This window comes from Oncorhynchus masou, chromosome 13 (assembly GCF_036934945.1).
Source record: "Oncorhynchus masou masou isolate Uvic2021 chromosome 13, UVic_Omas_1.1, whole genome shotgun sequence".
Lineage (NCBI taxonomy): Eukaryota > Metazoa > Chordata > Actinopteri > Salmoniformes > Salmonidae > Oncorhynchus > Oncorhynchus masou.
This window is the reverse complement of record NC_088224.1, coordinates 27355692-27427019: the sequence shown is the minus strand read 5'-3', so window position 1 is coordinate 27427019 and position 71328 is coordinate 27355692. Positions and strand designations below refer to the sequence as shown.

General features: G+C 42.7%; 4 protein-coding genes across 9 annotated transcripts in view; 2 read left to right on the top strand and 2 right to left on the bottom strand.

Moving 5' to 3' along the window:
* Positions 1-10845, top strand: part of LOC135552036 (retinoic acid receptor alpha-A-like) — a 122544-nt gene extending 111699 nt beyond the window's left edge. The window contains exons 6-8 of the mRNA XM_064983403.1: positions 8049-8253; positions 9187-9345; positions 9501-10845. Coding sequence (XP_064839475.1) covers positions 8049-8253; positions 9187-9345; positions 9501-9742 — 606 coding nt within the window. The 3' untranslated portion in view covers positions 9743-10845. The remainder of the gene's footprint in view (positions 1-8048; positions 8254-9186; positions 9346-9500) is intronic.
* A 4021-nt stretch (positions 10846-14866) lies between these two features.
* On the bottom strand, positions 14867-45916 carry LOC135552034 (DNA topoisomerase 2-beta-like). 5 transcript variants are annotated; one of them, XM_064983395.1, is made up of 36 exons: positions 45428-45916; positions 40558-40791; positions 40194-40284; positions 35691-35754; positions 32879-33024; positions 32525-32622; positions 31865-32077; positions 31445-31618; positions 31091-31192; positions 30805-30942; positions 30414-30552; positions 30010-30167; positions 29568-29693; positions 29167-29277; positions 28830-28935; positions 28497-28606; positions 28171-28263; positions 27129-27243; positions 26659-26780; positions 25459-25607; positions 24985-25216; positions 24505-24639; positions 23989-24189; positions 23380-23575; positions 23185-23276; positions 22910-23065; positions 22542-22625; positions 22048-22245; positions 21645-21810; positions 21138-21299; positions 19914-20213; positions 19639-19731; positions 16769-16807; positions 16302-16442; positions 15861-15961; positions 14867-15740 (listed from the first exon to the last, which is right to left on the bottom strand). In XM_064983395.1, exons 1-36 carry the CDS (start codon positions 45467-45469, stop codon positions 15555-15557), a joined length of 5013 nt encoding a protein of 1670 aa, XP_064839467.1. In that variant the 5' UTR covers positions 45470-45916; the 3' UTR covers positions 14867-15554. The 5 variants fall into 5 exon arrangements, with proteins under 5 accessions (XP_064839467.1, XP_064839468.1, XP_064839469.1 ...); XM_064983396.1 differs by having other exon boundaries at positions 16302-16439; XM_064983397.1 differs by having other exon boundaries at positions 40558-40773.
* A 198-nt stretch (positions 45917-46114) lies between these two features.
* On the bottom strand, positions 46115-50284 carry LOC135552035 (peptide-N(4)-(N-acetyl-beta-glucosaminyl)asparagine amidase-like). 2 transcript variants are annotated; one of them, XM_064983401.1, is made up of 5 exons: positions 49924-50284; positions 49573-49615; positions 48647-48685; positions 48207-48384; positions 46115-47946 (listed from the first exon to the last, which is right to left on the bottom strand). In XM_064983401.1, exons 1-4 carry the CDS (start codon positions 49983-49985, stop codon positions 48247-48249), a joined length of 282 nt encoding a protein of 93 aa, XP_064839473.1. In that variant the 5' UTR covers positions 49986-50284; the 3' UTR covers positions 46115-47946; positions 48207-48246. The 2 variants fall into 2 exon arrangements, with proteins under 2 accessions (XP_064839473.1, XP_064839474.1); XM_064983402.1 differs by having other exon boundaries at positions 48210-48384.
* Positions 50285-50549: 265 nt separating this feature from the next.
* On the top strand, positions 50550-60133 carry oxsm (3-oxoacyl-ACP synthase, mitochondrial). Its single transcript, XM_064983394.1, has 5 exons — positions 50550-50669; positions 57721-58290; positions 58461-58693; positions 58860-59087; positions 59336-60133. Exons 2-5 carry the CDS (start codon positions 57760-57762, stop codon positions 59736-59738), a joined length of 1395 nt encoding a protein of 464 aa, XP_064839466.1. The 5' UTR covers positions 50550-50669; positions 57721-57759; the 3' UTR covers positions 59739-60133.
* Positions 60134-71328: the final 11195 nt, after the last annotated feature.

Here is a 71328-nt window from a genome sequence, read left to right as displayed (position 1 = left end):
TCCCTCTACTCTCCCTCACTGTCCCTCTCCTCTTCTCCCCTCACTGTCCCTCTACTCTCCCTCACTGTCCCTCTATCCTCTTCTCCCCTCACTGTCCCTTTTCTCTCCTCTTCTCCTCCTCACTGTCCCTCTACTCTCCCTCACTGTCCCTCTCCTCTTCTCCCCTCACTGTCCCTCTCCTCTTCTCTCCCTCACTGTCCCTCTATCCTCTTCTCCCCTCACTGTCCCTTTTCTCTCCCTCAGGGTCCCTCTCTCCTCTTCTCCTCCTCACTGTCCCTCTCCTCTTATCCCCTCACTGTCCCTCTCCTCTTCTCTCCCTCACTGTCCCTCTCCTCTTCTCCCCTCACTGTCCCTCTACTCTCCCTCACTGTCCCTCTATCCTCTTCTCCCCTCACTGTCCCTCTACTCTCCCTCACTGTCCCTCTATCCTCTTCTCCCCTCACTGTCCCTTTTCTCTCCCTCAGGGTCCCTCTCTCCTCTCCCCTCCCATACTGTGTGTATACATAATGTATAATTCTCTCCTCTCCTCTCCCATACTGCGTGTATACATAATGTATAATTCTCTCCTCTCCTCTCCCATACTGTGTGTATACATAATGTATAATCCTCTCCTCTCCCATACTGCGTGTATACATAATGTATAATTCTCTCCTCTCCTCTCCCATACTGCGTGTATACATAATGTATAATTCTCTCCTCTCCCCTCCCATACTGTGTGTATACATAATGTATAATTCTCTCCTCTCCTCTCCCATACTGCGTGTATACATAATGTATAATTCTCTCCTCTCCTCTCCCATACTGTGTGTATACATAATGTATAATTCTCTCCTCTCCCATACTGTGTGTATACATAATGTATAATTCTCTCCTCTCCTCTCCCATACTGCGTGTATACATAATGTATAATTCTCTCCTCTCCTCTCCCATACTGTGTGTATACATAATGTATAATTCTCTCCTCTCCCATACTGCGTGTATACATAATGTATAATTCTCTCATCTCCTCTCCCATACTGCGTGTATACATAATGTATAATTCTCTCCTCTCCCCTCCTCTCCCATACTGCGTGTATACATAATGTATAATTCTCTCCTCTCCTCTCCCATACTGCATGTATACATAATGTATAATTCTCTCCTCTCCCCTCCCATACTGCGTGTATACATAATGTATAATTCTCTCCTCTCCCATACTGCATGTATACATAATGTATAATTCTCTCCTCTCCTCTCCCATACTGCATGTATACATAATGTATAATTCTCTCCTCTCCCCTCCTCTCCCATACTGCGTGTATACATAATGTATAATTCTCTCCTCTCCCATACTGTGTGTATACATAATGTATAATTCTCTCCTCTCACATACTGCGTGTACACATCATGTATAATTCTCTCCTCTCCCCTCCCATACTGCGTGTATACATAATGTATAATTCTCTCCTCTCCCATACTGTGTGTATACATAATGTATAATTCTCTCCTCTCCCCTCCTCTCCCATACTGCGTGTATACATAATGTATAATTCTCTCCTCTCCCCTCCTCTCCCATACTGCGTGTATACATAATGTATAATTCTCTCCTCTCCCCTCCTCTCCCATACTGCGTGTATACATAATGTATAATTCTCTCCTCTCCCCTCCTCTCCCATACTGCGTGTATACATAATGTATAATTCTCTCCTCTCCCTCCTCTCCCATACTGCGTGTATACATAATGTATAATTCTCTCCTCTCCCCTCCTCTCCCATACTGCGTGTATACATAATGTATAATTCTCTCCTCTCCCCTCCCATACTGCGTGTATACATAATGTATAATTCTCTCCTCTCCCATACTGTGTGTATACATAATGTATAATTCTCTCTTCTCCCCTCCCATACTGCGTGTATACATAATGTATAATTCTCTCCTCTCCCCTCCCATACTGTGTGTATACATAATGTATAATTCTCTCCTCTCCTCTCCCATACTGCGTGTATACATAATGTATAATTCTCTCCTCTCCTCTCCCATACTGCGTGTATACATAATGTATAATTCTCTCCTCTCCCCTTCCATACTGCGTGTATACATAATGTATAATTCTCTCCTCTCCTCTCCCATACTGCGTGTATTCATAATGTATAATTCTCTCCTCTCCCCTCCCATACTGCGTGTATACATAATGTATAATTCTCTCCTCTCCCCTCCCATACTGTGTGTATACATAATGTATAATTCTCTCCCCTCCCATACTGCATGTATACATAATGTATAATTCTCTCCTCTCCCATACTGCATGTATACATAATGTATAATTCTCTCCTCTCCCATACAGCATGTATACATAATGTTTAATTCTCTCCTCTCCCCTCCCATACTGCGTGTATACATAATGTATAATTCTCTCCTCTCCTCTCCCATACTGCATGTATACATAATGTATAATTCTCTCCTCTCCTCTCCCATACTGCGTGTATACATAATGTATAATTCTCTCCTCTCCTCTCCCATACTGCGTGTATACATAATGTATAATTCTCTCCTCTCCTCTCCCATACTGCATGTATACATAATGTATAATTCTCTCCTCTCCTCTCCCATACTGCATGTATACATAATGTATTATTCTCTCCTCTCCCATACTGCGTGTATACATAATGTATAATTCTCTCCTCTCCCATACTGCGTGTATACATAATGTATAATTCTCTCCCCTCCCATACTGCGTGTATACATAATGTATAATTCTCTCCTCTCCCATACTGCATGTATACATAATGTATAATTCTCTCCTCTCCCATACTGCATGTATACATAATGTTTAATTCTCTCCTCTCCCCTCCCATACTGCGTGTATACATAATGTATAATTCTCTCCTCTCCTCTCCTCTCCCATACTGCATGTATACATAATGTATAATTCTCTCCTCTCCTCTCCCATACTGAGTGTATACATAATGTATAATTCTCTCCTCTCCTCTCCCATACTGCGTGTATACATAATGTATAATTCTCTCCTCTCCCCTCCCATACTGCATGTATACATAATGTATAATTCTCTCCTCTCCTCTCCCATACTGCATGTATACATAATGTATAATTCTCTCCTCTCCCATACTGTGTGTATACATAATGTATAATTCTCTCCTCTCCCCTCCCATACTGCGTGTATACATAATGTATAATTCTCTCCTCTCCTCTCCCATACTGCGTGTATACATAATGTATAATTCTCTCCTCTCCTCTCCCATACTGCGTGTATACATAATGTATAATTCTCTCCTCTCCTCTCCCATACTGCGTGTATACATAATGTATAATTCTCTCCTCTCCTCTCCCATACTGCATGTATACATAATGTATTATTCTCTCCTCTCCCATACTGCGTGTATACATAATGTATTATTCTCTCCTCTCCCGTACTGTGTGTATACATAATGTATAATTCTCTCCTCTCCTCTCCCATACTGCGTGTATACATAATGTATAATTCTCTCCTCTCAGCTCCCATACTGCATGTATACATAATGTATTTTTCTCTCCTCTCCCATACTGCGTGTATACATAATGTATAATTCTCTCCTCTCTCCCCATACTGCGTGTATACATAATATACATATACTGCATGTATACATAATGTATAATTCTCTCCTCTCCTCTCCCATACTGCATGTATACATAATGTATAATTCTCTCCTCTCCCATACTGTGTGTATACATAATGTATAATTCTCTCCTCTCCCCTCCCATACTGCGTGTATACATAATGTATAATTCTCTCCCCTCCCATACTGTGTGTATACATAATGTATAATTCTCTCCTCTCCCCTCCCATACTGTGTGTATACATAATGTATAATTCTCTCCTCTCCCCTCCCATACTGTGTGTATACATAATGTATAATTCTCTCCTCTCCTCTCCCATACTGTGTGTATACATAATGTATAATTCTCTCCTCTCCCCTCCCATACTGCGTGTATACATAATGTATAATTCTCTCCCCTCCCATACTGTGTGTATACATAATGTATAATTCTCTCCTCTCCCCTCCCATACTGTGTGTATACATAATGTATAATTCTCTCCTCTCCCCTCCCATACTGTGTGTATACATAATGTATAATTCTCTCCTCTCCTCTCCTCTCCCATACTGCGTGTATACATAATGTATAATTCTCTCCTCTCCCCTCCCATACTGTGTGTATACATAATGTATAATTCTCTCATCTCCTCTCCCATACTGTGTGTATACATAATGTATAATTCTCTCCTCTCCCCTCCCAAACTGCGTGTATACATAATGTATAATTCTCTCCTCTCCTCTCCCATACTGCGTGTATACATAATGTATAATTCTCTCATCTCCTCTCCCATACTGCGTGTATACATAATGTATAATTCTCTCATCTCCTCTCCCATACTGCGTGTATACATAATGTATAATTCTCTCCTCTCCTCTCCCTTACTGTGTGTATACATAATGTATAATTCTCTCCTCTCCCCTCCCATTCTGCATGTATACATAATGTATAATTCTCTCCTCTCCTCTCCCATACTGCATGTATACATAATGTATAATTCTCTCCTCTCCCATACTGCATGTATACATAATGTATAATTCTCTCCTCTCCCATACTGCATGTATACATAATGTATAATTCTCTCATCTCCTCTCCCATACTGCGTGTATACATAATGTATAATTCTCTCCTCTCCCCTCCCATACTGCGTGTATACATAATGTATAATTCTCTCCTCTCCTCTCCCATACTGCATGTATACTTAATGTATAATTCTCTCCTCTCCCCTTCCATACTGCGTGTATACATAATGTATAATTCTCTCCTCTCCTCTCCCATACTGCATGTATACATAATGTATAATTCTCTCCTCTCCCCTCCCATATTGCGTGTATACATAATGTATAATTCTCTCCTCTCCTCTCCTCTCCCATACTGCATGTATACATAATGTATAATTCTCTCCTCTCCCCTCCCATACTGCGTGTATACATAATGTATAATTCTCTCCTCTCCTCTCCCATACTGCATGTATACAGAATGTATAATTCTCTCCTCTCCCATACTGCATGTATACATAATGTATAATTCTCTCCTCTCCTCTCCCATACTGTGTGTATACATAATGTATAATTCTCTCCTCTCCCATACATACTGCGTGTATACATAATGTATAATTCTCTCCTCTCCCCTCCCATACTGTGTGTATACATAATGTATAATTCTCTCCTCTCCCCTCCCATACTGTGTGTATACATAATGTATAATTCTCTCCTCTCCCCTCCCATACTGTGTGTATACATAATGTATAATTCTCTCCTCTCCCCTCCCATACTGTGTGTATACATAATGTATAATTCTCTCCTCTCCCCTCCCATACTGTGTGTATACATAATGTATAATTCTCTCCCCATCTCCCTCCCATACTGTGTGTATACATAATGTATAATTCTCTCCTCTCCCCTCCCATACTGTGTGTATACATAATGTATAATTCTCTCCTCTCCCTCCCATACTGCATGTATACATAATGTATAATTCTCTCCTCTCCCCTCCCATACTGTGTGTATACATAATGTATAATTCTCTCCTCTCCCCTCCCATACTGCATGTATACATAATGTATAATTCTCTCCTCTCCCCTCCCATACTGTCCTCTCCCCTCCCATACTGCATGTATACATAATGTATAATTCTCTCCTCTCCCCTCCCATACTGTGTATACATAATGTATAATTCTCTCCTCTCCCCTCCCATACTGTGTGTATACATAATGTATAATTCTCTCCTCTCCCCCTCCTCCCATACTGTGTGTATACATAATGTATAATTCTCTCCTCTCCCCTCCCATACTGTGTGTATACATAATGTATAATTCTCTCCTCTCCCTCCCATACTGTGTGTATACATAATGTATAATTCTCTCCTCTCCTCTCCTCTCCCATACTGCGTGTATACATAATGTATAATTCTCTCCTCTCCCCTCCCATACTGTGTGTATACATAATGTATAATTCTCTCATCTCGTCTCCCATACTGTGTGTATACATAATGTATAATTCTCTCCTCTCCCCTCCCAAACTGCGTGTATACATAATGTATAATTCTCTCCTCTCCTCTCCCATACTGCGTGTATACATAATGTATAATTCTCTCATCTCCTCTCCCATACTGCGTGTATACATAATGTATAATTCTCTCATCTCCTCTCCCATACTGCGTGTATACATAATGTATAATTCTCTCCTCTCCTCTCCCTTACTGTGTGTATACATAATGTATAATTCTCTCCTCTCCCCTCCCATTCTGCATGTATACATAATGTATAATTCTCTCCTCTCCTCTCCCATACTGCATGTATACATAATGTATAATTCTCTCCTCTCCCATACTGCATGTATACATAATGTATAATTCTCTCCTCTCCCATACTGCATGTATACATAATGTATAATTCTCTCATCTCCTCTCCCATACTGCGTGTATACATAATGTATAATTCTCTCCTCTCCCCTCCCATACTGCGTGTATACATAATGTATAATTCTCTCCTCTCCTCTCCCATACTGCATGTATACTTAATGTATAATTCTCTCCTCTCCCCTTCCATACTGCGTGTATACATAATGTATAATTCTCTCCTCTCCTCTCCCATACTGCATGTATACATAATGTATAATTCTCTCCTCTCCCCTCCCATATTGCGTGTATACATAATGTATAATTCTCTCCTCTCCTCTCCCATACTGCATGTATACATAATGTATAATTCTCTCCTCTCCCCTCCCATACTGCGTGTATACATAATGTATAATTCTCTCCTCTCCTCTCCCATACTGCATGTATACAGAATGTATAATTCTCTCCTCTCCCATACTGCATGTATACATAATGTATAATTCTCTCCTCTCCTCTCCCATACTGTGTGTATACATAATGTATAATTCTCTCCTCTCCCATACTGCGTGTATACATAATGTATAATTCTCTCCTCTCCTCTCCCATACTGCGTGTATACATAATGTATAATTCTCTCCTCTCCCCTCCCATACTGTGTGTATACATAATGTATAATTCTCTCCTCTCCCCTCCCATACTGTGTGTATACATAATGTATAATTCTCTCCTCTCCCCTCCCATACTGTGTGTATACATAATGTATAATTCTCTCCTCTCCCCTCCCATACTGTGTGTATACATAATGTATAATTCTCTCCTCTCCCATACTGCGTGTATACATAATGTATAATTCTCTCCTCTCCCCTCCCATACTGTGTGTATACATAATGTATAATTCTCTCCTCTCCCCTCCCATACTGTGTGTATACATAATGTATAATTCTCTCCTCTCCCCTCCCATACTGCATGTATACATAATGTATAATTCTCTCCTCTCCCCTCCCATACTGTGTGTATACATAATGTATAATTCTCTCCTCTCCCCTCCCATACTGCATGTATACATAATGTATAATTCTCTCCTCTCCCCTCCCATACTGTGTGTATACATAATGTATAATTCTCTCCTCTCCCCTCCCATACTGCATGTATACATAATGTATAATTCTCTCCTCTCCCCTCCCATACTGTGTGTATACATAATGTATAATTCTCTCCTCTCCCCTCCCATACTGTGTGTATACATAATGTATAATTCTCTCCTCTCCCCTCCCATACTGTGTGTATACATAATGTATAATTCTCTCCTCTCCCCTCCCATACTGTGTGTATACATAATGTATAATTCTCTCCTCTCCCCTCCCATACTGCATGTATACATAATGTATAATTCTCTCCTCTCCCCTCCCATACTGTGTGTATACATAATGTATAATTCTCTCCTCTCCTCTCCCATACTGTGTGTATACATAATGTATAATTCTCTCCTCTCCCCTCCCATACTGTGTGTATACATAATGTATAATTCTCTCCTCTCCTCTCCCATACTGTGTGTATACATAATGTATAATTCTCTCCTCTCCTCTCCCATACTGTGTGTATACATAATGTATAATTCTCTCCTCTCCCCTGTCATATAGATTCTGCGTATCTGTACCCGTTACACTCCGGACCAGGACACCATGACCTTCTCAGATGGGCTGACCCTGAACCGGACCCAGATGCACAACGCAGGCTTCGGCCCGCTCACCGACCTGGTGTTCACCTTCGCCCACCAGCTGCTGCCCATGGAGATGGACGACACAGAGACAGGCCTGCTCAGCGCCATCTGCCTCATCTCTGGAGGTACACTACACCTTCTTCACTTTCTTTCTGCAACACATCTGATACAGTGGGGTGATGTAAGAAGTGGTCAATGTTGCCCAGAGTCTAAAGGTGGCAGATGTGAAGCTACACGTGTGTGCGTGTGTGTGTGCGCGCGCGCGCGCGCGTGCGTGCGTGCGTGTGTGTGTGTGTGTGTGTGCGTGTGTGTGCGTGCGTGCGTGTTGAACTGTTCCGTTCAACCTGTTTCAGCACACAACACACCCGACAGTAGTGCTCCCTCAGCTGGGACACGGCATGCAGACATGAATTCAAACACACACAGTGATCTCTGCATTCTGGCATAATGCAGTTATAAATACAGTCTGACACACGCTCCTCCCCTGCGGTGTATAACTGGTGTATTGGGGAAGGTTTCCATTCCAAGGTGTGAATCCCCAGAGCCTTGTCATATATTGCATGTTGTTGTATAATCCCCAGGGGAAGAACTAAGCACTCTGCTGTGTCTCTCAGTAATGTGACTCTGTGACTGGCAGGCCTCAGGTCCTACAGCAGGAGCTGGTGCTTTCAACGCACTCACACACTGACCCCGAATGGACTGAAGTGGTACTGCATGCTTTACAAGTCATAATGTCAAAATAAAATTATACAAATGCCATATAGGACTCCTGACTTTAGAGAACTGTGCGATATTGAATACAAAGAAGTTGGTGGAATTTGATTTATTTTTCGTACTCCATTTTTGAGGCCCTTTTAATGTTCCATGGAAACCGTTCCATTCAGATTACTTTTAACCAAGTTTCTACACAATTACAGCACAGCTCCTTTTATGCCAAACTATATCAAAGTGAAAGCTCATGGGGCATATGGCCTGGTAAAGGCTACGTGTTGCCCTACTCTATGACTCTGCTGTGTCTTTCCAACTCCTTGGTCATACATAGCCTGTCTCTCTCTCAGACCGGCAGGACCTGGAGGAGCCCTCTAAGGTCGACCAGCTCCAGGAGCCTCTACTGGAAGCTCTGAAGATCTACGTGAGGAAGAGGAGGCCCAGCAAGCCACACATGTTCCCCAAGGCCCTAATGAAGATCACCGACCTCCGCAGCATCAGTGCCAAAGGTACAGACAGAGACTCATATACTAATGCAACTGAGTAGAAATGAGCACACTATAGATTCAATAGAATTTCAGTAGGCAAACTTTGTACACAGATGCCCTATAAAATAGTTTAGAAATATGTTTGTTTTGCAATATGTCCTTTCCTCTCCCTCCAGGTGCGGAGCGGGTCATCTCGCTGAAGATGGAGATCCCTGGCTCCATGCCTCCTCTGATCCAGGAGATGCTGGAGAACTCAGAGGGACAAGACGGCCAGAGCAGCACCCAGGGCGAGGATAGCAGCAGCCCCAAGAAGGGCACTCCTAAGGGGGGTACGGGGGTTAAACCCTCCCCTGCGTCCCCTGACCCCTCAGACAGCGATGGGCCCATAGTGGCCCCTGAGGAGGAAGAGGACCCCTAGGTCCCCGTGGAACTCAAGGGCCTCTCAGACAGACACTCTCTCTATCTGACATTCCTTTGCACAAAAACAGCCAGGCATGGTGGACCCCCTCTCCTCCTCCCCTCAGGCCTTCGGTCCCTTGGTGACCACCACCTTTGCTTGTTCTTATGTTTTCCTTTACGTTTGTTCTTTCCTTCTCTCTCTTTATCTCTTCATTTCCCCTTAAAAAACGACAGCACTAAGGCCTAAAAGGACCAGTTGTTGGTTTGTGTATAATTCTAAATTGATTGAGGTTGTGTCTCGGGACTAGGGTGTGATTGGTCGAGTTGGGTTTGACCCCGTCTGGCCACACCCACTTACCTGTACACAAAGGTCATAGGTCATCCTCCTCAGGTCTCCTGTGTAAATTCATCCCTGCATGACGGGCTTGCCGAGTTTAATGCGTGGTTTTAATCTCCCTCTCTCTCTCATATTGTTGAATACATTGTACATACCATTGTATGGTTAGAAATCTCTGTTTCAATGATGAATTTTGTGGTGCTTTTTTCATTGTCTTAAATATTATAGTTTGAGGCGAAACAGTACGTACATGACAAGGTTTAAAGGGGGGCCTAAAATATAAGGTCCTTTACAAAAACAGTTACATAGAATGTTCTCGCATATAGACAGTCTGGAGGACTAATACTTTATATTTGTTCCTATATTTAATGTTTGTTTTTTGGTCTTTTATGACTCTTTATGTTGATGTCTCGTTGAGTGTACATTGCATTCACCATAAAGCCCGTTAGAGGTTTCTCTCCCGTATCAGCGGCTGCATCTCTTCAGCTGTTTCCTCAAGGGGCGAAGCAAGACTGTCGAAGCCATAGATATACAATGACTAGATTGAATCTAGATGTTCAATTACTAGATTGGATCTGTCTACCGCAGATAACAGCTTGTAATGTAATGTACAGGGTTTCTGAGGCTAAAAGGCTTCTGAGATTTGATCAGAAAATGACATTCCAAGAGACAAACCAAGCAGTCTTAACCAGTGAAATCTCTCTGCTTAAAGATAAGGGTTGAGCAACACTCATTGACAAAGACTTTATTTAACCCAAACTTGCACCACTGAGAAATTGAACTGTTGTTTTAAGGTGAATTTGGTTATACAGTATATTTTAAGTTCCCTCGCAATTCTCTTGAAAATTCTCCAAAATCTAAATTGTTTCTCTGATGCAGTTTCAATCTAGTAAGTGTACATTTATGGCTAACGACAACTACAAGCATCTGGGCAACACAAAACGCACATTGGGTTCTGGTCCAGGGTTTCATAGGAGTCCTGTACCCCCAGAATCACTACCTACCCCTTATATACATACAGAAGGGTCTTGTTTTGGCAGTAAAACACAGGGACATTGCAATCCTTAAAAATACATATCCCTGAGCTAACCACATGGCCGGGAAGATTGTACACTAGACTAATGTCTGGGATTCTAGACCCCACTAGGCATTCCTAGTTCTAGAGACAGAATGACTGACTGTTGCCTTGTTCCTCAGATGGTCTCGTGCAAAACCACAGTGATGCAAATGAGATTCTTTACATATGACCCTTAGCCCCTAAAATGTGCAGTAAGCTCGGGTAGTGTTAATTCGGGGTGTTCAGATAGAACTATATTATGTAGACATGCGCTTCTCTGTCATGTAGAATAGGGAATCATGTCAGTTCTGTAACAACAAGACATTTCTATCTGTAACGTTACCTCCTGAATGCAGCACTGTTTTCTGTCCCATATCGGCCACTGCAACAGCCCTCCTGATCTTATGAATATATTCTTAGTAAAGCTGTTTTTCTTCAGCACCTAAGGGATAGATTCAATCCGTAGCGCTGAAGATCTGCTGTATACTGGGATTCAAATGTAAAGGCAATGTTCCCGCGTTTGCAGAGACTGCATTCACGTTAAACGCTGCATATGTCGGCTCAATTGGAAATTACCTTTAACTTTTAATTGCGTTGTATACCGCTGATACGAGAATTATGTTCTCCTGTTCATTAACCAATTCCATTTAACTACTTAGTCTGCCATATCAGGATTTGTATGATACTGATAGACATGAAACAGACAGAGGCCCAGTCTACAATAGTTAAATGTTTATTCACGGAACGTTCTGACGTGCACAGTACAAAACCTTCAATTTATAGTGACACACATACTTCCACACAAACCATCAAATCCACCTGCCAATAGAGATCAGGGGAGTCCGTGAGAAGAGCATCTTCCTGCCCTCCCCTAAGAGGGAGAGACCTGGGACTGGCAAGTTCTCAGTGTCCCAGCCAAGGTCAGCCCCGAATCTGGCTCAGACAGACATCTGTTATCAAAATACTAGACACATTGTTCCCAAAACGTTGATTCTGACTAAGAATTACACTCCAGGTTTTATTATTATTCCACTGACTAAAACCACACACAGTATTATAATAATCTAATGATTCTAACACTTACATACATGCATTATAATAATCTAATGATTCAAAACAATTTCATACAATCACATGGTTTCAGACTTATGGTTTCAAGAGTGTAATATTCTAATCATTTATTAAAACACATTTCCTTATCAACCGCAGATCTTCACCTCTATGGATTGAATCTAGCCATAAATCACTGAGTAGAATTTGGACACTATTTAGAAAGTTAATAGCCTAGACACATTGAATATTGCTCAGTTTGTTCCTTTGTTGTGAAGTGAAACAGAGTGATATTCAGTGTGGAAGCCAGGCAAGGAAGTTAATACTCCAGCCAGGAAGAACTAGGACCTCTTCAGTCCCTTATCACGTGTCCTAGCAAGGATAAGGATAGATAATATTGTTTACTCAGATGTTGACTCGTTACTCAACTGTAGCACAAAGGCATTAATTCTCATAGCACTTAAAAATCTTGAATCTTGAATATGTAGCCAATACAATGTTAAGGGTGATGGTAATATACAATATTCTCTCTCACTCTTACAGGTAATAATCATTTGGCATAAACTATGGGTGATTATTGAGTTCATCACAGAGGTATACTGATCAGAAGGTTCTTTATTCTGAATGGAGGCAAAAGTCATTGTTGAACCACAAGGGAATAGATGACCACTATAGTCAGACAGCTAGAACCAAGGTTAGGGTCAATTCCAATTGAATTCTTCCAGTTTATGAATGGACTGACTTGATATGGAATTGACCCCAACCCTGGCTAGAACCCTCCAGAAACATCTCACACACAACCATCTCCTCCATATCTGTCCCACACATACATATCTTAAGGGGAAAACAAAACTGTCTCAGTTTACCATGTTTGAATGTGAATATGTTGTTGAGGAGTTACATAGGAATAATATGCAGTGTTAAAGGAATACTTACTTTAAAGCAGCGTTTCGTCAAATTAATTGCATCTCATAGTATGTTTGGAAAAAAGGAAATGCTCTCTTTCCCTCTCTCTGTAAGGGAGAGAAGAATGTAGGGGGAAACAATCCTGGTGGCTCATCACAAGACCAGAGTGGGTGAATCTCAATAGTCTTCCCTACATTCCTATCCAACTTCTCAAAACACATTGATGGAAAGGGTGCAGAACCTCAGACCTTCTCCGCCAATGTGTGTTGTTGAGGATGTGAGGAATCAACAAAATACTTTTTGAGTTTTACCCTGAGTGTCTTTGATGCTGGAAAAGTTATTTCACAGCTGAAGAATGTCTACATCCAACTCCCTAAAGTGTCGCTGCCTACAGGCACCAGGTGACACGGCAGGGAACTCGATCCATTCCACAATACTGAATTTACTATGTTGATTTCTGTTGAATGTTGTACCGATGTAACTGTTAATATTTACTACTATCTCACTGCAGACTTCTCCATATATTAGATGGTGTGTGTGTGTAGTGTGCATTGCGTTTCAATTAATGGCAGCGCTTAGCTACCTGACCTCTGAGCTTCATCTCATAGCCATCAGCCCCTCTTGGGTAGCAGCTGCTCACCTCCACACCAAGTGGTCCACCAAATGGACTCAGAACCTGAGCATGGTTCGCAAAATTCCAGAACTGTTCCCAAAACGCCTTTTTTTTTTAAAGGAATCATGGTTGGAGGTTTTTCGGAATCTGTAGGTAATAAGTTAAAGGAAATTCCAACGTGGAACTTTTTGCTTTGTTTTTTTTTTTTATCCTAGTTGCCCCCAATGTCATCGATGATCAAACGACAGAGATGCTTTCCGCTCTTTAGTTGGAATGCCAAGCAGCTGTCACAATCAACTGACAGCAATTTAGTTAAGTCAATAACGGAATAAGATCAATAGATGTGGATCGCGTTCAGGACGGGAGCAATTTACTAAACATCGCAGATAGAAATACACTGAGAGCTAGCATGATGATTCCATGCTCTACAAATCAGTGGTGTATGTTCTACGCAACATATTTCTATCCGAATGTACCACAATGCTGTGTGCCCTACTGAACGGGGCTCATGATCCAATTATTCCGTAGAAGCCAGAGAGAACATGATTGTGAACCTCAAAATTTTTTACCAACGAAAGCAGCTCTGTTGTTATGCCTGTTCAAAAAGTGTCAATGTTCAAAAGTTGAACATTTACAGATAATGTATATGATTGCCATTGGTATGAGACAAATATCATTGTCATCATATATGCAGTGTTGTATAGTTATTATGAAGAGACATGATCAAATTATGGTTGAGGTTTCTTTGGCTTACTGGACTTGAGAGTGGGCGGGGCAGTAGGGTGGGGTTGTCATGGTGATAATACATTTACCCAGAACCTCCTGCTGGCCTGGTGGGAAGAGGGCAGGAAGTCCTTATACAGAGTTTTACAGTGAGCTTCTATCTTGTTTTCATTCTCCATTTTCAAGTCTGTACATTAACAATGCTTTTTATGTTAATATACTGTTTAACTTTACCATGAAATGTCCTGGCAAAGTAATACAAATATATTTATTTTAAAATACATAATGTGTGGATGTATTATAACTGGGAATATTTTGATTTACTGTAACCTCGAAGCCTTGAATACTGTGTGTGTGTGTATATATCATGTTCCTAAGGTTCTGCTCTGCAGGAAATAGAGTGAAGTTAATTAAGAAAATCACATTCAAAAGGACAGAAAACCCAACGGCCAGAGAATAATTTACATTTCATTGTTTACTTCCAAGTTCTTGTTCAAAAAGGTACATTGTCTCTTTGACTTTTTAACAGTTAAAATGTGCTGAAGCACCGCGTTCCTAACTTCTAAAAGCTGCTTAGGACAAATACAGAACATTTCCATGGTAATAATAAAAAACAAAATTGTATTGTATGTATAATAAAAAGTGTAAAACACCTACACAGTAGAAAGCATTAAACGTCACCATTAAAATAAAATAAAAGAGAGGGGGGGGGATGTACAAAAGTCTGCAGCACGGGTATTTCCACGAGCGTGTGTCTGGTCCTGGTTGAATACTTCAAAACGAAATCCTTCCTTTCTACTTTGAAACAATCACTGATCGGACATGACTGGATAGGTACACCACCACTGCTTCCACCTATCCCCCACCTCTCAGATGATTTCTTCTAGGAAGTGAAGAAGGAAGGATGCACGTTAAAATTACTCAAGCGGTGTGTAAATAGCTCTGTTCAAATTGTTTAAAAATCCGTCCTTCCTGATTTCCTAGAGGTGGTCACAGAGCATAAGTGATTGGATAGGTAACAGCAAGGGTACCAACCTATTACTTTCCCCAGTCCAACCAATGAAGATCTGTTATTACTACAAGGGAGGGAGGAAGCATTTAAATAGCACTGGAACAGAGCCTGTGTGTGGGAGGGATTCCATGGTCTACTCAAACATGTCGTACTGATCATCGTCTGACCCTGACTCAGCAAAGTACTTCACTTCCTTCTTGGCCCTGCCTCTGCCCGGTCGTTCTCGGGACACCACGCTGGATTGGCTGAAACGGTTGGAGTCCACATCATCATCATCTGACATGGGGGGCGGGGTCACGGCTACTTTCTTTGATGGCTTCTACACAGGGGGAAGACAAGAGATAACATTTAATTATCTTGTTGTATGGTTATTACAGTCTTTGTTTTTTCAGTATCTTCCTATATCCTACATGATTAAATGACACACTCTCTCTCTTACCCTGCTGGCAGGGGTTTTGGGTGCTTTCCCAGGTGTCTTCTTGGGACTGAAATCATCCTCTTCAGATCCAGACTGCTTCCTCTTCCTCCCTCCACTTTTACCTGCACAGGTCAGGAGAAACACACCCAGGTTACACTCAGAACAGATTATATGTTCAGAGAACAAGCTACAGTCCAGGGGTTTTCAACATTTCGGTCCTGAAGAGCTACTGGGTGTGCAGGCTTCCATTCAATCCCTGCAGTAACACACCTGATTCAGACTGAAGAGGAAGAGGTGAATATTTTAAAACAGACGTGCTAAGAGCTGGATTATAACCCTGCACAGCCAGAAGCTCTCCAGGATCGGAGTTGGAGACCCCTGTTATACACTGTCAATCTTTAATATCCATCGAAATTGTATGGTGACTGATTCTCCACTGGTCATTGGGAGGTAAGCCTGTACCTTTGAGCGCTGGTGAAGGCTTCTTGGAGCCGGTATCGGAGTCAGAGTCCCAGACAGACGTGTCAAGCTTCTGTTTTGGTGGCATTTTGGGCGCTGGTGCTTTCCTGGGTTTGAGAGCTGCATCCGACAGCTTCTTAGCTGCTGTGAGTAACAGAGTGAGCCAGTCAATATCAGCAAGACACCATGAGCGCATCTAAAAGGCACCCTACTCCCTATATAGTGCACTACATTCAGCAGCATCAACATTATCAGTATCTTTTTAACCCCCCTTGGTAGTGAGATTTGCATTAGTGCTCCTAGTGGCAGATGGAGTTAGAGTCATAGATCAACCTGTCCTCAGGGAAATTGGTAAGATTTGAGTCCCTCCATTTAGTATATAATATGTTACGTTAAGAATGTAATAGCGGCCATAAAATATTGTATGAATTGGAGGACGTAATGTATCACATTCATCTTGAAGGACTTACAGTATTGTGCGTCTTGTTGAGACCGGGCTGCTTCTTGTCCTAATGACAAAGGTTAGGAGAATTCCCATAGAAGGTAATGAGAATTAGGTTATGGTTAGGAAAAGGGCTAGGGGAAGGGGTAGCTAAAATGCTACAGTTGTCCCCGACGTGACTCAAAGACGCAACCTTTGGGTTGCTAGACGGTCGCGGTATACACCCACCCATCCTCACCATCGTTCTGCTTTAAGTAACCAGACCATTATTTAATATGAAATGTAACATTACATACAGTTGAAGTCGGAAGTTTACATACACTTAGTTTGGAGTCATTAAAAATCATTTTTCAACCACTCCACAAATGTCTTGTTAACAAACTATAGTTTTGGCAAGTCAGTTAGGACATCTACTTTGTACATGACACTAGTAATCTTTCCAACAATTGTTCACAGACAGATCATTTCGCTTATAATTCACTGTATCATAATTCCAGTGGGTCAGAAGTTTACATACACTAAGTTGGCTGTGCCTTTAAACAGCTTGGGAAATTCCAAAAAATTATTACATCAGTTGAGTCAATTGGAGGTGTAGTTGTGGATGTATTTCAAGGCCTACCTTCAAACTCAGTACCTCTATGCTTGACATCATGAGAAAATCAAAAGAAATTAGCCAAGACCTCAAAAAACAAATTGTAGATCTCCACAAGCCTGGTTCATCCTTGGGAGCAATTTCCAAATGCCTGAAGGTACCACGTTCATCTGTACAAACAATAGTACGCAAGTATAAACACCATGGGACCACACACCCGTCATACCGCTCAGGGAGGAGACGCGTTCTGTCTCTTAGAGATTAACGTACTTTTTTGAGAAAAGTGCAAATCAATCCCAGAACAGCAGCAAAAAACCTTGTGAAGATGCTGGAGGAAACAGGTACAGAATGATCTATATCCAGAGTAAAACGAGTCCTATATCGACATAACCTGAAAGGCCATTGAGAAAGGAAGAAGCCACTGCTCCAAAATTGCCATACAAAAGCCAGAATATGATTTGCAACTGCACATGGGGACAAAATGTCCTCTGATCTGATGAAACAAAAATAGAACTGTGGGGGTGCTTTGCTGCAGGAGGGACTGGTGCACAAAATAGATGGCATCATGAGGAGGGAAAATTATATGGATATATTGAAGCAACATCTCAAGCAAGACATCAGCCAGGAAAGTTCAAGCTTGGTCGCAAATGGGTCTTCCAAATGGACAATGATCCCAAGCATACTTCCAAAGTTGTGGCAAAATGGCTTAACCTCTTACACTTATGGTGGCGCTATTTCATTTTTGGAAGAAAAACGTTCCCGTTTTAAACAAGATATTTTGTCACAAAAAGATGCTCGACTATGCATATAATTGCTACTGTTCGAAAGAAAACACTCTGACGTGTCCAGAAATACAAATATCTTCTCTGTGCGTGCCCTTTAACGTGAGCTTCAGGCAAAACCAAGATGACTTGGCATCCAGGAAATGACAAGGATTTTTGAGGCTCTGTCTTTCATGATCTCCTTATATGGCTGTGAACGCAAGAGGAATGAGTCTGCCCTTTCTGTCGTTTCCCCAAGGTGTCTGCAGCATTGTGACGTATTTGTAGGCAGATCGTTGGAAGATTGACCATAAGAGACCACATTTACCACGTGTCCGCCCGGTGTCCTGCGCCGAAATTGGTGCGCAAAAGTCACCTGCCAGTATTTTTCCATGGGGCACAGAGAGAGAAGCAAGCTTCCACGAACTGCATGTCAATGAAGAGATATGTGAAAAAACACCTTGAGGATTGATTCCAAACAACGTTTGCCATGTTTCGGTCGATATTATGTAGTTAATCCGGAAAAAGTTTCACGTTGTAGGTGACTGCATTTTCGGTTCGTTTCGGTAGCCAGGCGCAATGTAGAAAACGGAACGATTTCTCCTACACACAGACGCTTTCAGGAAACACTGCGCATTTGGTATGTGGCTGGGAGTCTCCTCATTGAAAACATCAGAAGCTCTTCAAAGGTAAATGATTTTATTTATTTGGTTATCTGGCTTTTGTGAAAATGTTGCGTGCTACATGCTACACAAAATGCTATGCTAGCTTTGCATACTCTTACACAAATTAGTCAATTTCTATGGTTCAAAAGCATATTTTGAAAATCTGAGATGACAGTGTTGTTAAGAAAAGGCTAAGCTTGAGAGCAAACGCATTATTTTAATTTTATTTGCGATTTTCAGAAATCGTTAACGTTGCGTTATGCTAATGAGCCTGAGGCTTAGTCACAATCCCGGATCCGGGATGGGGAGTTTCAAGAGGTTAAGGGCAACAACGTCAAGGTTTTAGAGTGGCCATCACAAAGCCCTGACCTCAATCCTATAGAAAATGTGTGGGCAGAACTGAAAAAGCGTGTGCGAGCAAGGAGGCCTACAAACCGGACTCAGTTACACCAGCTCTGCCAGGAGGAATGGGACAAAATTCACCCAACGTATTGTGGGACGCTTGTGGAAGGCTACCCGAAACGTTTGACCCAAGTTAAACAATTTAAAGGCAATGCTACCAAATACTAATTGAGTGTACGTAAACTTGACCCACTGGGAATATGATGAAAGAAATCAAATAGGAAATAAATCACTCTTATTCTGACATTTTACATTCTTAAAATAAAGTGGTGATCCTAACTGACCTAAGACTGGGGATTTTTTGACTACGATTAAATGTCAGGAATTGTGAAAAACTGAGTTTAAATGTATTTGGCTAAGGTGTATTGAAACTTCTGACTTCAACTGTACAGTATCATACTTAATGGAGGTAGACAAATACGTCTGTTTAATGGGACCAGCCTGTAGATGGAGATTTTTATATTGTTCTGTGTGTTACCTTTCTTAGCTGGGACAGGTTTGTCGAAGGCAGAGCTGCTGGAGTATGAGGAGAAGGCCTTGTCTTCCTCGTCACTGTCCAACTTCAGATCATCTGGAAGAGAAGAGTAACAGACATTAACCCTCAGGGACGAGGAGCTTATGTACAGACAAAGTCCTTTTTCATAGACAAACACACAAGACTGGCAATAACGACAAGATGGTAAACATCTTTAACCTTTTACTAAAGAAAGAACACGACAAGGCAAACATGCTGATCTTGTTGTGTGAACTCACCACTGTCATTGCTCTTTTCAGAGGAGAAGGCTGATTTGGAGGAGGAGAATATACTCTCTGGCTCCTTCTTCTTTGCTGGTGAGACGGTGGTGGTTGCCTGTTTGGGCGGGGGGAAGATATCTTCATCATCCTCGTCATTGGCGCGGTGGTCGTTGTATCGGTCTTTAGTCTCGGAGGAGGCAGTGAAGTCGTCTTTGCAGGGCCGGACGGGCGAGGACGCAGCATCTTCATCATCCTCCTCCTCTTCCTCTCCTCCATCCTCTTCCTCACTGAAATCAAAGGTGTACTTGGGCTTGACCGCTGAGGAACAGACAAAGTTCATTATAAGTGTGTGTTGTGTGTGTTTTATTGCAGAAGAACCAACGCATTTCGGCTTTTGCCATTATTCAGAGGTTTCACAGAAATAAGAAGGAATGGGGCTTTTAAACATTCCAAAAATCACAAAAAATACGCAAACGAAAACATGATGCCATTGGTTAAAACAGTTGTAGAAAGATCGACCACGTGACCAGACCAGGAAAAACTCTGGGCCCAGTTAATCTCTGGTGGAAAGATCTACGTCAACATGACTGGTACCGTACAATCTGTCGAGAAGCAATGGGACGAGCAGCAGTAGTTCCAGTGTTTGGGTTTTTCGCCACTGGTTATTTGGACATTTCACAATTTTGTAGGTGTAAGAATCTTAAAAATTTCAGAAGGGGACATTGGGCAAGAGAGTGAGAGAGCAAGCTACTCGTCCCGGTTCCGCTCCTCATTCTATCTCTTCATCAAATCAAATTGTACTTGTCACATGCGCTGAAAACAACATTTTTTGTGAAATGTTTATTTACAAGCCCTTAAGCATTTCACCGTAATGTCTGTTGTATTTGGCGCATGTGACAAATAAAAATTGATCTCTTCTCTTAACATGTATTCACCCAGAACATAATCAAGCAGCTGGAGATTTATGCAAGACTATAGTTAGGACCTAGTTAACGACTGTTTACTGGTGTGGTCAAGAAAAATGCCTGTCCCTAGTCCTAACAGGTCAGTGTACATGAAAATGAAGAAAACACCCCAAAACAGTGAAACAGGGAGCTACCGACTTGCCTAGTTAAAGAAAAGTTACATCAAATAAATAGTTTTATTTCTGTCTGAACTTATCCAAAAAAAACAACAACACTTGTTCACGCTTTCCATTTTAAATAGCGGGCCCTAATGAACACAATTCAGGTAAGTGGTTACCTGAGGCCCGCTGTGACTTGGTGTCTCGGGGAATGACTACAGGTTCACTGTCCTCCAGATCGCTCTCTGATTTGGACTCGTCCTCCGACCAGGGGTTACGCTTCTTCACCTTCTTACCAGATGATCCTTTGGGTGTGGGGGTTTTCCTGGCTCTGGGAGCACCTGGTATAGAGAGAAAGGTTTATTCATTCGGATTTTAATATATCATTTAATAGCCATGAAGTCCCGAAACTGTGTCTATGTTTGAGAGTTCATGTGTGATTAAAATAAATAAACTGTGTTGATGTGTGAGAGTTCATGTGTGATTAAAATAAATAAATTAGTTTGGTGTAGTGTTAACACTTCTGACTCCCATCTACAAACTGCCCCAAGAGGGGGGATAAAATCCTTGGGTCCACCAACTTCCTCAATGTGTGTCCCTCTGTCTCCCCCTCTCCCCTAATTCATGACTGAACCCATCTCACTAAGATGACAGACACATGAAAGGAGAATGGAACATCTGCTGACCTGGCTCCTTCTTCTCCCGTTTGACCCGGGGGGCCTTGGGCTTGGCTGGGGTTGGGGCTGGTGTATTAGAGGAGGAGTTGAGGGAGTTCTCCCCTGTTCCTCCATCTGATCCCAGTACTCCCATCTCATCATCAAACTCCAGCTTCATCACCAGGTCCGCATCACCCTGAGAGGACAACACACACACACACAGTGATATGTCATGTCTATAGCCTGAAAACACACTGAGACCAGCGCAAACAATGGAGCTTTATTTTGTGATGGAGTTATACAGTTGAACTAAGCTCATAAGGCATTGATAAGTGATATTCTTCCAAGAATCAATGGGTATAAATAAAACAATTACCACAGACTGGGCCTTTAATAATGAGGCATAATCCATTTTAAAAACAACATGTGTTACCTTCTTCTTCTTGGTCATCTTCTTGGAGGCGTCAGTCTTCATGGCCTGTGTGATGGTGGGTACGACCCTGCGGCCGTACAGCGAGGGTAACGTTTCCTCCAGGTGTAGTTTCTTCACCTTGGGCTTGCCCACCTTGCCCTTCACCAGCTTGGTGCCTCTACCTGCACATATGTCTGCCTGCTCCTGGGCCTCGATTTTCTGTCACACAGACAGGGAGAAAATACATCCGTCACCTTTTGTAAATCGTGTAAGTCACTTATATTGAGGTGACATCAATGTTGACGGTTTACAATGAAAGGAGATAATAAAACCCAAACAAAATAAATTACTTTTCTACAAATAGATCCGGCTTTAGTAAGGCCAGGAGAAAGAGACCCTGAAGGTAACCGACCGACCTCAACTAAAGCAGTCTCACACAAGCAGGTATAAATCTCTTCTTAAACAGTGACTCAGAGATGAGTGGCAGCACTGCATGTAGAACTAGTAGCACTCACATCCAGTTCCTCAATGAAGACGGCCAGGTCCTCCTTCCACAGGTCCTCAGGGGACTTCCTCTGCAGCTCATTCAACTCTCCTTTCTGTTGAACAACACACACTCAGTTGATTAAAGATATGGTGCTAGCAACAACAAGGTTATGGGTTCATTTCCCGCCAGGACTACATACACATACTAAAAAAAGTACTGATGTGCCCTTACTATGCCCCAAGAACAGAACACACACAACCGTTAGAAGACCTTGCCTACTTGTGTAATGGTATGTAATGTTGCTGCAAATTAATAGCCTTTTGGGGACGATAAAGATATTTCAAATTGAAGTCGTTGACAGTCGGGTGTCTACACCCTTCCTCTCGGAGTCAGCACCTTGATGTCTCTCTGTCGGAGCAGCTCGTCCACCTTCTCCTTGGACAGGCACCACAGAGGCATGTTGAGGATGTAGTTGAAGTTTGGTCCCGACGACGACCCAGAGTCCACAGAGCTGTCACTGTTGTTACCATCATGATCGTCCTCCTCCAGAGCCTATAGAGAGAGACCAGGAAGACACATAGTCCCAATCAGAATACAGGGTATTGAAGCGTCAAGTTGTCTCAGCCAATCACAGGGCTGAATGGTGGACAGTGGCAGGATGCTAACAGTACCTTTTCCTGTGCCTTGGTCCATGCCGCCACCGGGTCCGACTCAAAGCCTTTCTGCACCAGCATCCTGATCAGTTCCCTCTTAGACTTGTTCTCTGTAGACAAACAATATATCAGTATTCTATACCAAATTGCAAACTGAAATAAAGAATCCTTCCCTTTGAGAGAGAGAGAGAGACATGCAGGTAAAATTCTCACCGATTGTGATCTTTCCTTCGATCTTCTCCAGCACAAATCGTGCCTGATTGGACAGTTTCGAAGCCTCCGCCCCCAGGCTCCCTACAAGCCAATCCTTCCTCAGCTTGTAGTAGTGCAACCGCAGCTCAAAGAACTCCTTGAGAATGTCCTGGACCGAGTCATACCTCTTCAGACAGCCCATGTGGTCAAACAACACCTGAGGGCAGAAACTTCTTCAGATACCTCTCCTTTCCACAATAGAAACACTAAAACTGGTTAAAACCATGGAACACTTCAAAATGTTATTCACTTTAAGATGAAAGATTAATTCCAAAGAATCCCATCATCCCGGACAGATGTGATTCCTATAAGAGGAGTCCTCTATATACACACACACAAAACAGTACTTCATCCAAAGAGGTGTGCATAATGAATCAACAATTTGAGTCAATACAGGTATCAGTTCAACTCAAATACAGAGTAGGGACTCGTATAGGGCACACCGTAGCAAAACGTTTTGCAACGGATAACGAAAATAAGCCTTTATCATTGGACAAGCTCAGGTAGTTTCTCCCTGTTTCAGGGTATTTTCTTAGTGAATAGGACCAAGATTTGAGGAGGGGTACTAACCATGGAGTTGCAGGTGAGGCTGGACTGTAGCTTGAAGACTTTGTGTAGTCCAGCAGCCTCTGCCTGGGCCAGCTTCTCCTCTGACATACGGACTACAAACTTGACGGTTTGGTCCGTGTGGTACTCCTTATAGTCATTAATCAGAGCTGGAGTCTTCTCTGTCCCCTGGAGCATGGGCTCTAGTACCGACTCCTTGTAGGCCTGGAGGGAGGGAGATAGAGGGAGGGAAGAGAGGGAGGGAAGAGAGGGAGGGAGGGAGGGAGGGAGGGAGGGAGGGAGGGAGGGAGGGAGGGGAGGGAGGGAGGGGGAGGGGAGGGAGGGAGGGAGGGAGGGAGGGAGGGAGGGAGGGAGGGAGGGAGGGAGGTCCATTACAAAAACGAACAAATAATATCACAGCATAGAAACAACATGTCAATATATCCTTCGTTCATTTATGAATTCAGTCAAAGCAACCAGATGACCAGAAGTGCTGGACAGGTGTGATGTGCTGGACAGGTGTATCCTGCAATAGTGTACCTGTGTCCAGGTGCGAACGGGCAGCTCAGTGATCTCAATGGTGTTCTTGTCCAGGACAGAGATCTCGCCACTGACCATGTACTGGTTCTGACCCAACTCATGGATCACTCCTTTAAAGTTCTTATAGCTGGGCAGCTGGGTGAGGAGAGAGATAGGAATATTCAGTCAGACGTTATTATGATACAGTACATGACCTACTCATTATAGGATTACATCTAATTATAACTGACCAACAGCAAACACAGAAAGTTGGTGGTTCATCCAATTCTACTCAAAAATGTGTTTTAGCAATATTTTTTCATGTATAACGGTATCAATCTACACAAATATTATCTGAGTTGATATGTTTTTAGCAATAAAATCCTTACACCAAATGGACAACAGCGCTGCTTGTATGTCCAAGACACATTTCCCCTCAGGGACAATAAAGTTGATCTTATCTTACGCAATCAATTAAGTTTCAAACTTCCAAATGTTCACCATGGGCAGAGGGTCCTGCATGTTGAGCATGCGGTACAGGTTGTTGACTATCTCTCTGTGGTCGTAGTTGGGGATCTTGCAGGCCCAGCCCGTCCCGATGCCCTCGGCCCCGTTCACCAGCACCAAGGGGAGGATGGGGATGTACCACTCTGGCTCCACCTTCTGGTTGTCATCGAACAGGAACTTCAGCAGGCTGGAGTCCACCGCTGGGAACAACATCTTGGCCAGGGGACTGAGCAAGTGACATTACTTCATAATAAATACATGTTTTAAACATTTTCAGTGTGTTTTATGAAAGGTGATGTATAAACAAAGTAGACATTAAATGTATCATCAACCATTTTTTATTTATTAAAATCAAACAGGTCTTCCTGCACTTCAGGATGGCCCAGTGGCCCATACAAATCATACAAGTAATAGACATCAAATTGCTGGCACAATTATGTTTTGACCTTTGACCCTGGGGGGCTTTACCTGAGCATGGTGAAGATGTAACGGGGGCTGGCAGCGTCCTTGCCCCCGTTGATGCGGGTACCAAACTGACCCAGCGGCTGCAGGATGTTCACGTTGTTGCTGCCCACAAAGTTCTGGGCCAAGTTCACAATTGTCATCAACAGGGATTGCTGGACGATCACACACATACAGAGGCACACGTGTCAAAACAATGTTTTTGCTCCCATTATCTGTAAACAGTATTGATTTAAAGTGGAAGATACAGAGCTATATGAAATATACTTAGTTAAGTATATTTCCTATAGCTGTGTAAGTATATTTCCTATAGCTGTGTAAGTATATTTCCTATAGCTGTGTAAGTATATTTCCTATAGCTGTGTGAGTATATTTCCTACAGCTGTGTAAGTATATTTCCTACAGCTGTGTAAGTATATTTCCTATAGCTGTGTAAGTATAATTCCTATAGCTGTGTAAGTATATTTCCTATAGCTGTGTGAGTATATTTCCTATAGCTGTGTAAGTATATTTCCTATAGCTGTGTAAGTATATTTCCTACAGCTGTGTAAGTATATTTCCTATAGCTGTGTAAGTATATTTCCTATAGCTGTGTAAGTATATTTCCTATAGCTGTGTAAGTATATTTCCTATAGCTGTGTAAGTATATTTCCTATAGCTGTGTGAGTATATTTCCTACAGCTGTGTAAGTATATTTCCTATAGCTGTGTAAGTATATTTCCTATAGCTGTGTAAGTATATTTCCTATAGCTGTGTAAGTATAATTCCTATAGCTGTGTAAGTATATTTCCTATAGTTGTGTGAGTATATTTCCTATAGCTGTGTAAGTATAATTCCTATAGCTGTGTAAGTATATTTCCTATAGCTGTGTAAGTATATTTCCTATAGCTGTGTAAGTATATTTCCTACAGCTGTGTGAGTATATTTCCTATAGCTGTGTAAGTATATTTCCTATAGCTGTGTAAGTATATTTCCTATAGCTGTGTGAGTATATTTCCTATAGCTGTGTAAGTATATTTCCTATAGCTGTGTAAGTATATTTCCTATAGCTGTGTAAGTATATTTCCCATAGCTGTGTAAGTATATTTCCTATAGCTGTGTAAGTATATTTCCTATAGCTGTGTAAGTATATTTCCTACAGCTGTGTAAGTATATTTCCTATAGCTGTGTAAGTATATTTCCTATAGCTGTGTAAGAGTGTAGAACCTCTCCATGATGGTAGGCAGACATCTCTGCCACTGAACCAGCCAGCTGAGCCACCTTCACCTCCCTCTTATCATTCCTCTTCATACAGGTGAAGAGTACCTTTCTCTGACCTGGCTTCAGACCTGCACACAAAATATCATCAAAAAGGGGACCACACACACACACAAACACACACACGTCTTCAAAAGGGGATCACAAGTGGACCACGGGAGGAGTGGGTGTTGCACCAAAACAGCTAATGGGGATTGAAATAAACAAATAATTCTACACGCCATCATCAAAAGGAGACCACATCACACACATAAACAGAGCTTCCAGAGGACAGTGAAGAATTCTGTTAATGACAAGTTTCCAGCCATTTCAGATCCCTTAAACTTCAAACGCCATTTGACAACAAACACAACAAAAGCTAGAAAGACAGAACGAACGTCCAGGGAGATAGCTAGTCTAGTGCATCGCTGCATACCTACCGTCCACTAAGGATGGGATGGATCTCTCGTTGTCAGAGTTGGAGAAGAGGATGAGTTCTTTGTTGATGAAGTCGTTGTAGGACAGGTGTTTCGCCTGCGTGCCGTACAGGTATTGCTGAGTGGGGATGATAAAAAGAGATTGAGGACTTGAAATCAGGGCTGTGATGTTGTTATGGTCTATCAGTACCACATGGGAAAGCGGTGTCTACTTTCAATCAGCGACCGACAGCAACAGAGTCAATTACAAAACGGTGTTCCGTACAGGTACTGCTGTAGGATGAGAGAGAAATGAACGAAGCTGTGATGTTATCAGTGTCAGACCTGGCTATGATGGGATTCACATGGGGAAAGCAGCTGCTACTTTACATCAGTGATAAACAGTAAAGAGTCATTTTACTAAACGTCAACAACATAACTGGGCTGATTGGCGTGTTTTGGGGGAATATTTCCATTTCAATGCTTAGGATATGTGAGGAACACTGACAGCCGAAATCATCAGATGGTTGTGAATCAAAGGAGCCAGCTAGAAGACTCTAAAACAAGCTGTGACACATCATGGTCCAAGTAACTCCCATGGTGAAGAGATGATTGTTTGACAGACAGATCTAAAAACAGTCTACGTCCTCTTCCTTTCATCAAACTCCAATATCCAAGTCTCTCACAGGGTGCTTCTCAATAGTCTGTTGCTTCCTCTCCACGCCTCCTTTCATTCATCTGCCCTGATGTGAATGATCTGGACAGTCTCTCACAGCGCAGATGGAACCTAGCACACTCGTGAGACCTGGAGATTTACTCTATAGGAGGTATGCAAAACGTGTTATAGTGGCTGTATTTCAGCCTGCTTGAATGGTGAATGGCACAGATACACATGAAAACATGAAATGACCCTGGGAATTGACAGAATATCACTCAGAGATGCACAAATATGATATAACACTAAAAATGGGTGAATCTTTTCTTTAAGCAAGGTGGGCTAACAGTCTTCTGGCATGCAGGAGACCCAGGTTTCTACACAGTCGGTAACACAGTCAGCCCCACCCACCTCTGGCAGGCCGTGCATCCTCCTCTGTCTCCTGTCCTCCATGAAGTTGGTGAGCCACTCCTTCCTGTCGTCAGTCTTCTTCTTACTGAACGCCTAGAGACAGGCAGCAATGGATAGATCACGGTTAGTGTCAGTCAAATGACATCACTATCAGTCCCCCCTCCATTTTGTGCGACAGCAAAACTAGCTTGATGAATACATTCGCAGAGCCATTTTTTTAATTTATTTTCTAACTTTTCTATCTATTTCCTGTATATTTAATGAGAAACTATTGAAAGACCATGAGAGAGAAAAAGGAGAGAGAGTGGTGTCCATGGTAAACCCACCAGTGTGATGGCAGCGTCGTCCTCTGTCCCGGCGTATCTAAACATGATCCGGTGTTTCTCCATGTCTGCAAAGTACTCCTTGGCCTCCTTGCTTGTGCTGGTACCCAAACCTGGAACACAAATAAACACTCAAACCTTTTTCACACTATCATGCCAACCCAAACTGTACTGAGCTGGCTCAGATATGTTGAGCATGGTCCAGCAACTATGGTGGATGTGTATTCAGGCCAGCACAGAAGAGTTTGGCTCGAATTGCCTCGGTAGTGTGAAACAGAATAGCTTCGTTAACAATAATGGTTAGTTTGGAGGATTATCCACATGAGATGAACAAACCTTTGTAGTACTTTATATGCCAGGTTTTAAAGTTGACCGTCTGTTTCTTCCATTCGTCAAACTCTGGAATGCTGTAGAAAGCATGCTCCTGTTTATTCTTGTTCACCTGCAGGAAAGAGTTCAAAGCAGCATTAGAACCATGGTTGAGAGCTTTAAGCCAATCCAAACATTGTCCACTTATGGCAACTGACTTCAAACATCTGCAGTCATGACTGTGTCATGTCGTCCTATGATGGAGGTGTCAGCCGGTGTAGATTTGCAAACAGTGAAGAGTTCGGGCCAAGGGGAAGTGGCAGGGAGAAAATTGGGACCAGCTGTACCAATATATGAGTCTTACTTTGACGATAGGTGTGATGAACTCCTCCAGGAAGGTGTGTTTGAGCAGGGATGGCCAGTTGTGATGGAAGAAATTGATGAGCAAACCCTTGATATGGGAGCCATCCTGATCCTGTCGGCAGATCATCAACACAAAGAAAGATTCTATTAGGATGGATTGTTATGACCCAAGGGTACATCCAAAATGATACCCTACTCCATATGCAGTGCACTACTTTTGGAGCACTAAACCATACTATATAGGGAATAGCACGCCATTTCAGATTAACCTTAAGAGCATGGATAATGTATGAAAGATGCTTTACGCTCATAGTTATTACAATTATTGATTATGATGATAATTGCAAGACATGGGTCAATTGTAGACGCCGGGCGTTGGTGAGATTGATTAAATGTTAGAACCTGATCGGTCATGATCATGATCTTGCCGTAGCGTAGGGATCTCAGAGACTCTGGGTCCTCGTAGCTCTTCTTGTACTGCAGACCCACGATCTTGATGATGTTGTTGATCTCTGCGTTCTCCATGATCTGGTGGGAAAGAGAAACATGGACGTGTCAGTGTTTCCCCTAGCTGACTAAGGCAGGGTGGGCCACCTTGGCGCTGGTGGACTCAACCCAAAAGAGTTTAGCTTCAGCTGATCGTAATAAAATAGTTATGTTGATCGGAACGGTTCTTACGCCACTTTTGGGAAACGATCTACGTAAATACCTTGAGTATTTATTTGTTTACAAGATTACTTATAATTTTGGTGTACGCTCGAGACATTAATCATCTCGATTGTAATCACTAATACACAATCCCAGCCCAATCTAACCACACTTTAGACACTAACCTGACACTAACCTGTTTGTGTGTGGCCTCTCGTACGTTCAGAATTTTTCCTCGTAGTGGGAAGACACCATAGCGATCTCGCCCAATAACACCAAGGCCGGAGACGGCCAAGGACTTGGCCGAGTCTCCCTCAGTCAGGATCAGAGTGCATTCTGACGAGTGTTTACCACCTGGGGGTGAAGACGGAGGTAAGACGTGCAGTTCAGTCAGTGTGAGTTTAAACAATTTAGTGTTCCCCTCGTTTTTTATAAAAAGGGGTGGGCCCAACAACCTAGCTCTGTTCCCCCATCCTAATTTAAAGTCTTCAACTAGTTTCAATATAAACATTGGTAAAAAGAGGCCCTCTTGGTGAATAAGTAGATTAGGAACATCGTAGGGCTTATGCACACAGAGCAGTGTAGTTGTGGTCGTCTTACCAGCATCGTTGGCGTCGTCCAGCTTGGGGATGCCTTTAATCTTGCTGTACTTCACTGAAGAACACTTCTTGTTGAGTTGTGTCTGAGCCTTGAACTTTACCCAGTTTAGGATACTCTCCACGATGCCACAGTTGGTCGCCTGCAGACAAAATAAAGAATTTAATATGATATATCATTGTTTCATATTGCAGGTGAACAGAGAACACAAGAAAGGACCTGGAACTGATTTTAGAGATCATATGATACCAATTCAATGTAAATAACTTGACTTTCTCTGTGAGGAAACAGTGTTTGTGAAGAGTGAAGGCCCAACATCACATGTATACACTTAGGAGGTAGTGATATTTAATTGTGGTAAAAAACAGCCATTTATGAAGAAGAATCTCCTTACTGCTCTGATGAACTTCTCAGACAGAGGGCACTTAGAACCAAAGCTCTTGGTCTGGAGGGTCATGTTCTCCTTGGTCTGGGAGTCAAAGGTTGGGTTCTCGATCAACGCATTCACAAACACCCAGATGTGGTTCTTCACCTGAGTCAGACAAAAGTAAAGCACTAAGATGGTAGCTGAACGTTACATTAAGTTGCTCTTATCCCAGTTCACTAACAATGGAATTACTAGTAACACTATTGTAGTAGTACCATAGTAATAACACATTAATAATATGGTAATAAATAACCTGGAAGGGTTTGACTGAGACACCAGCTTTGTTCTTCTTCTTCACCACTTCTATCAGCTTGGCTACGATCTGGTCCACCACGTAATCAATGTGTCTGCCACCCTGAATGACACAAAACAAGCAGTGTAGTACATAAAACATGTCTGATGTGGTTGAAAGTGATTCAAGTCATACTACAACATGTGAATAGCATCAAAATAAACACGCGTCCCAGTATATTTACACATGCAAAACGCACTTCATTTCTGTCCATTATTCCTAGACTGGTCAAGTCGTAGTTTTCCAAATCAAGGGGTATAGTTCTGGTAATATAACAGACTGTCTTAACAACGCAATTCCCTGAGGGGATGTTACCTTGGTGGTGGCGATACTGTTGACGAAGCTGATCTGTTGGAAACCCTTCTCACTCATGGTGAGACAGACCTCCCAGCGCTCGTTGACCGACTCGTTGACCACCTTCAAGGCCACGCCCACCTCGTCTAGCTTGTCCTTCACGTACAGGTCCACATAGCTGCGGAACCCTGTCACCTGGGAGAAGAGGGAAAGGACAGGTGAGAAGAGCCTAATTCGGGTCTGGATTGTGGATCCGGTTCTGGAAAAGTTATTAGCAAATGACACTGTATTGAAACAGGTGTAGTGAAATTGGCCGTTTTATTTAATTTCAAAATGTTTCGCCCCTAGGTCTTCCAAGACTTGGCACATCATGTACAGCATGTATTCTGTGCATATGGGACAGCCCATCTTACTATGTGTGGTTAAATGGGGGGGGCTTACAGGGAGTTTCTTCCCGTTGAGCATGACTTTGACGCCCTTGCAGGACCCAGCGATGTCGTAAGCCCTCTTGGTGAGCAGAGCCACGATGTCCTTGTCCAGCTTCTCCATCTTGAACTTGGACAGGTCCGGCTGGAAGGTCACACACGTGAAGTCGTCCCCGTCAAAGAACTTGATCTTGGAGTCGCTCGTCTTCCCCATGTTGTTCTGCCAAGTCTAGGGAGAGGGAGAAAAAGGGGGAGAGAGATTGTCTTGAAATGTACTACATTCTTCACATGTTAAGGAAACTAGAATCAATCATGAGGTTGTATTGTGAAACTCCATCAAAGAGATAAGAGTTAATTAAAAAGCCTTGTGCACTGATTGAACAAAGTCATTTCACTGAAAGTGACAATTGTAGGACAAACCACAAAAACCATCTGGTTTATGAGAAACTACAGAAATTCCCCAAAACTATGTAGAATCCTACAATATCAACGTAGAATCCTGTGAGACCACACCTGACAGTGAGAATCAACTCATACTCACCCCCTCACATGTTTACAAGTCACATACTGTACTCCTACAAAACAACCACTGGTGCTTAGCTGTTTGAAGAATTCTCTTTTCAAGGTTGACTTAACAACAGATCGCAATCACGCTGTGCTTTCTCGTTGTCTGTACCTGTTTGAAGCTGTGTTTGTACTCCTTGCAGGCGGTTTCCACTGTGAACTTTGTGCTGAAGATGTTGCAGAGTTTAGCACCGTACCCGTTCCTTCCACCTGGGAGGAAAACAGAAGGGAGACGTGCTTTCATCCGTGGAGAGATTGACCTATAGTCATTCACTAATTCCAGTGTAGTGGTACTAAGCACTGCAAGGGGAACTACAAAACTAGTCAGCTATTCAGTAGCTAAACATTTCAGGTTAGACGTTCTGTCTAAAGCTTTATCGAAACCATATGAAATGTTATTACATAAAGGGACAAAGAATGATTAATAAATGAATTCGATTCTCGTTTTCAGAGTGATTTTTCCCACCTGTCACTTTCTTCTGCTCGTCGTCGTAGTTACTGGAGGTGAGGAGGTGTCCGAAGATGAGAGCGGGAACGTACATCTTCTCATCTTTGTGTTCCACCACGGGGATGCCTTTACCATTGTTCCAGATGGTGATGGTGTTGGACTCGCTGAAGGAAGGGGACGATGAACGCAGGAATAAACAAAGAGGTGAAAGAACTTCACAGGACAGCCACAATCAGCTGTACTAACCTTTACATTAAAACCATAAATAACATATTGGTAAAAAATGTTTAAAATAAAATAAGATTAAGATGTAAAATTATATTTAGTTCAATAATCATAAATCGAGCCAGACCTTTCTGGCATGTAAACATCAACATTTAACAATACTGCAACCAATCCCCATTTGCCAAACCAGTGGATTTAGGGCTGTGATTTTAAACACACTGTAGAGCAACACAGCAAAACTAAATAAGCCCAACGTGTGATGATTTAAGCTCTGGAACGGGGCTCCAACATCCATATAAAACCATTATAAATTCCAGCCCTTGAGAGCAACAGAGGAGAAGAAAGGAGAAAGCACAGAGAGATATGAAAGGGCAGGGTGGTAGAGAGAGATATGACAGGACAGGGTGGCAGAGAGAGACAGGCAGACAGGCCTGGCCTCACAGGGAGGAGACAGGGAAGCTCTCTGAAGGACACTCTGACGTTCAGCAGTCTGCCGTGTGTGCAGATTGCTGTGGATGTCGTGCCGTAGGTGAACAGCATGTTAAATGAGCTCCCTGAATTGCAGAGCCGACTGTTCATTAAGACCTCTCTCACTCTCCCTCTCTCGCCCCAGAAATCTAACAGCCTCCACCACAACCCCCTGCTGCTAGCTAACACTGTGCCACAGATCAACGTATGGCTAAATACCCCGCAGAACCATGCACAACGCTGGCTTTAAAACACTTAAACAAAATGGATGCTCTGCATTTTTTCAAATACATTCTCTCACAGAAAAATCTGCATGCCTTGATAGTGCCTTCAGAAAATATTCACACCCCTTGACTTTTTCCACATTTGGTCGTGTTACAGCCTTAATTTAAAATTGATTACATGTAGATTTTAGTCACTGGCCTACAAACAACAACCCATCATGTCAAAGTTATGTGTTTTCAATCAATAAAAAAATGAATTGCTGACATGTCTTGAGCCCATAAGGATTCAACCCCTTTGTTATGGCAAACCCAAATATGTTCAGGAGTAAAAATGTGCTTAATAAGTCACATAATAAGTTACAAGGACTCTGTGTGTAATAATAGTGTTTAACATGATTTTTGAATGACGACCTCATCTATGTACTCCACACATACAATTATCCGTTAGGTCCCTCAGACGAGCAATGAATTTCAAACACAGACTCAACCACAAAGACCAGGGAGGTTTTCCAATGCCTCGCAAAGAAAGGCACCTATTGGTAAAACAAAAAGCAGACATTGAATATCCCTATGAGCATGGTGATGTTATTAATCACACTTTGGATGGTGTATCAACACACCAAGTCACGACAAAGCTCCAGGTGTCCTTCTTAACTAAGTTGCCGGAGAGGAAGGAAACTGCTAAGAGATTTCACCATGAGGCCAATGGTGACTTTAAAGCAGTTACAGAGTTTAATGGCTGTGATAGGAAAAAACTGAGGATGGATCAATCACATTGTCCTTACATCACAATACTAGCCTCCTAACTGAGAAGTGTACAGAATAAAAATATTCCAAAACATGCATTCTGTTTACGACAAGACACTAAAGTAATACTGCAAAAAATGTGGCAAAGCAATTGTCCTGAATAGCAAGAGTTATGTTTGGGGCAAATTCAATACAACACACGCATAGTGGTGGCTTTCCACCAGACACTGGGAGATGAATTCACCTTCCAGCAGGACAATAACCTAATACACTGGAGTTGCTCACCAAGAAGACAGCGAATGTTCCTGAGTGGCAGAGTTACATTTTTGACTTAAGTATGCTTGAAAATCTATGGCAAGACTTCCAATTTGACAGAGCTTGAACAACCAATTTGAGATGTGCAAAACTCTTAGAGACACACCCAGAAAGACTCACTGCTGTAATCACTGCAAAAAGGTGATTCTAACATGTATTGACTAAGGGGTGTGATGTGAATACTTATGTAAATTAGATATTTCTGTCATCCATTTTCAATAAATGTGCTAAAAACAATGAAACATGTTTTCACTTTGTCATTATGGGGTAGATGGATGACATTTGTTCTCAATTCAGGCTATAACAAAATGTGGAATAAGTTAAAGGGTATGAATGCATTCTGAAGGGACTGTATATTTATAAGGCTACTTAGTGAGCTGAACTACTGGGCTGCAGGCTTATTTTATTGGTCAACCAGAACCATTTCCATGGACCAACTCCGCTATTTTATTTGATCAATCACTGAAAAGCCAGTCTAAAAGCCAGTCTAGAGAGACCTACATTCTAACAGCAAGATGGTATTTGTCTGGGGGAGCCATTGTTCTCCAATGACGAGAAGCTGCTGCGCCTACCTAGGCAGCATCCACTGCACAATTTCTAGGGGGGGTGGAGCTGCTATGCTCAAATTACTTTTCCAACACTGCTACGCATGACCTCAAGGGGAGCAGACGGCTCTGCCGCCATAGAACAGGACTGTTAAACAGAACTTATGACAATGACGGATAGATGACAACTAACTGCAACAGAGGGAAGCTGCTGTGCCTACCTATGCAGCGTGCACAGTAGGGTTTTTGGGCTCAAACTGGACTTGACTACTGATTGACAACTGCTTACTGGTCATGTGTACTTACGGATCAATGGAGATCTTTATGGTCGACATGCTCTTATCCCGCTGTTTGTTGTCAGCTGCGTTGACTGTGGAGTAGAGAAAAACATGTTCAAAGGAGAAGTAGACTGCAGGGATTTAATTGTGTTGATAATACTATCGAGAAGATAATCACATTTTCATCAAGAACTTTAGACACACTTGAGATTCAATAGACTAAATGTTGCCTGGCCTATAAAATCCAAAACCACATCCTTTCAAGTCTCTCATACTGGAAACATATTGAAAAGTCAAATAGCCTCAGTCGAGTCGCCTGACGGTTATACGGTTTGGTTGGTCTGTTTCATTTCAAGCTTTTGCTTGGGTTGTAAGGTGACATTATGTGTGGACTGACCCTGTGCGAGTTATGTCTAGTCAATAATTATATAGACGTGGTAGGAACTAGTGAATATTTGAGCAGCGAGGACAGACTGCTGTCATTACCTTATCACCACTATAAAACAGCTAAATTAACACTGTGCGGAGCAAAAAACTAATCTCCTGTCTTCTTCCATTGCATGCGACTGATTTCTAGTTGCTTGATCACTCAAGGTAGTGCTTGGTATAAACATACTGTATCAGGACAGGGTATTTATCAATGCAGAGGCCTGACATTTTGCAATACAATAATTGGTTGTACCCCATATTGAATGTGCCAGTCAGCCAAACACATAACATAGACCAGCAATGGATGCTGCTGCCGCTTGTATTAATCAGTGTGTAACTGACAACCAATAAAAGATTATCAGAAGGCTCTTCATTCCAGACAAATGGCTACATGAGTAAGAGAAAGGAGGAGGGGGGACAGGCTGTCCACAGAACACACAGGAACCAGCTAGCTCCTCTAAACAACAGGTTAAATGTAATAGATGTTTCAGACATATTGTTGGACAAGATAAAAAGCTTGTTTTCATCTCGATACCATCCTACCTACAGCAATATATTTACTGAATGTATTGTAAGTCTGTCTGGAAAAGAGTGTCTGCTAAATCAGGGGTCCTAAACTTTTTCCCCTCGGGGGTCCCCCTTTCAGCGTTGGGGAACATCCTGTGCTCCCCTGCGCCATGTCTATTTCTATGGGCACAAGCACTGTTCATGACAAACTGTTCACACCCCTCTTGTCGGTACACATTTTGTCATGGGGTGCAGAGAAAATGTTGCGGTTTTAAAGCAAATTTTCTTGCAATTCTATACATTTTGCCATGTTTAATGTGTATGTGTGATTTGAGTGACAAAAAAAATACAACAATATCTATGGAATAAAAAAACTTTAAAAAACATTAGCTGACATGGACTAGTTGATCTGGATATTTCTGAAAAGTTATAAATAGCTCTACAAGGTATGCAATGACTAACATGACAAGAGAAACTGTTGTAGCACTACCCAATTTCAAAATTGCACCTTGTGCATTCTACTATTACAACTTCAAAGAGAGTAAGTTTAAAGCAGTGCGGAGTTCCTTTAAAAAAATATATACACTAACAATATACACGACCGTTCAAATGTTTGGGGTCACTTAGAAATTCTTGTTTTTGAAATACATTTTTTTGGCCACTAAAATAACATCAAATTGATCAGAAATACAGTGTAGACATAGTTATTGTTGTAAATGACTATTGTAGCTGGAAACAGCAGATTTTTTATGGAATATCTACATAGGCGTACAGAGGCCCATTATCAGCAACCATCACCCCTGTGTTCCAATAGCACATTGTGTTAGCTAATCCAAGTTAATCATTTTAAAAGGCAAATTAATCATTAGAAAACCTTTTTGCAAATATGTTCGCACAGATGAAAACAGAGTTCAAGTAACAGACACATCTCAACATCAACTGCTCAGAGGAGACTGTGTGAATCAGGCCTTCATGGTCGATTTTGCTGCAAAGAAACCACTACTAAAGGACACCAATACGAAGATACAAGGACATCGCTGCTGGCCAAACCCTCCCCTAACCCGGACAATGCTGGGCCAATTGTGCGCCGCCCCATGGGTCTCCCGGTCACGGCCAGCTGCAACAGAGCCTGGACTCGAACCCAGAATCTCTAGACCACTGCGCCACTCGGGAGGCAAGAAGAAGAGACTTGCTTGGGCCAAGAAACACGAGCAATGGACATTAGACCGGTGGAAATCTGTCCTTTGGTCTGATGAATCTAAATGTGAGATTTTTGGTTCCAACCGCTATGTCTTTGTGAGACGCAGAGCAGGTCAACGGATGACCTCCGCATGTGTTGTTCCCACCGTGAAGCATGGAGCTGGTGGTGTGATGGTGCTTTGCTGGTGACACTGTCAGGGATTTATTTAGAATTCAAGGCACACTTAACCAGCATGGCTACCACAGCATTCTGCCGTGATACACCATCCCATCTGGTTTGGGGGGCAGCAGTGGAGAAGGAGAGAAGTTAAGTACCTCTGCGTACACCTCACGGACAAACGGAAATGGTCCACCCACACAGACAGTGTTGTGAAGAAGGCACAACAGTGCCTCTTCTACCTCTGAAGGCTGAAGAAATGTGGCTTGTCACCGAAAACCCTCACAAACTTTTACAGATGCACAATTCAGAGCATCCTGTCAGGCTGCATCACCGCCTGCAGCGCCCACAACCAGAAGGCTCTCCAGAGGGTGGTGCGGTCTGCACTACGCATTACCGGGGGCAAAATACCTGCCTTCCAGGACACCTACAGCACCAGATGTCACAGGAAGGCCAAAAAGATCATCAAGGACAACCACCATCCAAACCACTGTCTGTTCCCCCTGCTACCATCCACAAGGCGAGGTCAGTACAGGTGCATCAAAGCTGGGACCGAAAGACTGAAAAACAGCTTAAATCTCAAGGCCATCAGACTGTTAAACAGCCATCACTAACACAGAGAGGCTGCTACCTACATACAGACTTGAAATCATTGACCACTTTCATAAATGGATCACTAGTCACTTTAATAATGTTTACATTTCTTGTATCACACATCTATGTATATACTGTATTTTATATAATCTATTGCATCTTGCCTTACGCCGCTCTGTCATTGCTCATCCACATATTTATATATATATATATTCTTATTCAATTCCTTTTCTTAGATTTGTGTGTATTAGGTAGTTGTTGGGGAATTGTTAGATATTTCTGCACTGTCGGAACTGGAAGCATAAGCATTTCGCTACACTCGCAATAACATCTGCTAACCATGTGTATGTGACCAATAGAATTAGATTTGAACTTGGGACTATCATTTGTTTTTCAACAGGACAATGACCCAAAACACACCTCCAGGCTGTGTACAGGCTATTTGACCAAGAAGGAGAGTGATGGCATGCTGCATCAGATGACCTGACAACCACAATCACCTGACCTTATCCCAATTGAGGTGGTTTGGGACGAGTTGGACCATAGAGTGAAGGAAAAGCAACCAACAAATGCTCAGCATATGTGGGAACTCCCAAGACTGTTGGAAAAGCATTCCAGGTGAAGCTGGTTGAGAGAATGCCAATAGTGCGCAAAGCTGTCATCAAGGTAAAGAGTAGTTACTTTAAAGAATCTAAACTATATTTGGATTTGTTTAACACTTTTTTGGTTACTACATTCCATATGTCTTATATCATAGTGAAGACATCAAAACTATTATTCTACAATGTAGAAAATAGTAAAAATAAAGAAAAACCCTTGAATGAGTAGGTGTGTCCTAACTTTTGACTGGTACTGTGTGTGTGTGTGTGTGTGTGTATAAGTGCCGTTGAGCAAGGCACTTAACCCTCATTGCTCCTGTAAGTCGCTATCAATAAGAGCGTCTGCTAATTGACTAACATCTTTTTGGTTGAGTTAGATTTTATTTTAGGTGTACTTTGCTATGTCATATAAATAAAAAACCTTTTGGGAACCACTGTGCTAAATGATTCAAATGTAAAATGTAGATTTTATTTTGTGTGTGTGTATATATATATATATATACTAAAAAAATACCTGCCTTTTTGTGTGTGTGTGTGTGTGTGTGTGTGTGTGTGTGTGTGTGTGTGTGTGTGTGTGTGTGTATATATACATACACACACACAAAAAGGCAGGTATTTATTTATTTAATATTTATTTATTTAATATATATATAAAAAAATCTACATTTTACATTTGAATAATTTAGCAGTGGTTCCCAAAAGGTTTTTTATTTATATGACATAGCAAAGTACACCTAAAATGAAATCTAACTCAACCAAAAAGATTTTAGTCAATTAGCAGACGCTCTTATTCATAGCGACTTACAGGAGCAATGAGGGTTAAGTGCCTTGCTCAACGGCATAGACAGATTTTCACCTAGTCGGCTCATGGACTCAATCCAGCGGCTTTTTGGTTCACCGTTATTCTACCTTGAGGGAAGGCCCATCAGAGGCCAATACAGTAATACCACAGCTTAATAAAAATGAACTGAGGGCTTTAGCTGGTTCATAATGACCACTTTGTCACCTGTGTATGTTCTGTTTTAAAAGATCCTGATAGACTTACCAAGAATTTCATCAAAGATTTTGTATAATCCAGGTACATAAGTGATTTCTCGTAGATTCATCCCAAGGTCTTCATCGAAAACCCACATTTGCTGAAAGGGGTGAAATAAATATCTTTATTGATTAAACATTCATAATACTTCACTACACATCAACAACAAAGGGCCACACCAGATTTCTCTGTTAGATCTAGGTACAGAACTGGATGTTGTTGTAACTAATGTTGTTCGTCTTCTGTAGGCACAAAACAGGAGTGAAACAGGAAGACGTTACCCACCCCAAAAAATTTGGAGCACAATTTTGTTTTGTGTTGCACCCTCCTGAACACAAGCTAGACGTCTACAGACATGATGAACCTAACCCACCTGGGTGACAGGTTCCACAGAGCCAATGTAGGTGTCTGGCCTCAGTAGGATGTGCTCCAGCTGGGTCTTCTTCTGGTACACCCTCTCCACTGACATCTTCTCTCCTCCCTTCTTCTTGGCTCCTCCTCCTCCTCCCTCCGCCTTGCCCCCATCACCCCTGCCGTTCGCAGCTGCCGCCGCCGCGGCTGCCTCCTCCTCCCTCTTTTTGGCAGCATTCTTCTTATCAAAGAGGGTCTGGTATTAGACACATGTGCACAACTTTGTTAAAAATGACACTAAAGATAAATAATTGAACTCTGTGTCTGCAGGCACTAGCAGCTGATTATCAGAGCTGCCCATTAGAAAAGGCACAGCAGTAGCCGTTTCCCCCACTTCTACTGTTTGGATCGTCCGACTATCCAGTGTAGCCTCAAAATGTTCCTTCAATGCTCCTTTACGCTTTGGTTGGTTGCTCGATTAGTGGGTTGGATGCAACTTGGAAGGTTTACTTGGTTAGGCTAGTTGCCCGGCACACACGCACGCAGAAGACACCATTGTTTAAGGCAGTGGATCTCATTGTTAAATACTTCGGATTGCACCGAAGGAGAGGCCATAAAAGTTATAGTGCTTGAGGAGAAAACTTTATCAAATAAAAATGTAAATACCTCTAGCATGGGAAAATAGAAGTCAGGATTCCCCAACTGGCAGCCTGCGGGAAAAATCTGGGCTGCAGGGGATTTTATATTTAAATTGTTGGGACATAAAAGACTAAAAACACCAGCTCCAAGTATTCCTACGCTTTATAGAGATACTGTATATGTGATCGTATACACATGTTAGTAAGGTTTGAAATGATGATGTTTTAGTCAAATATATCTGTTTGGGCTTATTGCGGTCAATTTCTTTGTATAGAAATGATTTGTAATTATATTCCGGCCCCCTGACCATCTGCTCAAGAAACAAATACATCCCGTGGCTGAATCTAGTTGATGATCCTTGATCTAAAGTGTATTTGTGTGGTAAGGTATACAATTGATCCAGAGCCCTTGAGCATGCAATAAGACTATATAAACTGTGTAATAACAAACACAGTGGTTGAGAATAATGCAGAGTCCCTGTCACCTGTGGCCCTTGAGACCAGTTTACATTTCTCTATGGGGAGGTATCTGAGCAACAGACCCTCACAATGCTCATCAACCTTTTAGTAACAAACAGTGGACCAAAGAAAGTTCACCCAATAGTGTCTGTGGTTCACCCAAACTCGCACAGCAAGTCATAATCAGCTTATCAAGCCAAAGCATCCGTTTAGCTCACATGATAGTTCACCACTCTGGGATAGTTGCTTTGATAAGATAACTACAAAAAAGCAATATTGAGAGAATTAAATACTAGGTCTGCTAAGAACCTAATCTTGGTTGCTTAAACGATCTGAAAGAATCCTGCATGACCTTGAGACGGCATTCCTGCCTGCGTCTCACGGAGGATGTGTGAAGACTCCAGGCTTTAACTCATGAAGCAGGGTGTAAAACGTGTTTTTATTTAACTAATTTATTATATTGAATGTAGGCTACCTATTCTGTGTGTCCATGTGTTAAAAATTGCCTTGGCTGAGAGGCTATGGCAATGGTAATACACATTGTAGCCCAGTCTAGCCAGTTGACCATCCAGTTTTACCCGGAACAGTTTTACCCGGAACAAGACGCACCAATTAATATAGGCCTCACCAATGGCAATCACTGAACGCCACATGTTTTGTAAGAGATGTCTATTTCCATTCATCAAATGGTGTGAGTACGCATGCAGTTTGGATGCTGGTATTATTTTGAGTGGACGAACATGCACAGGTAGCCTACTTTTTGAAGTGATTTGTTTGACAATCAGATGAAAATGCCATGACTGGTTGTGTTCATGCCACAATGAAAGGAAAATATTTGTATGTTTAAATCACATCTTTATTATTAGGCCCATAATAAAAAAATACCTGCACTTGCTCAATGCAGACCCTCCTACCATGTCAAACCGCTGGATGTTGCACAGAACACAATACAACTATGTAGAGTTCATAAAAATATTATCTTAGCTTTTTATTGTGAGACTCTAAAAACCAGTGTGTGAAATGAGCCACATTAAGCATTCAGCCTATTCTATAGGGCATTCGGAAAGTATTCAGACCAATAAATTACATATAAAAACAGGTTATTAGAAACGTTTGCTCATTTATAAAAAATAAAACTGCAATATCACATTTACATAAGTATTCAGACCATATACTCAGTACTTTCTGGAAGCACCTTTGGCAGTGATTACAGCTCGAATCTTCTTGGGAGTGACGCTACAAGCTTGGCACACCTGTATTTGGGGAGTTTCTCCCATTCTTCCCTGCAGATCCTCTCAAGCTCTGTCAGGTTGGATGGGGAGCGTCACTGCACAGCTATTTTCAGATCTCTCCAGAGATGTTCGAAAGGGCTCAAGTCCAGGATCTGGCTGGGCTACTCAAAGACATTCAGAGACTTGTCCCGAAGCCACCCCTGTGTTGTCTTGGATGTGTCTCCCAGTCCCTGCCGCTGAAAACATCCCCACAGCATGATGCTGCCACCACCATGCTTCACTGTGGGGATTGTATTGGCCAGGTGATGAGTGGTGCCTGGTTTCCTCCAGATGTGACGCTTGGGATTCAGGCCAAAGAATTCAATCTTGGTTTCATCAGACCATTCCTTCAACCTCATGGCTTGGTTTTTGCTCTGACAACTGCGAGACCTTATGTAGACAGGTGTGTCTTTACAAATAATGTCCAATCGCTTGAATATACGACAGGTGGACTCCAAATAAGTTGTAGAAACATCTCAAGGAAGATGAATGGAAACAGGATGCACCTGAGCTTAATTTCTAGTCTCATAGCAAAGGGTCTGAATACTTATGTAAATAAGGTATCTTTTTTATTTCAAATACATTTGCAAAAATGTCTAAAAACATGTTTTCACTTTGTCATTATGGGGTATTGTGTGTAGATTGAGGGACAATTTTAATTGAATCCATTTTAGAATAAGGCTGTAATGTAACAAAATGTGGAAAAGGTGAAGGGGTCTGAATACTTGGGTGTCACTGATAGCCCATTTCATGGGTGCACAATCTCTATTTTAGGTTGTACAGTCCAATATGAAGGTTCAATATGCACAATAGGCTTTAGTATAGTAAGCTGATTTCCCACAGTTAAAGTTCTCTAATAAGAGTTTAATATTTGTGTGAACTCTACACAGTTGTGTTCTGTGAGTGTCACTGTGTAAGCTGATCACCCATTTCATGGGTGCAACATCCATAGGTTAGGCTATACAGTGCAATATGAATGTCTGACATGCTGACCAGACCGCTCGCGCGCATGTTGATTTTGTCTACCCACACCAGACGCGATCAGGACACGCAGGTTGAAATATCAAAACGAACTCTGAACCAACTACATTCATTTGCAGACAGGTCTAAAAGCATTAAACATTTATGGCAATTTAGCATTTAACCTGAATTTCACTCGGTCCTCTACTCCGACAATTAATCCACAGATAAGGGTAAACTGAGTTTGTTTCTAGTAATCTCTCCTCCATCAGGCTTCTTCTTCTTTGGACTTTATATGCCATCTGGCAACCAACTTTAAGGTGCATTACCACGTGCATTACCACTACCAACTGGACTGGAGTGTGAACCTCAGTTTATCTTTCAATCACCCACGTGGGTATATACTCCTAAAAACCAATGAGGAGATGGGAGAAGAGGGACTTGCAGCAAGTCAAGCATCACAAATAGAACCAAGTTGTATTTTAGCGCCTGGCTACGCAGACACTTGCAAGCACTGTGGGTGCAATGATTGTATAACATGCATGTGTACATTTATTTTGGAACGCAAGCAGTGTGGTAGGCATATAATACACAAAATAGACTGACTGGAAAAGGTGATTTCCCACAATTCCTGCCATAAGGGTGAAGATTCTAATATTTGTGTTATCTCTACACAGTTGTGTTCTGTGAGTGTCACTGAGTAGGCTGATTCCTCATTTCATGGGTGCAACATCAATATGTTAGGCTGCATGCGGGTATGCCCCCAATGCAATTCTAAAGTCAACCAAAAACATTTGTCAAATTAACTTTGTCTTTTGTTTAATTTCTAGTCCAAATATGGCATGATTCCACTATTTGTATCCGTTTGAATCACTTTCAATGGTGGACTTTTATTTTGAAGGCGAACCGCAAATTCCACTATTGTGGCTAAATCCTTATGTGACGAGCTTCACACAGGTCCCAAATTGTGCCGCTGCATTTACGGGCTGGAAGCTACTATAGCTAGCTGGCCAAATGTCGTGCAAATACATTTAAGGAATATGTAAGCATATTTTTTATATAGATTAGGCTACCTACGAATAACTGTATTTTGAGACACATTTAAGATTCTATATTCAAACGGCGTGCATGCAAAATATGCAAACTGACCATCAATCACACTTGACGTGTATTGCAACAAAGAACTTTTTGGGGCATTGCCATTGGCCAAGTGGCTCATTCACCCGTGCCTTGCAGGAAAGCAATGTTGCTTAATGACATCATCATGTTTACGAAAAAACAATGTATCTTCTGACGTTGTTGGACCAATCTGCGATTGTACTTGTGCCGGGCAAGCATAGCTAAATTAATATACCAAAGTATGGCCCGTCTTTAAAAGGCGCATGCTAGTTTAAAGGGGTGTATTAGCTGCTGGCTAGTTAGCATCATCACTGGCCATTTTAGAATGTCCAGCTCGTGACAATCTGGAATTTCTCTCGTGCATCTTGGCAAAATGATGAACGCTACCTGGAGCGATAAAGTAAGTCTGTCCAGTAATCCAACATTTAACAAAATAGTAACTTACCACCCAAGTCAGACCCCCGCTTCCTGCTGCGCCGTTGGACATCTTCCTTTTGTTTCCCTAAATGTTCGTGATGCTACTAGCAGATAAAATACTGAAAAGTCCTGCATACAATATAGTCCATAAACTCAGGAATTATTTCAGTCAACGGACCACATTGAGATATTTTCTGTGTTCGTACCAGTTGAAAAATGTCTTGTCAAAATAGTTCCGGATGAGGGAGTGTATCGCGGCTATTGTTAAAATCGACGAGCGGTGGTTAGAACTAGGCCTGAAATCCTCAACAAAGCTTGCTTGCTACTTGCCTAGATTTATAAATTACTGTACAAGTTCCAAACGTTAAATAGTTTCACAACATTTCATGTAGTACAAAATCAATTGAAATAATGTATAAATAAAATTGTTTTTTAATACGGCTGTAATTTAATACCCTAAATGTTCATTCAGAAATAAAAACACCGCCGCCTGCCTCCATCCGGCTCCACCATCCGCACGGCGACAATCCCAACAGCGTAACCCACCAATCCGGTGCTCGCTTTTCGAGGCGCCGGTAATTCAGCGAATGAAAAAATACATGTACTTGCAATTTGTAACCAGTAGGTGGTAGTAGAAACACACCAACCGCAGTACTTTTTCTTACCAAGGCACCTATGTAGTCCAGGCATTAACTGTATGAAACCACATTTAATCTGTAAATAATATACATTTATCATACTGATTGCACAATTTACATATTTGAACAAGAACACATTAACTCCCACAACAACTTCTCCCTCAATGTGATCAAGATAAAGGAGATGATTGTAGACTACAGGAAAAAGAGGACTGAGCACACCCCCATTCTCATCAAAGGGGCTGCAGTGGAGCAGGTTGAGAGCTTGAAGTTCCTTGGTGTCCACATCACCAACAAACTAACATGGTCCAAGCACACCAAGACAGTCGTGGAGAGAGAACGACAAAACATCAGGAGACTGAAAATATTTGGCATAGGTCCCCAGATCCTCAAAAGGTTCTACAGCTGCACCATCGAGAGCATGGTTGCATCACTGCTTGGTATGGCAACTGCTCGGCCTCTGACCGCAAGGCATTACAGGATAGTGTGAATGGCCCAGGTCATCACTGGGGCCAAGCTCCCTGCAATCCAGGACCTCTATACAAGGCTGTGTCAGAGGAAGGCCCTAAAAATTGTCAAAGACTCCAGCCACCCTAGTCATAGACTGTTCTCTCTGCTACTGCACGGCAAAAGGTACTGGAGCGCCAAGTCTAGGTCCAAGAGGCTTCTAAACAGCTTCTACCCCCAAGCCATAAGACTCCTGAACACCTAATCAAATGGCCACCCAGACTATTTGCATTGCCCACTCCCCCTCTTTTACACCACTGCTACTCTCTGTTGTTATCATCTATGCATAGTTACTTTAATAACTCTACCCACATGTACATATTACCTCAACTAACCGGTGCCCCCGCACATTGACTCTGTACCAGTATCCCACTGTATATAGTCTTGCTCTTGTTATTTTACTGCTGCTCTTAAATTACTTGCTATGTTTATTTCTTATTCTTATCTGTATTTTTTCTTTGAACTGCATTGTTGGTTTGGGGCTTGTAAGTAAGCATTTCACTGTCAGGTCTACACCTGTGGTATTCGGTGCATGTGACATGCATTCAGCAAAAATACATGTAGAATACCAGTATATCCATAACCATAAGTGGATAGACATAACTCCATAGCAGATGGACTTTAGGCTCACAGGTCATATATCCCTATTCTGTGTCAGGAGCCAGAACCTTGTTATGGCAGGGTGTTACAGCCAGGCCATACTGATCCATAGTCCACTTTGAGGTGGAAAGCCATGGTAGACGCCATGTGCTCCCAAAGGTTCAAAGAGGATTAAGTCAAGTAAGTAACTCCTCTTTTGGCAGAGACAGTCTAGATAACAAAGGCTTTTGTGTCATACAGAAGCTGGGTCTGGGTCTCAAGACATTACTGGCAGTAAATACCCAAGCAGCATCATTACAAGATCTGTAATCAATACAAGATTATTGATTCAAGACACAGATCCCGAATGATTATTGGACTACCATCCATCCATACCCACAAACAATATCACCAAACTACTACTCCTCCGTTTATCTCATAAGCACCAAGATGCCTATGAATATACACACTATACATGACTATGAACAGAGTCGGTGTATTCAAGGTGATTATCTTGAGCAAGGCACTGAGCAGAATCACTGATCAATACATCATATTGCATCCCAAAATAACTACTCATTGCTTTATTAAGATTAGCAAACCAATGCAGTGCCTTGCTCAGAGCGATCAAACACACTCATTAAGCGTAGTCCTCCTCCATCTTGACGAGGATTTCAAATGAGGATTCCATCGGCTCATTCAAAGCCCGCCGGAACATCTGGGAGTGTTGCCATGACGACTCTCCCTCTCCTCCGGCTAGCTCCATCTCCATGACCAGCTCCAAGGATCAAGAAAAGACCCGGAATAGAATGCATCTCCCTGTCTGTGTTCAAAAACATAAAAATGGTTTAGTGGTTGTTATGCAAGATAAGGAAGAAAAGAATGCTGATCAGTTAAGTGCACATGCAAATCAATGTTACAGCTCTCTGACTATCAAATCATAATATCTCTATTACATTTACAAATCACTAAGTACCCGTTTACAATTTGCACTTTAAATTGATTTGAAAAAAGGCTTCCAACTTAATCCTGAAAGGTATCGTTCACATAAACCAGACAAAAATCTATCAATCATCCATCCACCACCTGAGAACGACGTTGTGTTCTGTCCAGACTGCAGACCCTAGCGGCCGGTTCCAGAGTGAAAGGTCTGGCTGCATCTTCTGACTGAGACTGTCTTTATCTTCATCCCTACAGGAGCACAGTCCAACTTCCAACTGATGTTCCCTGACGATGAGCCCTCTGTACGAGCTAGATACACCTGACAGGACATAACGTGTATTTACTGACAGGAAAAAGACAGCATAAATATGGAAACATTCACAGTTGATATACACATATCCAATAGAAGCAACATATCCAAAGTTTGGATAGATTGATAAATGCTCAATAAATAATTGATTATTATTTCTGCTAAAAAAAAGTCATGCCCTTGCTTTAACAATCACAAAGACTGACCAATAGAAAAAAGACAGAAAAGCAACACAAAGGAAATACAGAGGAAATATTCTCCCACTCTTCACCTTCTTAGTCGGAACAAACACAACCTCTGCTGCAGCAGCCTGGGAGAGAAAGAGAGAGGAACACAAACCCATTGTTTAAAAAAAGCAGGTTTACCCATTGAACCCAAAGTTCAAAAACTCCAAGGACCATTAAAGTGAATAATAAGATACAGTAATAATATATGCAATTTACACTATCATCCAAAATGATTATAGTCAAAGTGAATACAGTCAAAGTGAATAAGGTCAAAGTGACTACAGTCAAAGTGAATACAGTCAAAGTGAATACAGTCAAATTGAATACAGTCAAAGTGAATACAGTCAAAGTGACTACAGTTAAAGTGACTACAGTCAAAGTGAATACAGTCAAAGCGACTACAGTCAAAGTGACTACAGTTAAAGTGAATACAGTCAAAGTGACTACAGTTAAAGTGACTACAGTCAAAGTGACTACAGTCAAAGCGACTACAGTCAAAGTGACTACAGTTAAAGTGACTACAGTCAAAGTGAATACAGTCAAAGCGACTACAGTCAAAGTGACTACAGTTAAAGTGAATACAGTCAAAGTGACTACAGTTAAAGTGACTACAGTCAAAGTGAATACAGTCAAAGCGACTACAGTCAAAGTGACTACAGTTAAAGTGAATACAGTCAAAGTGACTACAGTTAAAGTGACTACAGTCAAAGTGACTACAGTCAAAGTGAATACAGTCAAAGTGACTACAGTCAAAGTGAATACAGTCAAAGTGACTACAGTCAAAGTGACTACAGTCAAAGTGAATACAGTCAAAGTGACTACAGTCAAAGTGAATACAGTCAAAGTGACTCCAGTCAAAGCAATTACAGTCATGCGTGTAAACATTTTCGTATCAGTGGTCCCAGTCGGTCCACAAACATGCAATGAAGTAAGCAGTTATTTGACTCGGTAAAACAGCTGTATATCTCACCAATGGGGCAGTCCCTGGTCCTGTCCCCTGTCTCTTGAGCTGACTGGCAAATTCAGGGCCATTAAGCAAAACAAATCCAGTTTAAAAAATACATTTAACATGCCTCTTGAATGACAGTTCTTGTATGTTTACAATCTAATGTACCAGGTGAGAGGTCTCTACACACATTTCATAAGGCATATGCTCATAACAAGTGAAGCATTATACATGTTTTCACATACAGTGCATTCGGAAAGTATTCAGACCCCTTGACTTTTTCCAAATTGTTATGTTACAGCCTTATTCTAAACTGTACTAAATATGTATTAAAAATAACACATTGAAATATTACATTTACATAAGTATTCAGACCCTTTACTTGGTACTTTGTTGGGTTTTCTTGGGTGTGACGCTACAATGAAATGAAACGACATGTCAATCTCGCAAATAGGCCATTTATAACGGTTTGTAGTCTTATCATAACAGCACAACTGCCAGAAAATAGCCTAACATTCGTTTTTAAAAGTTTAATAAATCTGATTTATATTTTCTATTGCGATATATTCAAATTCCTTTATTAGTTCCATTATCTAGCAATACTAATTATTAAGATGGCAAACCAAATGTTGCTTCTTAGGTCGTTAGAAGGGAAGACGATATTCCTTCTTAACTCGTTCGACTAAGTTATTGGAAAAAGGGCCTTGTTTTCAGACCTTATGCGCGGGTTTTGACTAGTCATTGGGCTACAAATATCAGCTGAACCTGGCAACCCTGAACAACAGCAACCGCCAATCAAGATGCCTTTGCAATGCCTGAACAAATCATAACAATTCAATAATCAAATTTACTGCAAAATCAGCTAATGATATTTAATAAAATGCACTATTTCCTTGAATCTATGTATACATTCATAATATTCTGTTATGGAAAAAATGTAATCTACATTTCTCTGAGAAATGTATGGGAGCAGGCAATTGCATAGTATCCCCCTGAAATGAACTCAGTTCGTTAGTTGCATGGATTTTGTGAGCGAGACTTGTTTTTTATTTGCAGAGGATTTCAGAGGTACAATGACTATATTCGTAAACACTTGAGCTATCTATCATAGCGTTCACAAGGTAAGTGGCAAATAGATGTTTCAAGGAGGTTTATTTCATAGTTAGACAAATTGGACGCTTGGTGTTTGTTGTCATGTGGTAAGGAATCAGTTATAACAACAATAAGAGTCGCACACTGCATAAACTCCCAGTAATTTATTGGGTTAACCCCCAACGTTTCAGCGTCACTGTGTCTTCTTCCTGGGTATTGTCGTTAATCCTTGAACCAGGTTATGTGGACAAAACAGTGCAATTAGTGTAACCAAATCAAATCACATGCGCCGAATACAAGTGTAGACTTCACCGTGAAATGCTTACATACAAGCCCTTAACCAACAGTGCGGTTCAAGAAGAGTTAAGAAAATATTACCAAGTAGACTAAAATAAAACATTTATAATAAAATAACACAATAAGAATAACAATAACGAGGCTATACACAGGGGGCACCGGTACCGAGTCGGTGTGCGGGAGTACAGGTTAGTTGAGGTCATTTGTACATGTAGGTGGGGGTGAAGTGACTATGCATACATAATAAACAGCGAGTCGTAGCAGTGTACAAGAGGGGGGGGTCTCAATGTAAATTGTCAGGTGGCGATTGTATAAGTTGTTCAGCAGTCTTATGGCTTGGGGATAGAAGTTGTTGAGGAGCCTTTTGATCCTAGACTTGGCACTCCGGTACCTCTTGCCGTGCGGTAGCATAGAGAACAGTCTTATAACTTGGGTGACTGGAGTCTCTGACAATGTTATGGGCTTTCCTCTGACACCACCTGGTATAGAGGTCCTGGATAGCAGGAAGCTTGGCCCCAGTGAAGTACTGGGCTGTTCGCACTACCATCTGTAGCGCCTTGCGGTCAGATGCAAAGCAGTTGCCATACCAGGCGGTGGTGCAGCTGTGGAACCTTTTGAGGATCTTGGGACCTATGCCAAATCTTTTCAGTCTTCTGAGAGGGGGAAAGGTTTTGTTGTGGCCTCTTCATGACTGTCTTGGTATGTTTGAAACATGATAGTATGTTGGTGATGTGGACACCAAAGAACTTGAAACTCTCGACCCGCTCCAGTGCAGCCCCGTCAATGTTAATGGGGGCCTGTTCGGACCGCCTTTTCCTGTAGTCCATGATCAGCTCCTTTGTTTTTCTCACATTGAGGGAGAGGTTGCTGTCCTGGCACCACACTGCCAGTTCTCTGACCACCTCCCTAATAATACGCCTTCTCGTCTGTGGTCAGGCCTACCACTGTTGTGTCGTCAGCAAACTTAATGATGGTGTTGGAGTCGTGTTCGGCCACACAGTCGTGGGTGAACAGGGAATACATGAGGGGACTAAGTACACACCCCTGAGGGGCCCCAGTGTTAAGGATCAGTGTGGCAGACATGTTGTTGCCTACTCTTAACACCTGGGGATGGCCCGTCAGGAAGTCCAGGATCCAGTTGCAGAGGGAGGTGTTCAGTCCCAGAGTCCTTAGCTTAATGATCTTCGTGGCACTATGGTGTTGAACGCTGAGCTGTAGTCAATGAACAGCATTCTCACATAAGTGTTCCTTTTGTCCAGGTGAGAAAGGGCAGTGTGGAATGCGATTGAGATTGTGTCATCTGTGGATCTGTTGGGGGGGTATGAGAATTGAAGTGGGTCTCGGGTGTCCGGGAGGATGCTGTTGATGTGAGCCATGACCAGCCTTTCAAAGCTCTTCATGGCTACCGAAGTGAGTTCCATGGGGTGGTAATCCTTTAGGCAGGTTACCTTTGCTTCCTTGGGTACAGGGACTATGGTGGTCTGCTTAACATGTGTAGGTATTAAAGACTCGGTCAGGGGGAAGTTGAAAATGTGAGTTATGACACTTGCCAGTTGGTCCGTGCATGCTTTGAGTATATGCCCTGGTAATCCGTCTGGCCCAGTGGCTTTGTGAATGTTGACCTGTTTAAAGGTTTTGTTCACATCGGCTACCGAGAGCGTTATCACACAGTTCCAGAACAGCTGGTGCTCTCGTGCATGCTTCAGTGTTGCATGCCTAGAAGTGAGCATAAAAGCCATTTAGCTCGTCTGGTAGGCTCGCGTCACTGGGCAGCTCGCTTCTGGGTTTCCCTTTGTAGTCCGTAATATTTTAAGCCCTACAACATTCGACGAGCGTCAGAGCCAGTGTAGCAGGATTCAATCTTAATCCTGTAAATCATCAAATCAAATTGTATTTGTCACATACACATGGTTAGCAGATGTTAATGCGAGTGTAGCGAAATGCTTGTGCTTCTAGTTCCGACAATGCAGTAATAACCAACAAGTAATCTAACTAACAATTCCTAATCTACTGTCTTATACACAGTGTAAGGGGATAAAGAATATGTACATAAGGATATATGAATGAGTGATGGTACAGAGCAGCATAGGCAAGATACAGTAGATGGTATCGAGTACAGTATATACATGTGAGATGAGTATGTAAACAAAGTGGCATAGTTAAAGTGGCTAGTGATACATGTATTACATAAGGATGCAGTCGATGATATAGAGTACAGTATATACGTATGCATATGAGATGAATAATGTAAGGTAAGTAACATTATATAAGGTAGCATTGTTTAAAGTGGCTAGTGATATATTTACAACATTTCCCATCAATTCCCATTATTAAAGTGTCAGTGTGTAGGCAGCAGCCACTCAATGTTAGTGGTGGCTGTTTAACAGTCTGATGGCCTTGAGATAGAAGCTGTTTTTCAGTCTCTCGGTCCCAGCTTTGATGCACCTGTACTGACCTCGCCTTCTGGATGATAGGGGGTGAACAGGCAGTGGCTCGGGTGGTAGATGTCCTTAATGATCTTTATGGCCTTCCTGTAACATCGGGTGGTGTAGGTGTCCTGGAGGGCAGGTAGTTTGCCCCCGGTGATGCGTTGTGCAGACCTCACTACCCTCTGGAGAGCCTTACGGTTGAGGGCGGAGCAGTTGCCGTACCAGGCGATGATACAGCCCGCCAGGATGCTCTCGATTGTGCCTCTGTAGAAGTTTGTGAGTGCTTTTGGTGACAAGCCGAATTTCTTCAGCCTCCTGAGGTTGAAGAGGCGCTGCTGCGCCTTCTTCACGATGCTGTCTGTGTGAGTGGACCAATTCAGTTTGTCTGTGATGTGTATGCCGAGGAACTTAAAACTTGCTACTCTCTCCACTACTGTTCCATCGATGTGGATAGGGGGTGTTCCCTCTGCTGTTTCCTGAAGTCCACAATCATCTCCTTAGTTTTGTTGACGTTGAGTGTGAGGTTATTTTCCTGACACCACACTCCGAGGGCCCTCACCTCCTCCCTGTAGGCCGTCTCGTCGTTGTTGGTAATCAAGCCTACCACTGTTGTGTCGTCCGCAAACTTGATGATTGAGTTGGAGGCGTGCGTGGCCACGCAGTCGTGGGTGAACAGGGAGTACAGGAGAGGGCTCAGAACGCACCCTTGTGGGGCCCCAGTGTTGAGGATCAGCGGGGAGGAGATGTTGTTACCTACCCTCACCACCTGGGGGCGGCCCGTCAGGAAGTCCAGTACCCAGTTGCACAGGGCGGGGTCGAGACCCAGGGTCTTCAGCTTGATGACGAGCTTGGAGGGTACTATGGTGTTGAATGCCGAGCTGTAGTCGATGAACAGCATTCTCACATAGGTATTCCTCTTGTCCAGATGGGTTAGGGCAGTGTGCAGTGTGGTTGGGATTGCATCGTCTGTGGACCTATTTGAGCGGTAAGCAAATTGGAGTGGGTCTAGGGAGTCAGGTAGGGTGGAGGTGATATGGTCCCTGACTAGTCTCTCAAAGCACTTCATGATGACGGAAGTGAGTGCTACGGGGCGGTAGTCGTTCAGCTCAGTTACCTTAGCTTTCTTGGGAACAGGAACGATGGTGGCCCTCTTGAAGCATGTGGGAACAGCAGACTGGTATAGGGATTGATTGAATATGTCCGTAAACACACCAGCCAGCTGGTCTGCGCATGCTCTGAGGGCGCGGCTGGGGATGCCGTCTGGGCCTGCAGCCTTGCGAGGGTTAACACGTTTAAATGTTTTACTCACCTCGGCTGCAGTGAAGGAGAGACCGCATTTTTCCATTGCAGGCAGTGTCAGTGGCACTGTATTGTCCTCAAAGCGGGCAAAAAAGTTATTTAGTCTGCCTGGGAGCAAGACATCCTGGTCCGTGACTGGGCTGGATTTCTTCCTGTAGTCCGTGATTGACTGTAGACCCTGCCACATGCCTCTTGTGTCTGAGCCGTTGAATTGGGATTCTACTTTGTCTCTGTACTGACGCTTAGCTTGTTTGATAGCCTTACGGAGGGAATAGCTGCATTGTTTGTATTCAGTCATGTTACCAGACACCTTGCCCTGATTGAAAGCAGTGGTTCGCGCTTTCAGTTTCACACGAATGCTGCCATCAATCCAAGGTTTCTGGTTAGGGAATGTTTTAATCGTTGCTATGGGAACGACATCTTCAACGCACGTTCTAATGAACTCGCACACCGAATCAGCGTATTCGTCAATGTTGTTATTTGACGCAATACGAAACATGTCCCAGTCCACGTGATGGAAGCAGTCTTGGAGTGTGGAGTCAGCTTGGTCGGACCAGCGTTGGACAGACCTCAGCGTGGGAGCTTCTTTTTTTAGCTTTTGTCTGTAGGCAGGTATCAGCAAAATGGAGTCGTGGTCAGCTTTTCCGAAAGGGGGCGGGGCAGGGCCTTATATGCGTCGCGGAAGTTAGAGTAACAGTGATCCAAGGTTTTTCCGCCCCTGGTTGCGCAATCGATATGCTGATAAAATTTAGGGAGTCTTGTTTTCAGATTAGCCTTGTTAAAATCCCCAACAACAATGAATGCAGCCTCCGGATAAATGGTTTCCAGTTTGCAAAGAGTTAAATAAAGTTCGTTCAGAGCCATCGATGTGTCTGCTTGGGGGGGATATATACGGCTGTGATTATAATCGAAGAGAATTCTCTTGGTAGGTAATGCGGTCTACATTTGATTGTGAGGAATTCTAAATCAGGTGAACAGAAGGATTTGAGTTCCTGTATGTTTCTTTCATCGCACCATGCCTCGTTAGCCATAAGGCATACACCCCCACCCCTCTTACCAGAAAGGTGTTTGTTTCTGTCGGCGCGATGCGTGGAGAAACCCGTTGGCTGCACCGCATCGGATAGCGTCTCTCCAGTGAGCCATGTTTCCGTGAAGCACAGAACGTTACAGTCTCTGATGTCCCTCTGGAATGCTACCCTTGCTCGGATTTCATCAACCTTGTTGTCAAGAGACTGGACATTGGCAAGAAGAATGCTAGGAAGTGGGGCACGATGTGCCCGTCTCCGTAGTCTGACCAGAAGACCGCTACGTTTCCCTCTTTTTCTGAGTCGTTTTTTGGGGTCGCTGCATGCGATCCATTCTGTTGTCCTGTTTGTAAGGCAGAACACAGGATCCGCATCGCGAAAAACATATTCTTGGTCGTACTGATGGTGAGTTGACGCTGATCTTATATACAGTAGTTCTTCTCGGCTGTATGTAATGAAACCTAAGATGACCTGAGGTACTAATGTAAGAAATAACACGTAAAAAACAAAAAACTGCATAGTTTCCTAGGAATGTGAAGCGAGGCGGCCATCTCTGTCGGCGCCGGAAGTAATTATATCGATGCTTTGCCTGTTTGATGATTGATCGGAGGGCATAGAGAGATTTCTTATTAGCTTCCGGGTTAAGAGTCCTGGTCCTTGAAAGCGGTAGCTCTACCCTTTAGCTCAGTGCAGATGTTGCCTGTAATCCATGGCTTCTGGTTGGGGTATGTACATACAGTCTCTGTGGGGACGACGTCCTCGATGCACTTATTGATGTAGCCAGTGAATGATGTGATGTACTGCTCAATGCCATCGGAAGAATCCCGGAACATGTCTGTGCTAGCAAAACACTCCTGTAGTTTAGAATCTGCTTCATCTGACCAATTGTTTTATAGACTAGGTCACTGGTGCTTCCTGCTTTCATTTTTGCTTGTAAGCAGGAATCAGGAGGATAGAATTATGGTCAGATTTGCCAAATGGAGGGCAAGGGAGAGCTTTGTACGTGTCTCTGTGTGTGGACTTTTTTTCCCCTCTGGTTGCACATTTAACATGCTGATAGAAATTTGGTAAAACAGATTTAAATTACCCTACATTAAAATCCCCGACCACTAGGAGCACTGCCCCTGAATGAGCGGTTTCCTGTTTGCTTATGGTGGAATTCAGCACATTGAGTGCTGTTTTAGTGCCAGCCTTGGTCTGTGGTGGTATGTAGACAGCTACAAAACATATAGATGAAAACTCTAGGTAGATAGTGTGGTCTACAGCTTATCATGAAATACTCTACCACAGGCAATCAAAACCTTGAGACTTCCTTAGATATTGTGCACTAGCTATTGTTTACAAATATGCATAGGCCTACCGCCGTGGGGGCTGCTGTTCTGTCCTGCTGATAGTGTATAACCTGCCAGCTGTATGTTCTTAATGTCGTCGTTCAACCACGACTCTGTAAAATATAAGATATTACAGTTATTAATGTCCCGTTTGTAGGGTATATGTGCTTTCAGTTGATCCCATTTATTTTATAGCAATTGAATGTTGGCTAGAAGAACGGAAGGCAAGGACAGATTAGCCACTCATCACCTGATCCTCACAAGGCATCCTGATCTCTTTCCGCAAAACCTAAGTTTCCTTTTTCAGCCATTCACAGGGATCTGGTCGGGTATCTGTAGTATATCCCTTGCGTCCGACTCTTTGAAGAAGAACTCTTCGTCCAATTTGAGTTGAGTAATGCCAGTTCTGATGTCAAGAAGCTCTTTTCGGTTGTAAGCAGTAACATTATGTACAAAACAAGTGACGAACAACGCGAAAAAACAAACAAAATAGCATGGTTGGTTAAGAGCCGATAAGATGGCAGCCCTCTCCTCTGGCGCCATCTTGTCAGCGAATCAGCATTCAGGGCTCGAACCATCCAGTTCATAAAAGCATTTGTACTACGTACATACCATTCTGTATTGACATGATTGGTGGGATGTCTGGTTCAAGAATGAGTTATGCTGCTAAACTGTTAATTGTTTTTCTCTACACCACAGGATCCACTGTGGTAGATAGCAGAGAAATAAAACAACAGCATGTCATCGTGTTGGCCAAAGCTGCCGTTATATTTGGCTTCACAGCACACAACCAGAACACTTCTCAACAAGAGCACTTGTTCAACGATCCCCAATCTGAGACACTACAACTGTGGAAAGAATCCGTCCAGGAGGAGAGTAGCAATCACTGGAATAGGGCTTGTCTCTCCTCTCGGCACAGGGACGACTCTACCTTGGAACCAGCTGATTAGTGGTGCCAGTGGGATCGTCGCCCTCGACTCTGAGATGTATAAGACAGTCCCCTGTAAAGTGGCAGCCATGGTGCCCCGAGGAGACGGAGAGGGCCAGTTCAAGGATGAGAGATTTGCCACGCGTGGGGAGATCAACAGTATGTCACCAGCCACTGTCATGGCTCTCGGTGCCGCCCAGCTGGCACTGGAGGATTCTGGGTGGTATCCCAGCAGCCCTGAGGAGCAGCTGACCACAGGGGTGGCGGTGGGGATGGGCATGGTTTCTCTGGACGAGATCGCCAAGACGTCGGCCATCTTCCAGGCGAAAGGTTACAGTAAGGTCAGTTATGGGGTCCGCTGAAGTGTGCTGTGGTGCTTCCAATCTCTCAGATGTGTGTGTGTGGCAGGGTTGGTAGGTAGGAGTGTGTCCTATTTGCAGAGCAGGGTTGAGAACAGACTGCAATTTTTTTTTAAAGATTTAATAAAAGTTGTATTGTATTTTTATTCAAGGTCAGCCCCTTCTTTGTGCCTCGTATCCTGGTCAACATGGCTGCCGGTCACATCAGCATCAAGCACAAACTGAAAGGTCCCAACCACGCCGTTTCCACCGCCTGCACCACTGGAGCCCATGCCCTCGGTGATGCAGCCAGGTTCATCGCCCACGGAGATGCCGTCGCCATGGTAGCGGGTGGGACAGAAGCCTGCGTGGGACCTCTGTCAATCGCGGGGTTCGCCAGGGCGAGGTCAGGCTTGACGATCCCAGGATATTTTTGTTGTTTGTTCGTGTTATTGTTGTTAGTAAAGATCTAGTCTGTCCTTTGATCAATTCTATGCTATTTGTATGTTCATGGATTTCAGTTTGTATTGACTACTATGCGAGTGACATTCAACTTGAACTTTTACTTGAAGGGCTCTGAGTACCCACTGGAACGACCAGCCCAGGCTGGCATCGCGGCCCTTCCACCCAGAGAGGGATGGGTTTGTGATGGGTGAAGGGTCTGCGGTGGTGCTCCTGGAGGAGTGGGAGCATGCTGCGGGGAGAGGGGCCAGGGTGTATGCTGAGGTGCTGGGGTACGGCCTGTCAGGGGACGCCAGCCACATCACAGCCCCCACTGCTGATGGAGACGGAGCCTTCAGGTAGTAGTCATGGATGGGGTTTATAGCACTCTTTCACCAGGTGCTTACTATTTGTGTTAGGAGTTAAGGAACCATTGATGTACTGTAGGTTGTACCATTATCTATCAGCTTGACCATGAGATAAATATTTGTAATTTTCTTTTAGCCTGTTTCAAAATGGTTCTGACTTTTTTAAATGAAATGGTGAACATATTTGAAGTCATGACATTTTTACAGTCCATTTTCATTCCCCTCCTGATCTCTTCCAGGTGCATGTCTGCAGCACTCCGAGACGCCGGTGTGGAGCCAGCCCATGTGACGTACGTGAACGCACACGCCACCTCTACACCACTAGGTGACGCTGCAGAGAACGCCGCCATCAAGAGACTGTTCCAGCAGCACGCCGCCGCCCTGGCTGTCTCCTCCACTAAAGGGGCCACGGGGCATCTCCTGGGGGCTGCCGGGGCCCTGGAGGCAGCCTTCACTGCCCTGGCCTGTTACCACAGCACTTTGCCACCCACCCTCAACCTGGACCGCACCGATCCAGAGTTTGACCTGAACTATGTGCCCTGCACAGCACAGCATTGGAAGACCGAGGGCAGGCGGGTAGCTCTCACAAACTCTTTTGGGTTTGGGGGGACTAACGCGTCACTGTGTCTCGCCAGTGTCTGAAAAGCTTGTCTGAAGGATTCACTTCTTACTGGTTTTGTATTGATTTCACAACAGATTCTTTATAGATACCTAGTATTTCAGTTTCAAAATGTTCTCAATATTATATTGGGACATGTAATGTAAACATCGATCATACAATTCTGATCGAAGTTTCCATTTTCATCATTCAAATACAAATATGCTGTGTGTACTTGAATACAGTAGTATGTTTATTTATCACCAGCAGGTGGCACTGTCTCACATGGAGGCGACACTGGAGAGGCTATGGGTTATTACCTTTTATACAGACGGTTCAGCTCTAGCCCCTTGGCCTTTATTGTAATAGAAGGCTGTGCTGGTTGGTCATAAAGTGTAATTTCTCAAGATCCACCATGAGCATAAACATCAGTCACTCATTTGGGTCTCAAAAGCCTTGGTTTGTACTTTCTGTCCTCTAAAACAGGGTTTGTATTGGTGGAATTCAAAGGTTCTCAACCTGGGGTTCGGATAAACCAGGGGATACTTGGGAAGACGCATAGGAACATAGGCCTACTGGTATATTGCACATGAGGGGGTACTCCCGGGTTACCCCAGGCTGAGCAAAATGTAATTGCGGATACAGTAACTAAAGAGCAACTGGTGTAATTCTACAGCCCGATTTAGCACTGTTTATTGGAGGAATGATGCTCTAATGTTTCCAATAATCTTCTCTCTTTCTGAAAGTGCTTTAGTTTCGCTTGTTAAATCCGCACTGCATCCAATTAGAGCATTTTGTGTATTTTCTGGTAGGTAAGGGGTTCATCCATTCAGCCCTGTAAAATATATTCTAGATACTGTGGTGCCGGTTTCCGGGAAACAGATTAAAAAGCCTTGTCCTGGACTACAAATAGCTTTCAATGGAGATTCTCAGAGAAATTGTCAGGTAAAATGGCCTTCAATGTTTTGGGCTTTGTGTGAACAACATGTCATCAATACCGCAGACAAGAGAGGACTGGAGTGATGTGATCTAGGGGAAGGACATCTGGCCTTTTCTATGTACCAAATGGCACCCTATTTCCCTGAGCACCCTACTTTTGACCAGGGCCTATATGTGTGTGCTCTATAGGGAATAGGTTGCCATTTAGGACGCAAACATTATCCCAAGGGAGACAGAGAGGTAATGGGTAAAACATGGGGGGGAATAAGCTTTCACATTTTGTTACTCCTCTTCTCCATTCCGATGTGTAAAAGCAATACACAGTGCTAGTCGCTCTTTTATGAAAAAGAAAAACGGTGTTCTTGAACCAACCTGAGGGGGACGTGAAATGATTGCCGACCTGAGGGGGACGTGAAATGATTGCCGACCTGAGGGGGACGTGAAATGATTGCCGACCTGAGGGGGACGTGAAATGATTGTGTATGAAGGGTGATTTGGGGAGGGGGTGATCTCTTATCATCTTAATATTCCCTCTGGCTCACTGGATGGGGGTTGCTCAGTCTGAGGGAAAGCTACTATAAGTGTGATTGACTTGAAGAATAGAAGCAGACGAAGACAGTCCTTTTTCCCGCGTTCAAAACAACTGGGAACTGAAAAATACGAGGTCAAACATGACGTTTGAATTCCGGAATTCCGAGTTAGATGAACGATCAAATCGTTTTTTCCCAGTCTGTGCTTGTTTTTTTTGTTGCTGAGTTCCCAGTTGTTTTGAAAGTGGCAATAGAGAGGAAGACTACACATGAAGTACTAGCCTAGTAGTGTATTTCACTATAAATATTGACTGGTAAGAACGTCAGTTAATATGAACAAATGCAGGCTTTCTATCAATTTATTGGAAACGTACAAAACACTCTTCAGTGTATGAACTCACGAGTCATGACTGAAGTGAATAGCAGATGCAATATGTGAAAATAATTAGCATGATGAATTACAGGGGGATGTCTCTTTCTCAAGGCCATTTTTAGAGATGTTTTATTAACTTTTACAGGATGTCATCTTCCACTAATGAATAAATCAATTATTAATTTGCTTTTTAATTAGAAATGATTTTATATGGATACATGAGATGGGAAGCTTTTTTCTAGTTCGAAGGAAGGATATCCCTTGAACCTTTTTAGAGTTTCGTTTTTTACTTTAACAACTGATCTAACCCAGCAGCAAGTGCTGTTCTCAACGTTATTTGTGGAAATTAACCCCCTCCCCTGGCTATTGCTACATAATGAATTTGAGCGGAAGTATCTTGGAACGAGATTAGTGGAAAGTGGACATAATGCAGGCTATCAGACAAAATACAGTAAGAAAAGATTCACTGTAGGCAGTCTCATTCAGTAATGACCTGACATCCCCCTCAACGGCTGCCATTGCATTGCCATCCATCATGTATCAAAGTACTGACACACTGCAGTGTTGTGCGGTTATGACTGATTGTTGATCAAGAGATGCTAATGATCTATTCCAAGTATAGTATAGAAATGTGAGATCACAAGATCACAAATATGGTTTCCAATCGACTTTCCAAAGGTCCATCTGTTGTTTGTTGTTTTTTCTGATAGAGCAGAGCTGCAGCAAGTTTTAGGTCTCCTCATTCCATTCTGCAATGCTGCTTTTTGGTGCATGAAATTGGAGATTGACATTTACAGTTCCATTTGTTTTTATAGCGTTATACAAAAGGCTAGCTCCTGCCTACTGCCAGAAGTAGGTGTCCCTGCCTTCCCACCTCACGGCACTGGTACTGTAATACACTCACACTGCCAGTTATTTCACAGAACGGGAGGTGTTAAAACATTGACAGCTAGATGGAGGACCCAGAGTATGTAAATGATCTGTGGCGTACAGTAATTTCATCTTACAAAGATTTCTCTGCATAGCCTTTCTACTGTGAGTGGCAATCATCGAAGTGAACAGCTCCTCCGTTGATCTGTATGAACCCCCTACCTCCCCACTGTCACAAGCCTCTTCTGATTCCTCCCCCTTTGCCTATCGATACTGCCACAACCCGAGCACTGCACTAGGCCAGGGACAATTTCACCCTATTAATGATGATGATCCGATTCATTTTTTTCTCTCTCTTTTCTCCTCTCCATCCATGCTTTCCAATTAGGAGACATCCAAGCTGAATTGCGCTCACCATGGCAACAGAGTCGGCATGTATTCCCTTTGATATCAGGCAGAGCAGACTGACCGTCCCACAGGAGAGCAACTGGTTTTAGTTCATCTACAGACACACGTACGCATGCTAAAATTAGAGCTTCGCTCCCCCGGCTATAACTTGATGGCCGTTCGTTGGAGCCTATTGCTGGTTTAATGAGGGTCAATTTACAGTAGCACCTGATGTAAACGAATCACAACCACAGGCAGAGCCGTTTATATTCAGGTTAAAAGGCTCTGGAATATTATGACGAACTGGACACAGGGAGGGTGGAAGACCATGCACATTCTTCAAAAGACAGTTCAGATTATGACCTGTGTGTTAGCCTAGACATTTTTACTACAGCGTGGTAATGTATAGAGAGGAATATAAAAAATGGCCAGAGATGTGTTCCACTAACCTCATAAAGACACTAATGAACCGGGGCCTCCTGAGTGGCACAGCGGTCTAAGGCACTGCATCACAGTTTGATGCATCACTACAGACCCAGGCTGTGTCGCAGCCGGTGGTGACCGGAGGCGCACAATTGGCCCAGCGTCGTCCGGGTTAGGGGAGGGTTTGGCGGGCCGGGATTCCCTTGTCCCATTGCGCTCTAAGGACTCCTTGTGGCAAGCGGGCTCCTGCAAACTGACTGTGGTCGCCAGCTGGACGGTGTTTCCTCCGACACAGTGGTGCGGCTGGCTTCCGAGTTAAGCGAGCAGTGTGTCAAGAAGCAGTGCGGCTTGGCAGGGTCATGTTTCGGAGGACGCATGGCTCTCAACCTTCACCTGTCCCGAGTCCATAGGGGAGTTGCAGTGATGGGACAAGACTATAACTACCAATTGGCTATCACAAAAAATGGGGAGAAAAAGGAGTAAAAAAACAAAAGGGTTTTACAGTTTAGTGTGAGGCTCTGTTGCTGTGTCCCTGGGTAGTGTTTCCAAAACGGTGGGTAAGAACCCATTGGTCTCAGCAAGTTATTTTCCTCCTTTAATTAACAATGGCTTGGCTACAAACTGGTTTTGTTGACTTGATTGATTTTTATGTTTAAAAACACAAAGACGGTACATAAATTTTTACATACATGACAGGGATATCACAAACTCAGACTTATTGCCATTGTGGTCCCTGAACATTACGACATTACATAGATACAGACATTAACATGTACTTTATTGCCTGATCATTAGCCAGCTTTTTACATTATTTTTTAAATGAAGTTATGGTCTGCATGGCTTTGAGTGACTTGTATTTGTGCCACTCAACAGCGCTGGTATATTAAAAGGTGTGACTTTCAGGGTCACATGTAAACTCCAGAGGTGTTGGGTGGGTTGTTCTATTACCTCAGTGTTTCTCAATCCGTTTTGTACCAGGGACAGGCAAACTATGTAATCCTTCCTCCTTGGAGCACTACTGACTTAAACTAGAATAAAGCTGGATGAGAAACGCTTGTCTCCCTCTGCAGCTCCAATATTCCCAATGACCAGCCAATGGCATCAGTGAGAAGTCCATATGTGAGTTGGTAGCATAAACAGTAATTCATGTCCTGCAAAACAGATTTGATTGGCCAAACAGACGGCTGAACAAACCGTGCTCTCACGGGGCTATAGTGAATCATGTCCGACACATTAATGTTGTTGAACATCTGTTGAGTAGCAATACAAAGCAATATGTTTCCCTGACTTAGACTAGGTATACAGTCTTTACTCTTGGAGGTTCTTCAGCGAACAACCCACACCGATGATACTAAGCATATTAGTTTCCCCACGTAATGATCTGTGTTATATTTAGAACTGGACGTGACTGTGGAAGTATTTAGTTTAACTGGTAAGAGCATCAATTAAGGAAAGTATATTATACTGTGCATGCATTTTATGATCATTCAGTAGCTCTCTCTATCTTGTGTTCCTCAGAAACAGAGTGGTCCTTCCACCAATTCAGTGCCTTTTTGAGAAGTATATATATTGAAAGTCATTGTTTTGTTTTGTTGATTTTACTTAATTTGAACATTCTGTCATAAAGACCACATGTTCAACTTAATAAAAAAACATGTTTTCCCATCTCAAGGGGTTAAATAAAAAATGACTATAGTACGTGCCTATTGCGTGCCATATAAAGTAACATGGTTGACAATTTCTTCTTAAATCAGTCATAAATCCCCTTGTGACAGGGGAATGGAAACTTGTAGTGTGCAACAGGGAGTGGCAATTGAATGAAAGCTTCACCTAAAAAAGGTCATTGTTAAATCATTTCTAGCCTGTCTTTCTATGGGTAACAGGGTTTACATGTTACACTCAACCCTCTGTTTACCATCACAAAACATCAGAAATTGTCCAAAAAGAGTAGAAACAGCTCACCTGCTTTTACTCTATGATTTGAGTATTAGATGTTCAATGTTTATTTTGAATAAAAGTGTTTAAAAAAAGGAATAGTTTCACCATATTAAAAAGAGAGTTCAGTTCACATAACAGGGTTGACCTTAAAATGAAGGACAGATGCAGGGCTGGATTAAGAAATCATAGGCCCCGGGGCTTTGGTTTTTTTATTACCAGGTTAGAGCTTCCAAAACCCTTCTATGGATTATACTGTATGTCTATAGCCACAACGTAACAAGCTGTATATTTGGTGTGCATGCTGCCCAAACTGGCTTATCTGACTGTAGGCATACCGGTAACTGCCAAAATAAAGGAAACACTTAAGTAAATGAGGGATACAAAGCATATGATATGGTTTGGGGTACATTTTCCTAGCATGGTTTAGGTCCACTTGTAGAATCTATGCCAAGGTGCATTGAAGCTGTTCTGGCAGCTCATGGTGCTGCAACACTCTTTTAAGAGATGTTATGTTTCCTTAATTTTGGCAGTTACCTGTATGTGCTTGTGATAACTTAATGCGCGGTTGTTATTTTTTTTAAACTATTGATCCTCTGTGGCTAAATTATGCTCTCTATGTATACTCCTGTCCTGTTCAATGTAGTCCTCCTGTGTAATTTGATGTAGTTTCTGTCCTCTGCATGGTCTGACAGGTTCCACTGAAGGTGTTTATTTCACAGAATCAAGAAGAGTCTGTCTCCCCCTTCACCCCCGTCGTTGTGCTGCTGTAGATTACAAGGTTGTTCTTGGAAATAATACATTCAGTATAATACATACTCTGTTTCCTTAATTTGCTTCTCCACTATTCTCCCCTGTGTTTCCTTCCTTTAAGGACAGTTTATGACCTATGCTCTGTTAAGTGGCGTTATTTATAGCCTCGAGGTAGGAGGGTCCATCTCCATTCACTGATTTAGCAGGGATCAAAAAAGTTCAAGTTCCCCCTGAGCATTAGAAGCAATTTCCTGTCAAGCAGAAACCTCTGTTTTTCCACACCACACAATGGCCTTTGTCTATGAAGTGTAGGAGGCTTTTCACAGGTTTCTCAACATTCAAGGTTGTTATGGTTGTACATTTCCTCTGAAGCCTTCTCAGCTCTGTTATGAAACTCTAAAGTGACATATTATGGAACTTCTTGGTCAACAGTGATGTTTCTGTCTCCAAACCATGAAGTTGGAGTGCATTTTTTGTGTTCAAATATCAGACACATTGTCAGTTTTGTTATTGTTGCAATATAGCTACCATTTCTGACTTTTTCCCAAGGACAGGAAAAGGTGTTGACTCTACTTTAAGTACAAAAAAAGAGGGGGGAGAGAGAGTTTCTTTAGAGGAGCAGAGAGCTGTTTTATTGCGTGATTCTTTTGTTATTTTTCCTGGGAAGTGTGTTGCATCTCATTCCCTCTGCATATCTCATTCTACATTTTCCTTATCCATCATTCCCATCGCTTCACGATCTCTTACTGGTGTCTCCTTTCCCGTTCAATGTCTCATTCATTCCCCTCTCCCTCATCCTCTCTCTGGGACAGTTCCAATGGGTGTGTGTGTGTGTGTGTGTGTGTGTGTGTGTGTGTGTGTGTGTGTGTGTGTGTGTGTGTGTGTGTGTGTGTGTGTGTGTGTGTGTGTGTGTGTGTGTGTGTGTGTGTGTGTGTGTGTGTGTGATAGAAATGAATTCTTGGTACCTGTTGAGATGTTTAGCTCAGAGAGAGGCTGTTGTTTAGACTTGTTGCAGAGTTTGTGTTCAGTTTCAATGTGAATTGAATCATCTACAAGGACAACCACTCCTCAGCTAGTTAATAATAATAATATTTTATTTGGCAGATGCCTTTTAGGACACTAGGCCTACAAGTCCAGTTCATAAAATCAAGTGCATATTTGTATGTGTAACTGTTAAGATTAGATCCCGCCAGGTCTGTCGCTGGTCACCTGACCAACAAATCACCTCCTCTACATATGCACCTAGGAAACATGATATCCGAGATTAACAGCACCTATTTCCATGCATATTCCCTCCGATCTAGCCATTGGAGATTCATATGAGATCCATTGGAAAAATTGTCCCATGGCATTTTAATGACCTGAGGCTAGAACAGCAGTGCTTGACTTGAGCCGGTGCTCACTGGTACAGAGTATAGAGACACCCTGAGTTTTCTACGGCCTGAGTACCGCCACCTCATAGAACATTGCCACTAAAGTTAAAATGAGTCCCGTACACCCTTTTCATTCCATCCACTTGAAGCCCTTGCTAACATGGAGTAAGGGTAAGGGTGGGGGGGTGTGGAAGAACAGAAGGGCAGAGTACAGAGAGAGAGAACAATGAGAAGTGAGAATAATTCCCAAAGAAGAATCTTGGAGCTCCTGTGGATTCTGGAGTCACAGAGTGGTTAGATAAATGTCCTCATCCCTGTTAAGTCCTTTCTTAGCTGGATGGGAACAACTTCCCGAAAATAACCCATGGACAATTATGCTATCTCCTTAAAGATTACTGGAATCCTTCTCTCTAAAATACAAGAGTTTTCCAGAGTTGGATGAATTACCCTCAAATACCATGTTTGCTGAATATGTGAAATATGGGTTTTGACAGATGAATTTATGTAGAAATGTGGAATTACTAGCCATTTAATGAATTCCTCTGGTGGAAGGCATGAGAAGGAAATGTAATATTCTGAGTCAGAATGCTACTGGTTCTGTATAGTGGAGCATCCCTCTCCATCCATGTCTGTGAAGGCTGTATCTAGACTATGTTTTATACATGAGAAGCCTGGCTTGGATGAAGGATTCTACTTATAATGAAGAGAACATCAAAATGCTGACATTTAAAGCAGAGACCTTTCAAAGCCCTGCGTTCCGAGAGAGAGTGGCACGGGACTTGCAATGCATTCCAGGGAAGAGAGAGAGACCGAGACATCAACCCACTCTATCCCCGTTCCCCTCGTTGTTAAAAGAGCCCATCGTGTTTCAAACCTTACATTATAAAGAGGCAGAAAAAACTAGTGGATGAAAATGTGATGGACAATAACTTGGTTATTGGTTATCTCTCTTGGCAGAGAGAGAGAGAGAGAGACTTCATCAGACTTCTTAAATATATACAGGAGCCGGCACATCTCCTGAGCTCAGGCAAACCCCACAACCTTTATTTTGGGATTCAATGCATGGATACACATTTTTGATCGGAGTTGATTTGCAGAAAAACAATTACATATTGTAGTTATTAGTGAGTGCAGTACTGTGTATCGTTTGATTGATTAAACAATTGTGGCAGACAGCTGTGAGGGTGAGAGACATGACCTCACTCTTGTTGTGAATAACAAAATATTGAATCTGTATTGAGCGTCTGTACATTTGTTTGACAGGCATGCAACAAGCAACTTGAGGTCTCTACTGTACATACGATCAACTGGACACGCTAGGTTAGGTCTATATGGGACTACTGGCTGCTGACACTACCGCTATTAACTCTGGTTCACTTCATTTAGTGCCATTGATATTTACATCTATAGTCAACCTCTTTCTCCTCCCTCTCTTCCTCCCTCACCTCATCTGTTCCTCCCTTCTCTACCCTCACCTACTCCTTCTCCTACTCCTCCATCCTCATCCACCTCCCTGGTCATCCCCCTGTCTCATCCTCCTCATCCATTTTGACACCACACTCCACAAAGCAAGTCCTGCAGGCTCCAGTTTCATCTTATCTTGATTATTGTCCAGTCATATGGTCAAGTGTGGCAAAGAAAGACCTAGTGTAGTTAAGCCTCAGCTGGACCAGAACAGAGCAGCACGTCTTGCTCTTCATTGTAATCCGAGGGCTGATATTAATACCACGTATGCCAGTCTCTCTTGGCTAAGAGTTGAGGAAAGACTGACTGTGTCACTTCTTTTTATAAGAAACATTGTGTTGGAAATTACAAATCGCTTGCATAGTCAATTTACACACAGCAGTGACACACACTTACTCCACCAGACATGCCACCAGAGGTCCTTTCACAGTCCCCAGATCCAGAACAAATTCAAGGAAGCACCGTATTATACAGAGCCATGAGTACATGGAGATCCCATCTAGAGCGCAATTGAACAGCAAACCTGGTTTCAAAAAACAAATAAAGCAACGCCTCTCTCCCATCTGACCTACTTTTTGTATGTATGTACTGACATGTGTAACTGATACATGAACACAAACTACATGTTAATGTTTTTAAATGTAAATTTTTAAGTCTATTGTCTGTAATGTCTTTTTTCGTTATGTGTTGGACCCCAGTAAGACTAGCTGTCTCCATTGGCTAATGGGGATCCTAATACATCAAATGAAAATCTCCACACTTCACACTCAATGTGACATTGACAACAGTGAGGACCCAAGGGCATACATCTGTTGGTCAATTCAAAGACAGTAATTGGCTGATCTAACCTTGAACACATCTCAACATTGAATGTATCAGTGAATATGATTATAAAAGGATGAAAGGACTGAGGGATGGAGAGAAGGAAGAATGAAATGAAGTGGGATAGAACAACGGGGTGTTTTTAGGGATGGGGGATGGAGAGAAGGAAGAATGAAATGAGAAGGAGGGATAGAAGGAAGGAGGGATGGATGCAGAGAGGGACAAGGAATGGAGGGAAGAAGAGGTAGAAGGAAGGAGTCATGGAGGGAAAGGAGGGATTAAAGGAACGAGAGAGCCCAGCTGCAATTTACAGTGCACTCAGTCAATGCAGACAGAGATTACAAAATGATATGGAGGAAAGAGAACGTCCCGATCCTGGCAAACTACAGAAACCGTCAAACATGACACAGACAAGTGGCTACACAAACACAGCGACAAGTGGCTACAATCTAGGGTTATGATTCCAAGGTCAGTGATTCTCTTCATAATATCCACGAGGTCCCAGACAGACAGACTGGGGATGAAGATGTTTAAAAGGAGAGGCTTCGGAGTCACTGACCACATCCCAAATGGCACCCTATTCCCTATGGGCCCTGGTCAAAAGTAGTGCACTATAAAGGGAATATGGTGCCATTCGGGACGAAGACAGTGACTCAATCTGATGTGGCACAGAGCAGGGAGAAATAGGCCATTTGAACAGATCTAATACAAACGCAAAATGGTAATTACCTTATCCACTGAGATTAGATAGCACTCTGCCATGCAGATGAGGAGGAGAGATAAAAACTATGGGCCGTTCTATGTCAATTTAATTTGATCCTCTCTCTGGCTAATAGAGTAGATCCAGTGTATTTAATTTAAGTGTATGCTTTCTAAGTCATCAGTTAAGTTCTGTCTAAGCACTTCAAATGCTAGCTTTCAGGCTTTTGAGGAACCATGCATAGAGATTGGGTTTGTTCTTAGCTGTGCACACAGAAATGGGTTCTCTCTCCATCCTTGTTAGAAGGTATAAATTGTTGAGGTCATTCAATGAGCCAGCCACAGAGTTCTTCTCAACAGGAGTACTGCAGCCCATAGTCCACCATTAAGTAAAATTGAGATGTTTAATTTAACTAGGCATGTCAGTTAAGAACAAATTCTTATTTACAATGGACAGCCAAACCCGGACAGCACTGGGCCAATTGTTCTCCGCCCTATGGGACTCTCAATCACGGCCGGATGTGATACAGCCTGGATTTGAACCAGGGACTGTAGTGAGGCCTCTTGTGCTGAGATGCAGTGCATTAGACCGCTACACCACTTGGGTTTAGTGAACCAAACTCACATGAATTGCTTTGCCTCACATGTGAAGACTTCCCTTAGTTCTCCAAGCAAATACCTAACCCATTCTGCTGTGGCATGCAGATCACCCAGGTTGTTGAATGGACTTGTAGAACAGTCTTACTGTACAAAACTCATCAACTCTCCCTCTACGCAGATGTTCTTGCAGCTTACGCTGGCACTGGGCCTTTGAGCTGGATAGGAAAATTTGCCACATCTATAGGGATTTCCCCCTCCCAGTGTAGAAGCATGAAGAAGAGGAATCGGTCTTTCCACTCCCTCCACATGAGGAATCATAGGACATTTCTCCAATTGTCACGTCTACTCCCAGTTTACTCATTATTACGCACACCTGCCACCATCGTTACGCGCACCTGTGCTTCATGACACTCACCTGGACTCCATCACCTTCCTGATTACCTCCTCTATATCTGTCACTCTCGTT

What these genes read in the sequence shown, in the direction of transcription:
- LOC135552034 (XM_064983395.1), bottom strand. Translation starts at nt 45,469, where the DNA reads ATGTCCAACGGCGCAGCAGGAAGCGGGGGTCTGACTTGGGTG. An exon ending in ATAAAGATCTCCATTGATCC is followed by an intron (nt 33,025 to 35,690) that starts GTAAGTACACAT and finishes CCCTTCCTTCAG; the next exon opens with CGAGTCCAACACCATCACCA. An exon ending in TCATCACACCTATCGTCAAA is followed by an intron (nt 28,936 to 29,166) that starts GTAAGACTCATA and finishes TCTTTCCTGCAG; the next exon opens with GTGAACAAGAATAAACAGGA.
- LOC135552035 (XM_064983401.1), bottom strand. Translation starts at nt 49,985, where the DNA reads ATGTCGTTTCATTTCATTGTAGCGTCACACCCAAGAAAACCCAACAAA. An exon ending in GACCAGGGACTGCCCCATTG is followed by an intron (nt 48,686 to 49,572) that starts GTGAGATATACA and finishes TTTCTCTCCCAG; the next exon opens with GCTGCTGCAGCAGAGGTTGT. An exon ending in TGTTTGTTCCGACTAAGAAG is followed by an intron (nt 48,385 to 48,646) that starts GTGAAGAGTGGG and finishes ATGTCCTGTCAG; the next exon opens with GTGTATCTAGCTCGTACAGA.
- oxsm (XM_064983394.1), top strand. Translation starts at nt 57,760, where the DNA reads ATGTCATCGTGTTGGCCAAAGCTGCCGTTATATTTGGCTTCACAGCAC. An exon ending in AGGCGAAAGGTTACAGTAAG is followed by an intron (nt 58,291 to 58,460) that starts GTCAGTTATGGG and finishes TTTTTATTCAAG; the next exon opens with GTCAGCCCCTTCTTTGTGCC. An exon ending in GATGGAGACGGAGCCTTCAG is followed by an intron (nt 59,088 to 59,335) that starts GTAGTAGTCATG and finishes GATCTCTTCCAG; the next exon opens with GTGCATGTCTGCAGCACTCC.